This window comes from Euphorbia lathyris, chromosome 6 (assembly GCF_963576675.1).
Source record: "Euphorbia lathyris chromosome 6, ddEupLath1.1, whole genome shotgun sequence".
NCBI classification, from domain to species: domain Eukaryota; kingdom Viridiplantae; phylum Streptophyta; class Magnoliopsida; order Malpighiales; family Euphorbiaceae; genus Euphorbia; species Euphorbia lathyris.
In genome coordinates this window covers 2,396,435-2,468,523 of record NC_088915.1, presented here as the reverse complement: position 1 = coordinate 2,468,523, position 72,089 = coordinate 2,396,435, and the positions used below count along the sequence as shown (strand labels likewise).

The 72,089-nt window shown below is 35.4% G+C and overlaps 1 protein-coding gene across 9 annotated transcripts; it reads right to left on the bottom strand.

Moving 5' to 3' along the window:
• Positions 1-44,119: 44,119 nt before the first annotated feature.
• On the bottom strand, positions 44,120-48,588 carry LOC136234142 (uncharacterized). Of its 9 annotated transcripts, none has more exons than XM_066023915.1 (15): positions 48,458-48,588; positions 48,258-48,312; positions 48,021-48,103; positions 47,875-47,933; positions 47,478-47,521; positions 47,215-47,365; positions 46,659-46,783; positions 46,389-46,558; positions 46,105-46,314; positions 45,470-45,520; positions 45,200-45,387; positions 44,983-45,024; positions 44,677-44,888; positions 44,452-44,559; positions 44,120-44,349 (listed from the first exon to the last, which is right to left on the bottom strand). In XM_066023915.1, the coding sequence occupies exons 1-6, from the start codon at positions 48,544-48,546 to the stop codon at positions 47,294-47,296; spliced, it is 402 nt and encodes a 133-aa protein (XP_065879987.1). In that variant the 5' UTR covers positions 48,547-48,588; the 3' UTR covers positions 44,120-44,349; positions 44,452-44,559; positions 44,677-44,888; positions 44,983-45,024; positions 45,200-45,387; positions 45,470-45,520; positions 46,105-46,314; positions 46,389-46,558; positions 46,659-46,783; positions 47,215-47,293. The 9 variants fall into 9 exon arrangements, 7 of the variants coding, with proteins under 7 accessions (XP_065879987.1, XP_065879990.1, XP_065879988.1 ...); XM_066023918.1 differs by having other exon boundaries at positions 44,677-44,742; XM_066023916.1 differs by having other exon boundaries at positions 46,659-46,773.
• Positions 48,589-72,089: the final 23,501 nt, after the last annotated feature.

The following is a 72,089-nucleotide window of genomic DNA, read 5'->3' as shown; positions in this document are numbered from 1 at the left end:
TCTGGATCTCTCTAGAAGCGCCACCGTGCCATACACACAACTTCCCACGATAGACTAAACGTGTCTGACACTTGAGGAGGCCCCGATCCTGCCCGCTCCAGATAGCATGGGTAATATGTCTCAGAAAGCTCAGGATCACAACACCATCAGATGGACCCTTAGGAACCAGGGTCTTCACGATCCAGTCATCCTCTCCAGCACTCATCGAGTTCTTGTTGCTACTTGAAATTACAGTAAACTCATTTCAGAATATTCGTATATTTTCTACTAATCACGAATAAATCACATAATAATAACAAAATTTAAAATTCTCACCCAAAGACGACCCTACTGTAGAAGCAAAACGTCCGTCACGACCCCTCATCACTGTCTAAGGAGGTAATCACATAAAAGAAGCACTCTGAGGAGCCATAGAGTCATCTCCCTCCATCTCCACAGCATCTGCCATCTCCTCACGTCTAACATGCTCGTCGTGTTTAGTCTGTGCCCTCTGGGCATCCCCTATCATCATCTGCTCCATCTGTTGCCTCCAGGCAGAGGCATTCACAACACATGTCCTTGTATATCTGTGTCCAAAACGGGCCTCAGCAATATCAGCTTGTAAAACAAAAAAAATAAATATATAAGCAAATAATGCATTTTTTTAATATACTCAATTTATCATTTTTTAAGTTTTTTTTAATAATTAGAGCCTTCCCACGGGCGGCCCGAATTAATTTATTTTTGAAAAAAATTTGTTTCGGACCCGATTTGGCCTAAACGGAACAGTTTGTCCGTTTGGCTGTCGGACAGAATAGTTACGTTCGATCAAACGGACAGCGCGTTCCGTTTGGCCATAGAGCCAAACGGATGCGCCGTTCGTTCCACCATTACGTGGAACGCTGCACCAAGTTCCACCATACGGTGGAACTAGTGCGCCACTCGTTGCACCTAATGGTGGAACGAGTGCGCCATGCTTTCCACCGTAAGCCGATGTCGTTGCCACCACGGGTAAACGGACAATTCGTCCGTTCCGTCCGTGGTGGCAACGACATCGACGGCCCGTTTAGTACAAAAAAAAAAGGGTTCCGCCTCCGATTTCGGAGGCGGAACCCGTGATTTCGGATAATTTTTAAAAATTAAAACTTACCGGAACCTTTATGAAGCCTTTCCCCTTTCCTTCCTTTGGCGGCATGTAGTTTTAGGTCGGGTTTTTTGAAAAGCTAAAAAACTAGAGAGGATTTGAGATTTTTTAGCTTTTGGTTTGAAAATTGTGAGGAGGGCATAAATGTCAAAAGGGTGCGGTGGAAAGTATAACTGTTGCGGTATATAGCAGTTCACTTTCAACAATGACTTCTTGCTCTAAAAACAATAATCTGTTTCAAGAAGATCAAACACCTCAGTTTTTCAAGTTCATTCCTACTGATTCTATACATCAATACCAGCTGGTTAGAATTTAATTGTCTTCTTCTTCTCAATTTACTCATTGAATATTAATCATATAAAATTAAATAGGAAATTCCAAGAGAGTTTGTGAAACGTTTTGGAGGATAAAATTAAATAGGGACATAATAATATGCAAGCGTCGCAATTTAGAGACGATATTTTAGCTAACATAAAGCCATTTTTATATAGCCAAATGTAGACATTTTTTTGTCTAAATGTCGTCAATTTGGAGACGCTGATAAATTAAAGTGTTGCTGTATTCAAGACGCTACCAGTATTTTGTTATGCGAAATAATGACATAACAAATATTATGTGTCGTTCACTTTGCGATGCTTTATTAAAACGTAGTGAAAATTTCTGAAATTAAAAATAAATAATATAAAAAAAATTCATGATGCTCAAAATTTAAGCGTACACTTGTATACAGTATATCGTCAGACGGAATTTATCCACACAATGTTTTATGCGTCGTTAAAATTAAGGACACACGATTTAATGACGTTTGTAACGATGCTTTGAAAAGCGTGGGTAAGCATTTAGGGACGTTGAAAAGCGTCGTTACATCTTGAATTTTAGGGTCGTAATAGGGCTTTTGTTTTTGTAGTGGCAGCACAAAGCTTAGAGAAGAACTCATATAAATCTCTTTAACATAAACAAAATCATGATCAAGTAACTCCTTCTCCATCAATCTCTCTCTGGGATCTCTCCTTAAACACTTGTTCAAAAAATCCTTATTTTTCTCTAATAACCAAGTCAAAAATTCAGGCATCTCGTTGAAGGATCGTATTTTAAATAAAGCCAAAATCGGATAATCAATATACTTTGACCATATGATTTTACCTATCACCATTTTTATAATTCTTCATACGGGTACGCTAAAGCAATCATTCATCGAGACATGAAATCAACAAATATTTTTCTCGATGAGAATCTAATGTCCAAGTTGATGATTTCAGACCTTCAAAGACCGGAGCAGAAATTGATCAAACCTTGTGAGTACAGCCGTAAAGTGAAGTTTCTCTTGATGATTTCAGTTAGGGGTTTCTCAAGAGGAATCCCTTTGATTCACACTCTTGCAACGTCTCTACTGGATTTTGGGGAACATCAACTTTATGATGTATGCTAGAAGGCATTTACCGCTGGTTATGAATAAAATGTAGTTCAATTGCCTCAGCTTTGTTCGTTGGTGTTGATACATTCAATGGATCTGCAGCATCTAAAGCCTGTTTGCCTTTTGAGGATGCTACTTGTAGGAGTTTAGTTATGTTAGAGGATGTTTTGCTCAATCTATGTTTAAATGTGCAAATTCTTATTAAAGTTTGCTATTTTTGTTTCATAAACATATTTAATATTTTCTTTTAACAAATAAGCAAAAGAACTCGGGTCACTATTCAACAAACCAGTTCAGCTCGGACTGGACTCATGTCGGTTCCTGGTTCGACTGACCAAACCCACTACAAGAAAAACTGTAATTAGAGATCGATATTTGCAACCGAATTGAAGTCGGTTGCAATATTGCAACCAAGGTGGTTGCAAAGCCCATCCTGCGGTTGCCAAGTTGAGAATCTCATTTGTCAAATACATTTGAGACTTGAACACGGTTTCAAAGTTCTTATGGTTGCAAACTTTGCAACCGAATGGTCTCAAAATATATTTTGTGGTTGCAAATTCTTAAGGCCATTTAGGGACTTCTGTATATAATATATACTTGGATATTTGAATTATATTTTGAGTGAAATTAAATAGGAAAGAAAGGAGAGAGAAAGAAATGCTGGTAATATATTTTTAAACAAAAGAAAAATATAAAATTATATTTTAATATTTAAAATAATAGTTTTTAAGTATAAAATAAATTTAAGGGGGTAAGTTGCAAAAATACGTCTAACGTCTACATCCATGAGCAATTTTATCTCAATCGTTCAAAATGGTGCAATTTTACCACTAACATTGGTTATGAAGAGCAATTTTACTCATAAAGTTGGCAAATTGGGTCAATTTGATAGATAATTCATCAAACTGTATTATCGATCATAAATCTTATTATCTACACTTCATATGTGCGTCATTTTATCATTTATTAGTAACAATTCATAAACATATGATTAGACATAAAAAAAATTAAAAATTATATTGTCTTTTGTATGAGATGGATAAAGATAAATATTTCTCCGAATTTATAAATATTAAACTGCAATTCTATTATTAAATCACAAAAATATGAAATCTTTTCACACAAGTTGGATTTGGTATTAAATTGAACCTAAGAATACATTATATATTTATTTGGAAACTACATTATGAAATTTAGCTAACGAATAGAATTCATCGACTAAGACTATAAAACACAATTCAAATACATAAAGTAATAAACATGTATATTTGAATTAAATTAATGAGTCTAAATATAAGTGAGGAATGAAGAAATCAAATTAGCATTATTTTACCAAGACCATTAAGAAATAAAGGTTAAATAGGCCCGATGTATCCATTTGGTCCATTTTAGGGATTTATATTTGTACTATGGAGAAATTAGAGATTAGCCCTAATTACATTTGTTGTCTGCCTCCACCTTCTCTCCCATCTTCCACTTCTTGCATCATTGTCCTCCTGGAACCCTTGAAAACACGAGTTCTGGGTTTGTTTCACTTCGGTTTCTCTTTAATCAATCTCCCTCTACTTCTCCTAGATGGGTTCTATGGCTTTGTTTCGTTCCAATCAGACCTCTAAGGGTTCTGTCGGACAACTTCGGCTTTCGGGCGCCTGCCGGTTTACTCCGATGATGTCCTTGGCTGCCTGAAGGTGTCTAGCTGGCCTCTATCCCTACATGCAAGGTAAGACTAAGGTTTGCTCTTTCCTCTCATTCTACAGGCTCTTCTTCGACTTCGGGTTTTTTTTTCTTTCGGGTTCTTGCGAGTTCTAAGAACTCCTAGAGATGCAAAGGGTATTATGTGTCTTTTGGCTTGAGCTGGTTGTTTGGCTATATTTGTTTGGATTTGGGATGGTTATTGTGATGTTCATGGAGTTTTGTGATTTCTCACCCTGTTCTAGTCAATCATTTTTTTCGGAGTTCTAGAGCTTCTCATTCTCTTTAATGGAGGCTGTGAGGGAGGTCAGTCTCAGTCTTACTCTTATTTTGTCCTTTTCATTGACTCTTAATTGTTTATTTCTAGGGTTTCTGTTATCATAAATAAGCTTTATTAGCGTTTGAAGTGTTTGATGAAGTGTTTGATGTTGGCATTGAAGCATTCATTTTGTTTGAAGTGTTTTTAGTTTCGTCTATGGTAAGTGGTTTTCATTGTGCTTCTGTTGTTACCTTTTCCTGTTGTGCGAAAAGTTGAGGTTTGCTGAAAAGTTGAGGTTGAGAAGAGCTAATAACTTACTGGTTAGGTCATTTTCATTATGGTGTTACTTATGGTGGAGTCTCTATTTTAAATGCTAAAATGTTGGCTAGAGTCCTGATGAAGTCTTGAACTTAGGTTTTGATATTATAGTTTTAAATGATAATTACAATTGTATTTTTGGTTATCATCAGTTACCTGCAAATTAGTTATGTCTTTTGGGTTAATAGATAATTGTTTCTGATTTTGGGGTTAGTGTAGATAATTGGTTCTGCCTTTTGGGGTTAAAAGGCTAAGTAACGATGCCCTGTCTCGTGCTTTAAGTTCATATCTTAGGATGGATATAGAAAAATTCATATAACATCTATTCATGCAACTTTGAGGAGTAAAGTATAATTTATGCCATATTTTTATAAATAGTTCTTTGAGTCAATTCATGTTATTAATATGTAATGTTACTAGTTAAGTGATAATTTTTCATCATTGTAAAATCATCTCTTCATGTATTTGCAAATAGGATCTTCTATTAAAATGGATATTCATTTATGCAATTTCACCTAAGGTGTATTACTGTGGTTCCTGGACATGAGTAGGATTTCTGCTTGAAGTGGCCATATGTAGGATTGCTAACTCCCGATCAATTCCTCTTGAGGAAGCCATTGATTTTCATGTTTAGGATTAGCTCTATAAGATGGGCACATGTTGGAATGATTTTCTTAACAACACCTTCTGCTATTTAAAAGTGGAGCAAGTGATGGTATTTAAATTCATATGAATGGCTAAACTTGAATTCATTGAACACTAAATAAGTTGCAGAGGGCTTTTTATAGTTTTTAAATTCATGTTTGGAATGTTCCTAATGTTACTTATTCTACTGTTTTGCAGGCCATCCTTGGATTCAGTTCAGGTCAGTTCAAGTAGATGTCACTGCTCTTGTGACCCTCTTGAAGTTGAATACAGCTGCTCAGATCCTCTAATTTTACTAGTCCATTGAAGATTGTTGATACAGTTTATAATGTAAGTATTGATAAAAAAATGTCATTTAACACTTAAATTCAATGCATAAAAAACAGAGTGCACTTATGAGGATTTTTAAAATTTTTGCAGTTCGGAAAACTGTACAACAACAACAACAACAAAGCCTTAGCCCCGAAATGGTTCGGGGTCGGCTAACATGAACTATCATATAAAACCGTGAAAAGTTCGGAAAACTGTATCTAATTATAAATCCTATAAAACACACTCTAGACTCTCGTGATTAAAGAAAATTGAATGTAATTGTGATTATGTTTAGATTGATTTATCATGTTTTTTTGTTCATTTGGTTTTCGTTCAGGTGAGAAAATTTCAACCGTTATGCTTCCCACATCATGCATGATGAATGTGCACCCTCGAGCAGATCATGTGCCTTACCCAAGAGACCGATTTCTCAACATTTACTTGTATGGATACAAGCAACAATTATTTGTATTTAATTTAGTTTATATATAACTTTAATTTTTTTTACACCAATGTGTAACTTTAAATTTTTTTTAGCGAATGTATAACTTGAATTATTACGCATTAATAAGTTTTATATAATTTATATTTTCTGTTTTATTATGGAATTTCTGAAATGGTTATATGATGTTAGTTTAGTAAAATTGTAGAAATAATATTTTAAGATATATATATATATATATATATATATATATATATATATATATATATTTGCAGACATAAAGCAATAAATTTAACAACCAGATTACTTGTGACCAAAAGTTAGTTTGTAACCATAATAGATTTGCAAAATTATTCATTGATTTGTAACTGACATATGGTTGCAAGTGATCGGTTTCTAATTTTGCCACCAAATTAGCTACTGAAATGGTGGTTGCAAACATTGCAACCGAGAAGCTTGATATGGTATCAAAGTTTTAGCAACCTTGCAATTACCAACCGATCCAGTTTGGTTGCTAAATATGCAATTCTGGTTGGTAAATAGTGTTAGCAACCAATTTAGCAGCCAAATTTTTGGTTGCTAATTACCGTTTTTCTTGTAGTGACCAACCGATAGTTTTATAACATTGGGAACAATCAAAGCTATCACCATTTCTATAATTGTGCAACATAATATCATACACATGAACCAGAAATCCTTGTTCCCCTCGTCATGCAACCACAGTGTACATATCTAGCACATCCTAAATCAGCAAATTATCAATTTTTGTGTGTAAATAATCTAAGCATTAATGATATTTCTTGTGTATGATATTTCTTTAATTTTCAGATTTAATTATTTCATAAATGAATAATTAATTTTTAAACACAAGAAATATCATTGAATGCTTAAATTATTTACACAGAAAACGATTACCACATTGTGATATTCAGGGCTAGAACATTCTTATAACTAAAAGGGAGAAAAAATTGATAATTTTAGCTATGCTAGATTTGTAGAAGTAGATGTTTTCTCAGGCACAACTACATTTGTGTGGTTCATGAGCGGGCATTAGGTTGCACAATTATATAAATGGTGATAGGAAAAATCTCATGGTCAGAGTATACTAATGATCCAGTTTTGGCTTTACTTATAATTGGATTCTTATATATAGGACATGCCTGAATTTCCAATGTGGTTACAATAGAAAGGGAAGGATTTTTTGAGCAAGTGTTTTTAAGAGATCAGAGCGCGATAGACAGTGAAGGAGTTGCTTGATCATCATTTTGTTGATGTTAAACAGATGAGTATGAGTTCTGCTCCAAGCTGTTGTTGGATCAGGATTTCTCTGATTCCATAGATGGATTAGAAAATCCTAATCAAGATTTTCAAATTGAAGATTTATCAAATTTGAAGTTTCCGAATCAGAATTATCCGACTGAAAGGATGAAGGGAGTGATTGATCGAGTTTGAATTGGGGTGAAGAATGCATTATTGAGGAAGATGAGAAATCAATGGAAGACATAGATGATATAGAATCTGCATTCATCAATTGTCAATTATTAAGAGCTTGAACTTGATCAAGATTGTTAATGAATTTTAGTGAAAAGCAGAGCATGATTAATGAAAACAATTTTAGTATTTGTGATCTTGTATTAGATGTAATCTCATTTTATAGAGAATATATGTAGTAAGAGTAGAACTCTAATTCCCTTTCCTCTTCACCCTTGTCCTCTGAAACCATTTTGGCAAACTAAGCAATTCTTTCAAACTATTTCTGACAAGTAAGTCCACCTTAGAAGGCTTTTATGCCCACATAAATGCATACATTGACAACCATGTTTCTTTCTCGGATGTCGCATTTTTAACATATATTTTTTACAAGAGGAATATTCTCACTCACGTCATATTATTGTGTTGAGTTTTTTTATGTGCAAAATTTTGACAATAGCCTAAACCCTAAACCCTCCACTGCTCCTCCCTAACAATAGCCTGTAGAATAAACTAACAAAAAATAGATAATAAGCATAGCATTCATATATATAAACATATCATTCATTTAATATCATATGCAAACAGGAGATCACTGGGACATCATGATGGTCGAGGCGTTATTAGTGCTTCATTGCATTCATGACTTGGATCATGTCAGGGATTTGGGAAGCAAAGATCTGACAGAAAAGAGACAAATAGATGGAAAAAGAACACAAAGAAAGGGGATCTAGGAAGATTTGGTCCTCAAAGTACCCAATGTAAGGCGCCCCAAAAATGTTTATAAGGAAGATGTACCGCTCGAAGGTGGTAGTTAGTGAGCCGAGGGTGCACCACTCCATAGCACCAGCCATGCCCGCAGGAGGACCTCTTAAACTGCCAAACATAGCATGACCTCCACAAGATCAGTCTCCGACCCTATCTACCTCTTCTTCCATCGAGGTTAAAAAAGGGAATGCACTCAAGTCACTAATAATAAGGTAAAAGATATGTGTATGAATAATGTAGGTACCACTCACTATATTAGTGGCAACAAAAGGAAGGACTGTGAAAGGCTCTACAATGGGAGCTGTGATCCTAGGCCGAGCAGGGAGAAGTCTCCTACGGGAGGCAGGATAAGCACCACCGTCCACACTAGAGATCTCCATGCCAATCCGGTAGATACCAAGATTGATCCCTCCCACAAGCCCGAATATCAACAACATATCCCAAGGAAGCGACATCATATGATGTAGATCTCTAGGCTTCTGGGAAGGATGATCTTGGTCTCTACGGGTTTAGTGTGAAAATCTCCATTGTGGAGGGTGCTTATCATGCCTTCTGTAGGAGCCTTCTCCATACTCGATAGAGGATCATGGCTCCCATTCCAGAACCTTTCGTTGACCAGTTGCCGCTAATAGGATGAGTGGTATTGCATTAATCAGACACATACACATATATTTTACCTCATTAGAGCATCCCTTTTTTTTTTTGTCCTCGGGTGAAGATGAGGAAGACAAGGCGGTTCACAGGCTGATCTGGTGGAGGTTGTGGTATGTCTGGCAGTTCAAGAGGTCCTCCTGCAGGAATGGGTGGTGCTCCGAAGAGTTGCGCCCTAGGCTCACTAGTTACCACCTTTGAGTGACACATGTCCCATATGAACATTTGAGGGGTTCCCTACACTTGTTACTTTGAGGGAGACCCAACCTACGAGGTTGAGTTTTCTCCTCCCAGCACCACTCATGTAAGTATTAACTTTCCTCTCTCTCTAGACCATTGTTCTTCACATTTGTTTTCTGCTATTTGTCTCATTTCTGGCTAAATGTACACTGAAAAGTTTTCCGAGTTGGGGATGCATCCTCAAAGATTTTCACATCCTATAGTACTCAGATTTGGATGCATGTCTGACCACAATATATTAAATGAAATCTAGAAATGGAAGAAGATGTAGATGAAAGAAAATATGAACTTTAATATAATAGTATATTGAGAACACAAGGTGAATAGAAAGCAAAGTCGAGTTTTGCAAGGTCTAAACTATGGGTTAGTTTAACCCTTGCTATAATAAAAAAAGAACTAGATCTGAAATGAATAAAATAATTTATAACCACCAATGCAATTGAAAGCTAAAGATAATGAAAATGAGTTACACATGATGTAAAAATGGTGTTTGGAGCATAGACCTACAAACTAGCAAAGCTCCCTATTTATAGGAGTTTTGGGGCTCTTATTTATATAAAAACCACCTAAAATGTCTAGCTTGTCTTTAATATTGATGCTTTATCTTGCCATAATTGATTTGGAAATAATTAAGGAAGGTTTTGGAGTCTTTTTAAGCATATTTATATGTCCCCAACCTTTAAGGATTCTTCTTTTTCTTGCTATAATTGATTTAGAATTTAGTAAGGAAGGTTTTGAAGTTTTTAGGCAGATTTTAGTTTTTCTTCTTATTCTAGAATTACAGTCAGCTGGTCGAGCAGTCTATTGGAAGATTTATCTAATTACTTTGTTTTATTTCCAAAAACACCTCAAATCACTCAAAACTCCATTCAATAGAAGAATAAAGTAAAATACACTAACAACTAGGGACAAACATTGACAAACCACTAAAAAATAACATAAAACAATGAGTTAAAATATTATATAAATGGTTATAACAACTTGGTCACATTTTGAACATTCCTTGTCTTGAAGGAAGTGTTAGATTCAAAATAAAATTTGAAATCAAACAAGCCATGTAGCTTATAACTTTGATAAGACTTATTTCACTGACATTCAATAATCTCAACTTATGTAAATCATACGACATAGATGAACTTTAACAAAATAAGGTTTTCTCAAAAGTATTACATTATTCAATACATCCCATATTTGAAAGTATGAACTAGTGTACAGCCTCATAAGGTAATATCTCAAGGCTTTTCTTTTCTTGTAGCCTTTAATCTTTACTTTTCACTAAAGGTTTAAAATTTAACACTCAATTCATTACAAGTATTGTGATAAGTAATGGCGTCTAGTTCTTAGTCTCTATCACTTGCTAGTCTAACCAAAATATAATCAAAAGGTCTTTTGCATGGGTTCTAAAGAAGGTTTAGTTTAGGTATTAATGAGGAAAATATTTGGCTAAATGGAAAATATTATAATACTGTGTATAATTTAGAGTAAAAAAGTGTGATTTTTCTTTTATGAAATAAGAGAGAAAGTTATTTTTTCTTGGACTTTTTAGGATTTTGTGTTTTTTAGAAAGTAGAGCAAGTAAGACTGAACAAAACTATTGACAAACCTAAGGTATTGCTCGCAAGCTATATGGAACTGCCCATGGAGATGTACCTACTATATATATAGAGATGCGAGAAAATTTCCTTCTTGATTAAGATTGTTATCCTTATTGCCGCAATTTTCTCCGGCTACTACCGCAATGTAAGACATTTTTGAAAGAAAGATGGTAGACAACAAACATGAATCAAGTTTGAAGAATGCAAAACCAATGAGAAAGACTAAGATTTTTATGGGGAAATGTATTTGCTCAGATACTATAACAAAATCTCAAGAAAAAACAGAAAAAAGAAGAAGAAAGAGAATTAGATTCAGAGTTGGTTTATAGCCTTACTCTTAGTTTCTCAACTTATTCAGAGCACTCCACATCTTCCATGCATGTGTCTTCTCATCACATATACATGTCCTCCTTCAAGAATTTCTAAATATCCATTGCACTCCACATCTTCCATGTACGTGTCTTTTCATCACAAAACTTCTTCACCACATGTCTACTACTTACCATACCCAAAGCACACCACACCTCTTTCTAATTTGCCTAATAATAATGGACTCAGATTAAAAAACATTTAACATTTAGTTAAACCATAACAATGATATCATTAGTTAGGTTTTTCTTTCATTAATTATACAACTCAAGACATCCACTTGAATTTGATAGAAGTATGGAGACATGCTGCAATTGGTTCCTATGTGTCAAGTTTACCTCTTCCATTCTAGTCCTCTACAAATCCAATCTATAAGAATGAGATTCCTCATACGTCCATTAGTAATAACATACCAACTTTCCTCATAATAATTTTTTTTGTTGAAAATCTTTGGATAATGGAAGATTGATAAAGTAATCCCTTTACGGCATCCCAATTCCATGATTAAAATGGATGTATATTTGTAAATAAATTTCGAATGTTGATTGAAAAAAGAATCCCTAATTCAACAGAAACCATGAGAAAAAAGAGAGGAGAAAAAGAGGGATGAGAGAGAGTTGCTGAATGTAATTAATAATTAAAGCTTAAGATACCTAAGCGCTTATACTTATCTGAAAAAATTCAATTGCTTTTTTTTACTTTTAGAATATTCATTTTACCAATTTAACTTGTTTAAAACTTATTAATCATTTTAACAAAGTATATAATTTTTGTGAAAAAGTTTAAATGCTTACACTTTAATCTAGTTTAGGTAGCTAATATTGTTAGAGGATATATTTGTAAATATACATATTAGAATTAGTCTTTGATTTAGTCAGATATTGTTAGCTTGATTTACTCCCTGTATCTTTAGAATTATTTTTGTAACTGATTCTATCTTGTAAAGTTTATTTAAGCACAAACTCTATCAATACCAAATCACTGGAGAATCATGATTGTTTCATGGTATCAGAGCAGTTCTGAGGTTTCACAACTCTGAATTTCAATTTTTCCCTGGGATTTCTCCTTTCAATCGCTCAATTAATTATCTCCATGGTATCACAAATTAACTGCCTCCATTACCTGTTGTGGAAGACACAGGTTCTGCCTATTTTGAAAGGTCAGAAGTTGGGACATCATGTTGATGCAACTTCTGCACCGCCGCCCAAAAAATTACAAACCGGAGCAGACAATCCGGCGTTCGAAGTTTGGGAGCAAAAGGACCAACAGGTCCTCAGTTTGCTCATCTCTTCTCTTTCATCGGGCGTAATTTCCGAAGTTATTGAGGCTGAAACTGCAGCAGCCGCCTGGGAAAAGCTGGCTAAAGCCTATGCCACTGGATCGAAGTCACACATCCGTTAATTGAAGAATCGTCTTCATAATTTACGTCAAGAGAACGATGATATTTCTGCCTATCTTTTACGGGCCAAATCTCTCAGTGACGAGCTCTCTGCTCTTCAAAATCCTGTAAGTAACGATGATTTAGTTGGTGCAATTTTGGATGGCCTGAATGATGTTTATCCGCCTTTCACTCGTGCAATAGAAGCTCATCTGGAATCTATTGCGTTTGAAGACTTAACTGGCTTGCTTCATAGTGAGGAGCGACAGCTCTCCCGAGTCATAGCTCCATCAAGCTTTACTCCCTCCATTCATTATTCTGCCCGGTCAAACAACAGGCCACAGGGCCGCGGTCGCGGTCAATTTAATTATGGATCCAGTCGGGGTTTCTCTGCCCCAAATAATTATAGTAGAAACAGTTACACAAATTCAGCTCCACTTGATGTCTCCACTCTCACATGTCACAATTGTAAAGGATCGGGACATATTGCTAGACAGTGTCCATCACCAAAATTCAATCGCAATACCAGGGGTTCTCTTAAACCGTCCTCTAATATGGCCACCACCTCCAACCCTTCCTCCACTGATTGGCTCCTAGATTCTGGCGCAACGCATCATTTAACAGCTGATTTGGACAACCTCCATGTTCACACTGAATATGACGGTCCCGAGCAAGTTGTAGTAGGTAATGGATCCACAATTCCTATCTCTCATATTGGTAAATCTGATTTTCCTATTTCCAATATTCCTCTAAAGTTTCGAAATATACTCCATGTTCCTAACACTGTTAATAACCTTCTTTCTGTGTCTTCTCTAACTCAATCAAATTCTATTTCGGTTGAGTTTTTTGCTAATTACTTTGTTTTGAAGGATTTGGAGACAAATAAGGAGATATGTCGAGGGGTGAATAAGGATGGACCTTACACACTGTCGCTTCCTTCATCAAGTCAAAATCGCATTAGAGCCTTTAACACTAGTCTCTCTTTATGGCATGCCCGTTTGGGTCATGCTCAATTCCCCATTGTTAAGAAAGCAATTGCTTTGAATAAACTTGACTTTGATGATAATAAATGTGCTCCCTTTAGTGATTCATGTTGTGTTAGTAAAGCACATCGCTTACCGTTTCCTGTTTCTACATTCGTTGCTTCTAATCCGTTAGAATTGGTTTGTTCTGATGTTTGGGGCCCTGCTCCAGTTGATTCACATGACAATTATCGCTATTATGTTATTTTCTATGATCATTTTAGCAAATTCTCTTGGCTATTTTTTGTGCGGTATAAATCTGAAATCTTGAGTGTATTCATTAAATTCAGAACATTGGTTGAAAAATATTTTCAACGACCAATTTAAAATTTTCAATCAGATTGGGGGGGTGAATTTCAGGCTTTAACCAATTATCTTAGTACCAATGGGATCAATCAAAAAGTGTCTTGTCCATACACACCGGAACAAAATGGTTGCGCCGAACGCAAGCATCGCCATATTGTTGAAACGGGTCTTTCATTACCTACTCATGCTAAATTACCTATGAAATTTTGGTCTTATGCCTTTGAATGTGCAATATTTATCATCAACAGATTACCCACCAAAATACTTGATTACCTTAGCCCATATGAAAAATTGTTTGGCAATACACCCGATTATACTTTGTTTCGTACATTTGGTTGTGTTTGCTATCCTTGGCTCCGTCCTTACAATTCAAATAAATTGCTTCCACTTTCTCGTAAATGCATATTCATTGGCTATAGCAAAATACATAAAGGTTATAAATGTTATGACTTGCTTAACAACAAAATCTTTATCTCACGTCATGTGGTTTTCAATGAACAGGAGTTTCCATTTCCTCTGTTAAACAATGAGATGCGCCAGATATCTATGACTGATCTGTCCAATGCTCCGGTCACAATTTCTTTTCCATCAGCACAAGAACCATTTACTGCTATTCCCCTAACAGCTGCACGCCCAAATACAACTTCCTCTAATCCCACTCGCACCATTATTCCATATCATCCCTTACCAAATTTTCGAGAGTTATCAACCTCCACAACAAACAGCCCCCTGCCAGCTTCCAATCAGCCAACTGTCCCTCTACTTGTTGATTTTAGTGGCTATCAACTCTCATCACACCAAAATTTACCCAATGCATCACAAACAGCCCCACCTGAACAGCCCCAACCTTTACAACCCACTCTCATGGTTACAAGAACTCAAACGGGTTCACTTCGTCCAAAAATCTATCAGGCCGTGACTGAAACTGTCACCCCTTCTTGTTATACTAAAGCTATGGAACATCCACAATGGCGTGCAGCTATGAGAGAGGAGTATAATGCACTCATTACCAATGGAACTTGGGAGTTAGTTCTAGAAACCGAAGCCAACAATAAGGTTGGCTGTCTCTGGGTTTTTCGCATCAAACTGAACCCTGATGGATCTGTCAACCGATACAAAGCACGACTCGTTGCCAAAGGATATCATCAACGTCCCGATCTTGACTATGAGCAAACATATAGTCCGGTTATCAAGCCCACAACGATACGTTTACTTCTTTCACTTGCAGTAACAAACTATTGGATGATAAAACAACTCGATATGAGTAACGCATTTTTACATGGCACTTTAGATCAAGCTGTTTTTATGTGTCAACCTCCTGGTTTTACTCACCCGGACTTTCCTCATCATGTTTGCAAATTGAAGAAAAGTCTATACGGTCTTAAGCAGGCCCCCGGTACGTGGCATCGTTGTTTGACAGAGGCTTTGATTTCCCTTGGGTTCGTTTGTAGTAAGGCTGATTGCTCGCTTTACTATCTTCATCATAATGATACGCGTTTGTATTGTCTTTTATATGTTGATGATATCTTGGTAACCGGCAATTCCATTGTGTCTATTGATAACTTGATCAAGCAATTGCAGCAGCGGTTTGCTATTCGGGATCTTGGCAAGCTCTCGTATTTTCTTGGAATTGAAGTGAATTGGGAAAATCATGCTCTTCACCTAAGTCAAAAGAAATACATTTCTGATTTACTCAAAAAATCCAAAATGGATGGCTCCAAAAGCATCTCAACACCAGCTTGCACAAGCACCAAACCCTCTCGAGATTCTGGTGAATCCTATACTGATCCTAAGCTATATCGCACTATTGTTGGTGGATTACAATATGCGACCATCACTCGACCAGATATTAGCAATGCTGTAAATAAAGTTAGCCAATTTATGCATAATCCAAGTCTTGATCATTGGAAAGCGGTTAAACCAATACTTCGGTATTTAACTGCAACTACAACACATGGAATTCATTTTCATAAGGGTAAAACTCTTGATCTGGTTGGTTATAGTGACGCAGATTGGGGAGGAGACGTTAATGATCGAAAATCTACCTCTGGTTATGCGGTGTTTGTTGGTCCTAATCTTGTATCTTGGCGGTCACATAAGCAAACTACTGTTTCTCGCTCCTCCACCGAAGCTGAATATCGTGCTCTTGCTAGTCTTGATTTTGAAATGCTTTAGTTGAAAAAGCTCATGCATGAAATCGGCATCTCCAATTCCACAATACCTGTTTTATGGTGTGATAAACTTGGTGCAACATATTTAACTGCTAACCCAATTTTTCATGACAAATCTAAGCACTTAGAGATTGACTTTCATTTTGTTCGTGACAAAGTCTCCAAGAAAGAGCTTCGGGTTGGTTATGTCCCCACCCTTGATCAAATTGCTGACATCCTCACCAAACCACACTCCAAGGCTCGGTTTCAACATCTTCGTGACAAATTAACAGTGGCTCCGCCATTAATTTGAGGGGGAATGTTAGAGGATATATTTGTAAATATACATATTAGAATTAGTCTTTGATTTAGTCAGATATTGTTAGCTTGATTTACTCCCTGTATCTTTAGAATTATTGTTGTAACCGATTCTATCTTGTAAAGCTTATTTAAGCACAAACTCTATCAATACCAAATCACTGGAGAATCATGATTGTTTCAAATATGTACCTTTCAAAAAGTCAATTGGTCAATTTAAATAAATTCATGGGTTACTAGAATTTTTTCCAAATATAAAGGACTAGTTGGTTTTTTGAAACAAGTATAGGGACAAAAAATGTATTAATCTATTAATTAATTAACTTTTTAACAATGTCTATTTGCAATGTGACCAAAACATATATCGCCATAATGAGAATTGACTCATGGCATAGCACGTGTCGAGAATGGAGCAAAAATAATGTTTTTTCATAATAGTGAATAAGATTATATGTATATATATAAAGTGCAAAAAATACTTTTAATATTGTCCAGCAAAAGTAGGAGCTGAGGCAGAATTCGTAGCTTTGATCCGTAGGAGCTGAGGCAGAAGAAGATTTTACCTCTAACATCATAACTAACATAATAATACCATTAATGTTTACAAGTTGAGCGAATTTACACTGATGTTTGAAATTGTGTCAATTTCAATTGTTATTGATGGAGCACTCTGTCCATTCACAAATTTCATTATCACTCAATTTGTATGTAGGGATGGTAATCGGGCATTATAAAAAAAACTACATGTTTCCAACCCGATGGGGTTTAGTAATAAGTGAAAATTAGGGATAAATTAGGGATAGGGATGGGCACGGGAGATAATTTCTCGCCAAAGCCAAAATGGTGATAGGGATAAGGATTACTATATCCGCTCCGTGAAAATTCTTCCCCGTCGTGTATAAATTCCCGTGAATATCTATAGTTATGTTTTGTTAAAATAATTTTTTTTATACAAAATGATGCCATTTTTGTGATTTTTGGTTTTTCATGGATTGATTTTATTAAATTTTTTGGGCGAGAGAATCAAATTTAACGGTCAAAGTTGGTCACATACTTTTAAGTTATTACATTTCCAAATATTCCGTGCGACAATGTGAGGATCCTAACCCCGAGGGAGGAGAGAAGAAAATAGTGTTGGCGAACACTAGAAAATGAAGATATAAAGTATGGTATTAAATAGGAAATACAAGGCATATAATAGGCTACAACAACTAGCTAGTGAGCAACAGAGCCGGCCCTGGGTCTAGGCCAGGAGTGCGCAGGCCTAGGGCCAATGGTTGTTAGGGGGTCCAAAATTTGTTTATTATATATATATATATATATATATATATATATATATATATATATATAGGTATACAAGGTCTAAAACGAAATTTGCATTAGGATCAGCAAGTGTCCCAGCGGTTTAGAATATCACTATCATTGGACCGGCCCTGATGAGCAACCCTATTCGTAGAGAAACAAACATAAAAAACAACAACGTCATTAAAAGAGATAAGATGATATTTACAATCATCCAAAAGAAAAGCATAAAGAGACATGATAGAAGAATGTTGGTCTCACCCTCTTTTAAGACCTAACAAATACGATTTAGTGATTCTTGCTTTGTTTTTTGTTTTTTTCTAAGAAATATTTTTCACTTTTTTGACCTAATTAATAAATTTCAACCATTAATCTTAGTTTTTCATCTAATTAATTAAATAATGGTTCACTTTAATCTAACAAGCTGGCCACTTTTAATTTTAGAGCACTTAATATACCGAAAAACCCTAAAATGTGTATTTATATATTTGGTCCGAATGAATTTATTCTTTATTGATTAATCCCCTAGATATATAGTAGGATCAATTCAATCCAAAATCAAATTTGGTTGGGCACTTTAATTAGGGTTAATTCGTGATCAAAATAATTATGTCAAAAAAAGTGTCAAGTCTCAAAATCAGGGTTTAGGGTTTCGTACCCCTAATCCGTTAGGAAATGGGTCAACGATCAAAACCCACAGCAAAACTATGGGCCCCACCATCTTTTAGACAAATTCGGCTTTTTAGGACCTCAAAATACTATTTAATGATTTTCATGGGCTTTTGTTGTTTTTTTCTACGAAATAATTTTCACTTTTTTTTATCTAATTAATGAATTTCAACCATTAATCTTATTTTTGACCTAATTAATTATTTAATGGTTGATTTTAAGGCAATAAGCTCGCCACTTTTAATTTTAGAGCACTTAATATACCGAAAAAAATGAAAGCACCTGAAAAACCTTAAAACGTGTATTTACATATTCGGGTTCGGATCAATTTATTCTTTATTGATTAATCTCAAGATATATGGTAGCATCAATTCAATCTAAAATAAAATTTGGTTTGACACTTTCATTAGGGTTAATTCGAGATCAAAATAATTAGGTCAAAAAAAGTGTCAAGTTTCAAAATTAGGATTTCTTTTAGAGTTTCGTTCCCCTAATCCCATCGGAAACGGACCAACGGTCAAAACACATAGCAAGGTTGTGGCCTCCACCCTCTTTTGGCCAAATTTGGCCGTTTATGACCTTAAAAATCCGATTTAGTTATTTTCACGGGCTTTTATTGTTTTTTTCAACGAATTATTTTTCAATTTTTTGACCTAATTGAGGAATTTCAACCATTAATCTTAGTTCTTGACCCAATTAATTAATTAATGGTTGACTTTAATATATAAGCTCATCAATTTTAATTTTAGAGCACTTAATATACCGAAAAAATTAAAATGAAACACCCAAAAAACCCTAAAACGTGCATTTGTCGTCACTACAACAGATAAACTTCAATGGTGCGATTTTTTTTAGTCAATTAAACCTTTCAATATTTTTAAATTCAACCCGTAAACTATAGGGTAAAAGTCATATTAGATTTTGGCTTTTAAAACCATCAATTAGGTCATCAGTCTATATATTAAAACTCAATTAGCTTTTTAATTATTTAAAATCATCGATTACATTCTTAACGTATGTTAAAATTGTTATTTAAATCCCTCTTATGATTGAAATAAATTTTAGTTGAGCTATTTTATATTTTCAGTTCAAGTAGATCAATATTTTATAATATTTTAGATTTGGATTACCAGTTAAGATTTAATAAAAACATATTCCGTTAAATCGAACCAAAATCAGTGTTATACCTAGTAATTAAAAAAAATGTGTATATATCATCGACTAGGTTTATTTGATTACTAGAGTTGAACTGATGACTGAAAATATCATAAAATAATGATAAAAATCGTATCCAAAATATAAAATAACTGAACTGACAACTAAAGTTAAAATATAAAATACAGTGTTAGAGATCTATTTGACTTTTAAAGAATAGGTTGAGTATCTAATTGATTTTAAACTTATAATAGGGATCTAAGCCAAAAAAAAAATTTAAGAATCAATTAATAAAAATAGAGCGACTAAATAGGATACCTAGAAAAAGTTTAAGACCTGAGAAATGTCTTTTGCTATTTGATAACACTCAAATTTTATTATAGGGGAACTCTTTAAATTAAAACTAAAATTTATCCCTTAGTAATTACAAAAATATCCAAACTACCCTTGTTAGGATTGTAGTAGTACGTGTATAAAAAGAATGGGAGGGGAGGAATAGAAAGACGCTCCTCAAGACAAAAGTTGTTTCTAAATTTCAGTTTTAATGGCAAATTTGAGTGTGCAGAAAGAAGAAAATAATGTTGAAATGTCCAAAAGGTCTTAATCTTCGTCACCCTTGTGGGTTCAGTTGCTTACTTGTATAGCTAAGCTTCAATACACATAAATGTATTAAACACAAAAATATACATTTAGACCATATAAGGAATTTTCGAAAAATTCTCATGAAAGATGGAACAAAGTATCCTTGAAGCTGTCCCTTATAAACATGATCAAATGATATATACGTGAAAGAGTATGAATGATCAGCATAGTAAGTCTCGAATATAGAGGCTTATGCTTGGAGGATAACATGTTGAAAACAGCAGCTGCTGTAAGTAAATCTCTAAAAAGAAGAATAGATATAGCTTGAATTAAACAGATGATAAATTTCGTCTAAGTTATTCTATGGCTATGACATAAAGATGATTGAGAAATCTACGAAGTCGAATAGCTAGTTGTACATATGAGTATGTAATATAAAGAACTAAGTCAATCACAAGCCATCTGCATTTTCCTATCAGAAGCAGCCACATCAGACCTATCAGAAGCAGCCACATGAGACCTACCGCCTTTGCTTCGCTCACTCCAGCAGGTTGATCTGGAAAATACAAAACCTTGGCCAACTCACATTATAAAAAATATTAAGGGCCTCAAAATCCCACAGTACTGTTAATGCTCTTTGTTGTGAGTATATTTAGACCATAGCACATTTAGGACAAATTATATTTTATTTGTTGGTCTTTCAACAACTAGGCTCCACCGCCTACCGACACAAGACTTTCAACTTCAAGACTAAGAATTCGACCATTCCAAATAGAATCATTGCATGTTCCAACCTTAGCAAAACTTTTCTCTCTAAGATCATATGAAACTATATTACTCATTATACCAACATTAAGGAGAATCTTATCTCCTCTCTTTGAATACCCAATGACGTTCACACATTGAAACCAAGATATGTCAAAAAATAAGGGATTTACAACAGAGTATAACTTTGTCCAAGTAAATTGATTAACCCCATCATTCTTCCTCATATATAAATAAGCATGGGGCACCATCGAACAACAGAAATAGCTGATGCAAAGACACCCTCCTAAAATATGTAATTGCCTTAAAACTCTATCAGTTGAATTGAAAGATAAAACAGGTTGGGGAACTAAGGAGAATGTCTCATTTCTCATATTAAATGCCACAATCTCTGAATTGGATAACCAATGTAGACTACCATCACTGAAGTAACCCATTTCACGAAGATACACATTCCTATCTATTCTGTATCCGAGGGAAGGGGGATTCTGAATCCTTCTCCAAATATTTGATTTAAACCCATAAATCCAAAATTGAACTTCAATATCAAGTTTTCGCTTGACATATACCCTTAAAAACACTTTGTACTCATCAACAGCGTCATCATAACCCAAACCTAACCCATTTAAGTAATAAAATTGATCATTAGCTGGGTCTTCCAAAGGCCAATCAGGAAGATCCTTACACCGATGAGTGGATGGATTCCACAGGGACAGTTCTAATTTAGGTTGGTACAATGAACTTTGATCCAGGAGAATCAAACCTTTACAGTAACCATAGACATTCTTCAACGAGGATGAGACTTGTTTTTCTATGCCTATAATATCTTCTTCAAGATCGACATTCACATCACAAACATGAAATTTGTTACTCAATTCGTCTGAGAAAATCAGTTTGCGGAGATTTAAGTTTTGAGAAGACTTACTTAGATGAGAATTGATAAAATCAGGGCTATCAATGACGGTGCATAAAGATTTTGAAACACATCTGAAACGTAGGAGGGACTTCACCGGCAACCACAGCAGTATTTCGATGATCAACTCGCTTGGGAGTTGTGCCATTGCCGCCGCTCACTCTAATCAGAAAAGGAGTGTGAACAATTAGGGTTAAAAGATAATTACAAAAACTACAATTAAGGTGCAAAAATATCCTAACTTTTGGGTCATAAGCAATCTTGCCCCAAGGTCCAAAATGTCGAAAATGGTGCAATTTTATCCTAACATTGGAAACCAAGAACAATTTTACCCCTAGCGTTGATAAATTGAGTCAATTTGATAAATAATTTATCAAACGGTCTCGTCGGTCATTAATCTTTGCGTCAAATCACAACATATGATGGGATGTGAAAAAATATATAAAAAAGTACAGTTTTTTTTTGTACAAATTGGACTAAAAATTCAAAAAATTCACCAAATTTATAATTTTAATCTCCAATTCTACTATTAAATTATAAAAAACATGAAATCATTTTTTAGAACGAATTGAAATGCAATTGTTGCAGAATAAGGAAAAAAATATCTGTGTTTTATAATAGTGTCTCAAATCGACCCAAATTATCAACGTTATGAGTAAAATTGCTCTTGGCTATTGATGTTAGGGGTAAAATTAGACAATTTTAGACGTTATGGGTAAAATTGCTCTTGACCGAAAATATTATGGGTATTTTTAGACCTTAACACCAAAAACTATATTCAAAATATTATACGGAACAATTTGGATTGATTATAGTCAAAATGAGTTATTGTACTACGTGGATATATGGATAAGATACAAAATGTATCAAAGTTTTCGAAAAGTATCATTTTACCCTCAATATTTATGAAATGTATCAATAAATGACTAATTAGATATTAAAATTTGTCAATTAAATCTCATCCATTAATGGTTGAGATTACAACTCCACCAACTCTAGAGGCTTTTCAACTCTAGAGGATCCCTACCCACCAATTTAAGTCTGAATAATGCAACTTGACACCTCAATTTTTGTGAAATGGTACCAATTACCCCAAGTTTTTAATTTAGCTCACTTCATTATTCTTTAAGGTTCTATTTTCACGTACATTCACGTAAAATTTAACTAAAATTCGTTATTCTTTAGGGTTATATTCTTCCGTGCATTTGCGATAAATTTAACCCAATTATGGTGTTTACCTTTTGGGGGTTGTTTAATTCAATTCACGTTTTTACTATTCACGTGCACTATCCACGTTTTTATTATTCACGTGCATAAAATTCATGATTTCTAAAAAAAAAGAAAAAAAAATTCACTAATCATGCATAAAATTCATAATTGCGAAGAATGTTCACAATGCATAGGATTCACGTTTCTAGCTAAAGAATTCGCAAACATCTTAAACATTAGCATGCAAATAATGTTCAAGCGGGGTTCTTAAAGCCTAAAAGTCCTTGAAAAAATAAACAAAAGAGGCACTTACCTGATTCATGTTAGGTCCTGTTGAGGTGAGAGCCTGGATCATGGAAGGGAGTAATATTCAGCAGGTGCTCGAAAACCACCTTCATGCCCTTCGTACCGTCGTATTTACTCGGCACCATCGCAAAGAACTCAAATGATAGTGAGAGAGAGAATGTGTGGGGTTAAAATGGACCCCCACCACCCTTTTATAAGGGTAAAAAATGGCATTTTTGTAATTAGAGAAAAATGTACAATGTGACATAAAGGTAAAAAGTAAATAAATAATTACCGGATGCACAAATCTCCAAACTGCAGTCTGTTTCAGCCAGTGGTTATGCTAAACAATGATTGTTATCAAGGGAGGTGACTCCAGACGATAGTGAAAATTTACCAAACAGTGGCGCCAGTCAAAATACAGACAACAGTCGATAGAAAAATATTTTTTGACTCAAAAGAGCTCCGAACGAAAGGGTAAGGTGTTTCCTATCAATGATTTCATTACACGAAATAGTAACTCCAGTCAAAATACAGACGATAGTAGGTCAAAATTCCAAATCGCTCAAGAGAGCACTCGCTTTAGGGTCAATTTAGAAACCTAAACAAGATATATACCAGCGGTCGATTTAGAGACTATGGTTGCTAGAACGAGCAATATACCTGCAGTCGATTTAGAGACTATGGTCGCTAAAAAGAGCTATATACCTGCGGTCGATTTAGAGACTAGGGTCGCTAGAAACAGCTATATACCTGCGGTCGATTTAGAGACTAGGGTCGCTAGAAAGAGCTATATACTTGTGGTCGATTTAGAAACTAGGGTCGCTAGAAAGAGATATATACATGCGGTCGATTTAGAGACTAGGGTCGCTAGAAATACCTATATACCTGCGGTCGATTTAGAGACTAGGGTCGCGAGAAGGAGCTATATACCTGCGGTCGGTGTAGAGACTAGGGTTGGATGGTCGGCTTAGAGACCTGGGACAAGAAATCGCGGAGAGAGATCAACGCTCGCGGCCGATGCAAGGACTGGGGACAAGTTGAAGGCCCACGACGTGGAGGTCAGGTATTTCTCCTCCCACTCTATATGTGTCTTTTAGTTTAATATGTTTCACATTGCATGTGTTGTATTTACGAAAATGATTTTCGAAAAAGCACACACATCACTGTCAAAATAGGAAAGTAGGGGCAACTGTAGACACCGAGTCGGAGGACCTATGATGAAAACCTACGATAAAACAGCCAAAGCGGTTGATTCCATTAGTTCGAAAATTTAAATCAAGAAAAATCTTGGAGAGCCGGCACTTGTGAGTCCCACTAACAAATTCAATATCTCCCGGATGCCGTCGGGTATGTTCACCGTTTTATCGGTGGACGAGAAGGCCCCGGAAGTCGGACGTCGATCAACGAATAATGAATGGCGCTCCCGATAGGCGAGCGTCGTCTCTTGTGCGCCAGACACGGAGCTCGGCATGTCAAACGCTCGTCCGATGGACGTTTGACGCACGCCCAATGCTCGTTCGGCGATCGACCAACTCATTGTACGAACGTCCGATGCACGGTGGGCGTCGCCCAACAAGCATTGGGCGTACGTCCAACAGACGCTGAGCGTCGCCCAACTCTTTAGGCGAACGCCCAACACACGTCGGGCGTCGTCGATCCAGCGTCGGGCGTCGCCCAACCAGCGTTGGGCGTCGCCCAACAATCGATGGGCAACGCCCAACGGCAGTTGGGCATACGCCCAACGGCTGTTGGGTGTGCGCCCAACAGATGTTGGGCGACGCCCAACGATGGTTGGGCGTGCGCTCAACCCATGTTAGGCGACACCCAACACTTGTTGGGCGTACGCCCAACGTAGGTTGAGCGTCGCCCGACGAGGGGCGGGTGAAGCTCAACGTATGTTTAGCGTCGCCCAATGAGCGTCGCCCGACGAGAGGCAGGCGACGCTCAACGTAGGTTGAGCGTACATGCCCGACGCCTATAAAAGGCACGGATCCCCATGCATTTGAGGAGGATGAGCTCTTTTTGGGAAATATTTTTTCTAGAGAAAGAGTGGATTTTTTGGGAAAAATTTTATTTTTCTAAAAAAATTGAAATTTTATAAAAGTTAAATATTGGACAAAAAAACACAAAAAAAACACCAAAAACCATAACTCGTGGAATCAACCGACTTCGACTGTCAATACCGATTTTGAGGTATTATCTGAGGACTAGACTCGTTTAATTTATTTATTTCGTTTATTTATTTTATTTATAGTTTTGTTTATTTATTTATTTTATTTATAATTCTAGTTATTTATTTTATTTTTCACCTTTATTTATTCTTTCGTATTTATTTAATTTCCGTCTCGTATTAAATAAACGTTTGTTCTTTTTTGAAATAAAAAATCTCGTTTTAAGTCCCGATACGAACCGTGACCCCGTTTAAGGGTAGTTCGGGACTAAAACGTTGTAGATATAGGATTTCTAAAGGTTTTTTTTAAATTAACGTTTTAAAATAAAACATCGTTTTGGGAGACTCTATTATAGACTATGACCCGATTTGGGTAGTTCGGGGACTAAAATGAGAGAATAAAGTAGATCTAAAGTTTTTAATAAATCTGGAAAGTATGGGGACTGTTCTGATATTCTGCCTTTTCTGTCACTAAAAGCAGTTTAGTGACGGGTTTTCCGTCGTTAAAGCTGCTGGAACTTATAAAATGCGCTTTTACCCCCTTTTTCTTAACCTTTTGGCATTTATTCTTATATATATGTATATATGATTATGTAATATGTTTATTAAAATTATTTTTGGGGTATGTAACTAATAATTACTTATTATGTATTTACTTATTTTGTATATTTGGGGATCATTTTCATTAATTTGGTTTTGTAAGACTATATGTATATGTATATGTTTTCTTTAAATTCATTTAAACTATATTAATTATTACTTTGGGGGGTTATTTTCTATGAATCCATTATGTAAAAACAATTTTAAACTAAAGGTTATTTTCTTATTTATGAACCTTATTCATTATTTTTACATGTTTTTCAATTAAAATAAAAGTGTATTATATCTAGTATTATATTCATTACTATTTTTACCTATTAGTAACCATAGTGTATATATCTTCTCTTTACCTCATTTTTAATCCATAGATATAATTACCATTTTTACTAAAAATGTATATATATATGTATATATTCCTTCTTTTCTCTTTGACATCTATAGGTATATATTTCAAATGTATTTGGTTGGGTGAGTTTTGGACTAAAATGGTTAATTGTTATAACTATGTTTGTATTGTTTAAAGGGAAGTAAGGATTAAAGTGAGTGAAAATGGGAAAAACAAACCACCAAAAAGATTTTAATTTGATTATGTAAATTAAAGGTATTTGGAGACTTTCAAAATGTAAATAAGAGTTTTCAACATCTTCTTTTTGGTTCCAAATGGTTTTCTAAACGTCGCGTTTTGAAAACTTAATCTGTTCCAACAATGGATTAAGCGAGCCTTGTAATTAATCGTTTTTTTGTAAACAATAAAGTTTTGAATCGTTTTACGTTTAAACGGTTTTGTACAAAAATAAATGGACTTGTATGCTTAATCACGTTTTCGGTTGAATGTGCATTTTTCACGTTTTCAAACACTCGAGTCGTTCCAACGGCGGTTCAAGTGAAAAGCAAGTAAATCCACGGGGTTTTGAAACGTGCCTAAATCGTTCCAACGACAATTAAGGCACGAACCATGAAAATAAACACGTTTTGGGAAGAGATACTAGTTTAGATTTGATGTGTATAGCTTAGAAAGATATTCATATGTTGTAATTAATCAATTCTTCTACCTCCCTCCTTCTTTTACATACTCTAAATTCATGCAAATGGGTGATTCTGGCTTTCAATAATATATCTTAAAACAGTTTTCAAAACGAGAAAGAAAAGGTTTCAAATGAATTTTAAACTTAAAGAAATATGTGATTAGTCCATTAGCGCCTAACATGCTAAGTAGGAGGCCGGTGGTTCAGAATCGGGCGATATCGGGGTGCCTAGTAGCCTTTCTCCAGAAAGGATCTAACCTTCTCGGCTCGTACCTAATTTCCCGAACCCTCACCGGTCTCCCGCAAGGGATCGGTGTTCATTTCCCATTCGCGGGTGGCGACTCTTCCATACTCCGAGCTCTGGCCCTGCCGAGCAGCTTGATTCCGCGATTGGTTGCTTTCAGCGTCAATCACAGCATCTGTCGTCAACGGTGTCCACCCCCGGGTCTTCCGGGCGAGGCCGCGGCACCTACAGGTGTCTAAATTTTTTATTGTGTTATTAATATAATTACAAACAAAAAAAAAAATTCGAAAGTGCTTCAATTTATCATAAAACTTGTTTGGAATGTATAATATGACAATTAAATAATAGTCAAACTAGCCTTTTCAAATTTTTAATATAATAATGCTAAAATTGATCTTGTTTGGAAACGTTAGGATTAAAGTTGAACTATTTCATGCGTTAAGGCTAAATTTGCACTTTTAAAACAAATGTTAGAGTCAAATTTCGTCATTATCTTTTTTTTTAATTACATATAAAAATCTATTAACTTAAATAAAAATGCAATTGTTAAATTTTAAAATATATAAACAAAATGATTCCTCCACATAAACCCTAGCAGATAAAAGTTAATTACAATTATACCCTCCCAAATCTCATATATAAACAAAATGATTGATGAACAAAAACCCTATACCCCCAAATCTCATATATCTGGAGCAACTCTTCACCAACATTGCATCAAAAGTTTCTTTTATTCTCTATCTCAGTTGTATTTAGTTAGGAAAGATGAACGAGTTCTCTATCTCACCTATCAAATAAACAATAGCTTTCACTTATAAAAGAGTCGTTGCTTTGCCTGGGCTTTTCCAGGACTGTATGTATACTCTCTCTCATTAGTTGTATATATGTTAATTTGATGTGATTCAAAACTTTGCCTAATGTCTTTCACTGATTTTTAGTTTCTTTTTCTAATCTACTGAAAGCTCCTAATTTTAATATATGTGTATGGCTTTTCAATTTGAACTTTGAGCAGCACCATTAAGTTTATACATATAATGATTTGTGGAATTTGTTCTTTTGCCTTATGAAGTTTCCGAACCTACATATATTTTTAGAAGGATATGACTATTCAGTTATTTTTTTAAATCAAAACCAAAGGAGAAATCTGAATAGATCTACCTTGCAATGTTTAAGAAAATAAATAAAAATTCAAAAATATCTAGAATGATAGTGAAAAATCAGAATCCATTTAGAAAACACGATTTTAACTGAGTTTATATTGTGTAGGAAATATGACATTGAAGAAACATGAAGAAAATTCATGTCAAGATATGAGTGATTCAACAGATCTTCAGAAACAGGAAGAAAGAAAAAAATATATATTCTAGCACTGATTGCAGAATGTGGCCGGCGAAGAAGAAAACGATCCTTTCTTACAACAAATGATGAGAGGCTGCAATTAACTTGAGGTTTTGAATTAATAATTTATTTTTTTATTAACATGTCCCTCTTACAATTAAATTTGCATTATTTAAAAATTTATGTTTCAAAACAGTTTGTTTGATTGGTTGGTTCATTGTGTTATTACGTTGTATCATCAAATGCCCGTGTCAAATTTTATTTATTTTCAGAAGTTCATCTGTAGTCCTTGTTTCATATTGATATTTTGGTTTTGCTGATTTTTTTTTTCTATTGCTCAAACTGTTCAAACTTGATGAAACCCATATTGCAGGAACATGCTTGTTTAACTAGATTATGATTAGTTCAATTAGTTTTGGCCTTATCTTCTTGACAAGATTATGGTTGTTTAACTTGTCATCAGTTTATGGTCATCTGTTCATACTACTCATTCATGCTATCTCAATTTGAGATTTATTGTATTTGGGTCAATTTATCAAAATTTGTCAACTTGAGGGTTTAGCTATACAATTAAGTAATAGTGATATTTTAATTATTTGATAAGATGTTAGTCTATTTGTTTAACCACATTTTGATTTGGATTTCCTTTATTTTTTTGCTTATGGAATTTTTTTTCTGAATCTGGAATTGCATGTTTGATTTGTATTTCCAGATTCGTGAAAAAGAAGATATGTACTGCTGCAGCTTTTAAGAAAGAAGCCAATGTTTGTACAAAACCTGCTGGTAACTGTTCTTTCTCTTCAAATCCAAGGAATTTGAATTTGTTTTATTTTTCTATTTCATTGAGAAATCATATTTAATTGGATTTTTTCCTTTCTTCCTTTTGGTACAGAGAATTAATGATTTGATTAGTGCCTCGTATTGATGGCTTCTGGTTGAAGTTACTCTTAATTTTTTTTTTTGGTTTAATAAGTCTGTTACCTCATACAAGGTCTAAAACTTAAATTGATTACTGAACTTTTAATATTGTTCTTGTTCAATTGCATTCAATATACTATATTTGTTTTTTGGAGGACATTTCAAATTGAACCCTAGCCGCCGCCGCACCTTGCGCTGGCCACCATGGCCGCTATGGCTCCTTTCCCTATGGATCCTCTAGATGCTTATTGTGACATTCGAGTTCTCTTCAATCCAAAGCTGCATTTTGACGCCCATCCGCCCAATCCTGTCTCAAAGCAAAACCAGTCCCATATCGAATCATACGCGTCTGCAGTGAGAAGCGGAGATGTCGGGGTCTTGAACTCGACGGCCACGATATCAGACATCGGAGGTATAAAAACTGTCCGAATTAACCAAGCGGGTTACGATCGGAGGGTGGCGCTGTGTTCTACATCCTTGATTGGCCGCTTAATCTTGAGTAAAGGGGACGCTGCGTGGAAGGTTGCTGACCTTAAACAAAGTTTGTCTAAGCTCTCGGGTATTGTAGGAGAATGGAGGTTAATATCGATTGGAAGGGGATTCTACCATGTGGTTCTTCATTCACAGGAGATGAAACAACAAATCTTCTCTAAAGGAATCGTTAATGTCAAGCCGGGCACTTTCCGACTGCAACCATGGATTCCAGACTTCGACCCTTTCGCGGAGAAATCAACAAATGCACAGGTATATGTTAGATTATACTCGTTACCCTGGGAATATTGGGATCCGCAAATATTATCCGACATTTCTAAATGCTTAGGGGGGTTGATTCGGATTGATAAATCCACCTTACATGGGGACTTCAGGCACTTTGCACGAATGCTGTTAGATGTGGATCTCAACTCAGATTTACCAGTGAAGCTTGGTATTGAAAGGGATGGAAAACAAATATGGGTTGAGGTTGTTTATGAAAAGTTGCCTAGTTTCTGTAAGGTGTGCTCTAGTATAGGGCATATGGCTTATGATTGTCGGAAGAATAGGAGGCCGCAGGAAGGGTCTAAGCACCCTGAAACAGAAAAACGACCCTTGGGTGAGAAGAAGAAAACTGTGACTGCGGGATTGGAGATCCCAGTGCAACATATGAATAACCGGATACTCACGGAACTTCACACCGATGGAGATATGATAGGTAATGCAGTGATACAGGCTGCCCCAGTACAGCAGGTGAATACCATGGAACCTCAGACTGAGGGAGAGGTTATGATAAACAATGGAAATACAATGATACAAGGCATTCAGATGTCAGAAGAAGAAGACACTTTGAGCACAAATGAGAAGCAGTACATGGCTGACAGTCCGTAAATCTGGGATTCAAAGAATGAATGTGACAGTTTTGCTTGAGCCTCGTCGCCAGGAAATGATAACTTGCCTCAATCTGCCAGCTCTTGGGCGGACATGGTGGACGAGGAAGAGGAGGGAACGTGGGAAACCGTAACATCGAAGAAAGAAAGGAGAAACAACAGGAATGCGGACAATGCTAGCAACACCTCAACCCGAACTAATCGGGTCAGGAAAATCCCGATCCGATATACATGATAGTTCTGTATTGGAACTGTCGTGGTATCCTTAATCTGGATACGCAACGCTACTTATCCAACTTGTGTCCTAAACATAAACCAGACATAATGTGTTTGGCAGAGCCGATGGTGGATTTCGATTCAATACAGGCTTCTTACTGGAGTAATTTAGGAATGAGTCTTATTTCCACTAATCAACGGTATCGTCCGTCTTTGTGGGTTTTTGTTCATTCCCATTCACTTGCAATTTTTTTTATCTGTAGTGTTCATGATCAATTTGTTTTACTTGAGAGGGCTGATGTGGATCATTCGAATTTTGTTTGTTTGGTCTATGGCAGTGTGTGGGCTAACAAGAGGCTGGCTTTGTATCAAAGGATTGAAGAGTTGCGTCTTCAGTTTGCTGGTCCATGGATCACCATTGGTGATTTCAATGCAATCAGTGGTTCGCACGAGAAAACCAGGTGTGTTCATGCTGCACAGCCGTGTCGTGAGTTTCGGGATTTTATTGAAAATAACAGTTTCATTGAAAGCCCAATGCAGGGTCTATTTTACACTTGGTGTAATGGGAGATCGGGGGCCGCCCGGGTTGAGAGTACATTGGATAGGGCCCTTATTTCTATGAATTTTGCCGATTTCTAGGACAGGTTCAGCAGCACTGTTCTGACCCGGCATCTATCTGATCATTGTCCGCTCGTATTCAATTGTACGCGGCAGCAACCTGTGGTTAGCAGATTCCGTTTTCAGTCTATGTGGTTGACTCATGCTGGCCTTCGAGATTTAATTTCTAATTTCTGGCATAAGGATCATGACCGCCACCCTCCAATGCAATACCTCTGCAACAAGCTCAAGCTCCTTAGACCTGTTCTGCGACTTTGGAATAGGACTGTGTTTGGAGACCTTAACGTTAACATCGAAGCAGCCGAGGCGACGCTGGCTGGTATTCATGAGGATATTTCAATTCAAGGTATGTCTACGGAACTGCATCGCAAAGAGCTTGACGCTCACTCTAATCTTGATAGTGCCCTTCACAGCAAGGAAATTTACTTCCGTGATAGATACAGAGTCAGATGGCTAGCAGACGGAGATAGAAACACATAGTTTTTTATCGTGTTGCTCAGATTCGTAAAGCTTCCGCTGGTATTCACACCTTACAGATTAACGGTCAGTTAACTACCGATCCGCAAGCAATAGCTACGCACATCAACGATTTCTATTCAACTTTGTTCGGCAATGACATGAATTCTCTAAGGGACTTGGCTCCGATTTTTGATGTTATACCTCGGTTAGTAACTGACTCTGAGAATCACTCTCTAACTGTTTGTCTAGATTTTGTTGAGGTTCAGAGAGCGGTTTTCTCTAAGCATAAGGATAGTGCCCCTGGTCCAGACGGATTCACTGGTGCATTCTTTCAGCATTTCTGGGATATTGTCGGTACTGATGTCTATGCAATGGTTTTCAGTTTTTTTGCTTCTGAGACTATCCTACTAGGTTTGAACTCAAGTCTGATGGCCATCATCCCAAATACTGACAATGCGATTACAATTGAGCAATATAGACCGATTGCAATGAGCAACTTCTGCTACAAGATTATATCAAAGATCCTGGCCGACCGTTTGGCTAGCATTGCTTCCCGCATTGTCTCAGATAACATGTTCGGTTTCATTTCGGCCAGGAGTATTCACCACTGTATTGCGATGGCTTCAGAAGGAACCAATATGCTCAAAAAACATTGTTTTGGAGGCAATATGGCCTTAAAAATTGACATTAGAAAGGCTTTCGACACTCTGGATTGGTCTTTCCTCCTAACGGTACTTGAAGCGTTTGGGTTCTCTCTTCAATTTCGGGATTGGATTCTCAACATTCTCTCTTCTGCAAGAATTTTGATTCTTTCAGGCTCTGGCATTAACGGTTTTGTCAAATGCTCTAGAGGTGTGCGACAAGGGGACCCCCTCTCTCCGATTTTATTCTGCATTGCTGAGGATTTTCTCAGTCGTTGGCTGCTCAATTTGGGCACCACTGGTAAGTTAGCGCCGGTGAGTTACACTAGACAAACTAATTTCCCTATGCATCTCTTGTATGCCGATGATGTTCTTCTGTTCTGTCAGGCAAGTGTGGGTAATGTAGGTGCTATCCGGGAGGCTTTCAATCTTTACGGATATCTCTGTGGACAGATGGTGAACTGGGAAAAGTCTGATATTTTTTTGGGAAGTGCAGTGACTCACAAGTGTGGTCTGCGTCTCTCTGATATGGTTGGAATGAAGCGCGGTTACCTTCCTTTTCGATACCTAGGGGTGCCGCCTTTCTTTGGGATGCCGCGAAGTAGATACCTTGCTGGCATCAGGGATAAAATTCTGGCACAGTTCACTCGTTAGAAGGGCAATAGCCTGTCAATGGCAGGGCGATTGATGTTAGTAATTCTGTGATAAACAGCAGCTTTATTCACTCTTTCATGATTTATAAATGGCCTGCTGCCCTGCTCAAGCATATGACCAAGTGTATTCAAAACTTTATATGGACGGGCTCTATTGACAAACGGAAATTTATTATTGTGAATTGGAAGGATTGTTGTCATTCTCTCAGAGACAGCGGCCTTGGAATCAAGGATTTGGGCACCATGAACCTGGCGCTGCTTGGTAAGATGGCCTGAGGAATTATGCAGGATAATTCTGCTTGTTTTGTGCTTTTAAGGTCTAGGTTTATCAGTGCAGCTGGTATCCCTCGAACAGTTACTAATTCTGCCGTTTGGGGTTCAACTAGAAGCGTTTTTGGGGTATTGAGAGCACATAGCTTCTGGTGGATAGGGAAGCAGATGAATCCAAATTTTTGGAACAGGAATTGGATTCGACCAAATTTAGCAAATCAAGTCGGTCTGGACGCTAAGGCTCAAAGCAGGTGCAAGTCGTCTGTCGTGGATTTTCTAACTGACACTGGTTGGGAGGGACTTCATGACCTTCTGCAAGAGGTTCTGGATAGGGTTCAGGGTATAAAGCGAAGCCAGGAACAGGAGGATGTCTGTATCTGGGAGCCCGCAGTTCATGGTAATTTCACTGCTAAACTATTTTATATTTGGTTGAGGCCTGCTCCTCCTCCTCGACCTTGGAGTCGATTTATTTGGCATCCATTCATCGCCCCTTCGCACTCGCTTGTCTGTTGGCGAGAGGCTCTTGACTTTTTACCAACTCATGATCGCCCGATTCGCCGTGGTATGGTATTGGTCTCCAAATGCGCTCTTTATGGGGTTGAATCTGAAACACCAGATCATTTGTTTGTCTCCTACAATTTCTCCAAGCAGATTTGGCAAGGGATCGGGGCTTTGTTTGGCAGGCGAATCTGCACAGATTCGAGTGTGTGTTTGCTGATTACAGAAGCTTCTAAACAGCGTTTCAGCAATGAGATTGCGGATCTTTGGGCTTTAACAGTGGTTAATGGCATCTGGATCATTTGGTCAACCCGAAATAAGGCAATCTTCGAGGGAGATACGCCAAATTTGTTCTTCGCTCTTAGGCGCTTGTGGGGTTCCACTCGAGAGGGAGGCGCTCTTGACCATGGTGGGATGTGGAACTCGGAGGTTGAGCTTCATATACTGCGAGAGATGAATCTGCCTAGGTGTCCTCATAGGGCACCCCGTATCCTTCCGGTTTGTTGGCAGCCTCCGACAGAGGTGTGGGTAAAGGTCAACACGGACGCATCCGTTGTCGGATGCCCAGGGGCGGCTGGCTGCAGCGGGATATTCCAGACGCAGAATGGTATCTTCGAAGGAGCATTCGCCTATCCACTAGACAACGCATTTGCCAACAGCGCCGAGCTCTCGGCAGCAATATACGCAATTGATATGGCCTATAAAAAAAGATGGCATCCACTATGGGTGGAGAGTGATTCAACTTTCATTGTGCATCTACTTCGGCATCGCGCTAGTGATGTTCCTTGGTCAATCAGACAGTCCTGGTTAGTCTGCTTGGATCAATTGGCCTCCATGACAGTGACAGTTTCACACATTTACAGAGAGGGAAATTGTGTTGCGGATCTCCTTGCAAACTTTGGTCGTCAATCGCAGCAAACTTCGTGGTGGGACAGCATTCCGGACTTCTGCTCTGCGGAGTTTTTATGTAATCTGACCGGGAGAACTATCTTCCGTTTTTCCTAGTTTTCTATCCTTTGTAACATTCTTTATTTTTTATTCTTTTTAATAAATTCGGCTTTGGGTTTTTGAGGGCTAGGGCGGGGGTGCCAACCTCGTTGGGATGTCCGTCAGAGTCTCTCTCCCCTCACGCCAGTCTTTAATCAAAAAATTGCATAAAATATACTCTTGGTTTTTAAGAGAAATTGTTTTAATATACTCTTGTTTTTCAACAGAATTTGTTGAAGGTAGAAAAAATGGAAGACACTTATCAAAGTAGTCACTGTTCTTAAAAAAAGCCAAATTCTTGCTTGTTTAAGAACTAAAATTCCGAATTTTAATGGTAATCTATTAGTTTAATTGGTTAAAGATCTAAGGTTATTTGATTAAATTGTTAATAAGTTATTAGATAATAACTATATATGTGGTTGTGGTAGAATTAAATTAATTTAAGCTTTGGTTTCCCAGGTCAAACTTGATGAAATAAAGTAAATACTTTCAAACCAATTGCAGCCTATGAGAATTTCTACACTTTCTTCTCCTCGAGTAATATCATGGAGATAAATGAGATATTTCTATGGGTTTAACAGAAAGTGCATCATCATCTATGTCCTCGTCATCATAGTCATCATGGTAATCATCAGAAGGAGTGCTAGAATCATCCCAAGAAAATTTTAAAGCAGAGCAGCTGGTATTGTATATTATTTGTTGACTGCGACCAGACTTGATTTCTCTTGATGATTTCAGTTAGCAGTTTCTCAAAAGCATGTTATCTGTTGTATGCTAGAAGGCATTTCCTAGTGGTTAGGTTGAGATTGGAAATGAATAAACTGTGTTTCAACTGGGTGCTTTTTGTTCTTTGGTGTTGTTACATTCGATTGATCTACAACATCTAAAGCATGTTTGCCTTTTGAGACCGCTACCTGCACCCATATGGTTGTGTTAGGGATGTTTGGCTAGCAGCCCCATTTGATAAATTAATGGGTTGGAGTACAACAGGAACCAAATTGCCTCTCTAGATCCCAAGAGAACTTTCAGTTACCACTAAAGGCACGTGTTTGCCTTTAGTTGGTACTAGATTAGTAGCTCGAGCTGCATGAACAGTTCCATTTCTGTCTCCAACCTCCGAAATAAGGCAATCTTCGAGGGAGATACACCAAATTTGTTCTTCGCTCTTAGGCGCTTGTGGGGTTCCACTCGAGAGGGAGGCGCTCTTGACCATGGTGGGATGTGGAACTCGGAGGTTGAGCTTCATATACTGCAAGAGATGAATCTGCCTAGGTGTCCTCATAGGGCACCCCGTATCCTTCTGGTTTGTTGGCAGCCTCCGACAGAGGGGTGGGTAAAGGTCAATATGGACGCATCCGTTGTCGGATGCCCAGGGGCGGGTGGCTGCAGCAGGATATTCCGGACGCAGAACGGTATCTTCGAAGGAGCATTCGCCTATCCACTAGACAATGCATTTGCCAACGGCGCCGAGCTCTCGGCAGCAATATACGCAATTGATATGGCCTATAAAAAAGGATGGCATCCACTATGGGTGGAGAGTGATTCAACTTTCATTGTGCATCTACTTCGGCATCGCGCTAGTGATGTTCCTTGGTCAATCAGACAGTCCTGGTTAGTCTGCTTGGATCAATTGGCCTCCATGACAGTGACAGTTTCACACATTTACAGAGAGGGAAATTGTGTTGCGGATCTCCTTGCAAACTTTGGTCGTCAATCGCAGCAAACTTCGTGGTGGGATAGCATTCCGGACTTCTGCTCTACGGAGTTTTTATGTAATCTGACCGGGAGAACTATCTTCCGTTTTTCCTAGTTTTCTATCCTTTGTAACATTCTTTATTTTTTATTCTTTTTAATAAATTCGGCTTTGGGTTTTTGAGGGCTAGGGCGGGGGTGCCAACCTCGTTGGGATGTCCGTCAGAGTCTCTCTCCCCTCACGCCAGTCTTTAATCAAAAAATTGCATAAAATATACTCTTGGTTTTTAAGAGAAATTGTTTCAATATACTCTTGTTTTTCAACAGAATTTGTTGAAGGTAGAAAAAATGGAAGACACTTATCAAAGTAGTCACTGTTCTTAAAAAAAGCCAAATTCTTGCTTGTTTAAGAACTAAAATTCCGAATTTTAACGGTAATCTATTAGTTTAATTGGTTAAAGATCTAAGGTTATTTGATTAAATTGTTAATAAGTTATTAGATAATAACTATATATGTGGTTGTGGTAGAATTAAATTAATTTAAGCTTTGGTTTCCCAGGTCAAACTTGATGAAATAAAGTAAATACTTTCAAACCAATTGCAGCCTATGAGAATTTCTACACTTTCTTCTCCTCGAGTAATATCATGGAGATAAATGAGATATTTCTATGGATTTAACAGAAAGTGCATCATCATCTATGTCCTCGTCATCATAGTCATCATGGTAATCATCAGAAGGAGTGCTAGAATCATCCCAAGAAAATTTTGCAGCAGAGCAGCTGGTATTGTATATTATTTGTTGACTGCGACCAGACTTGATTTCTCTTGATGATTTCAGTTAGCAGTTTCTCAAAAGCATGTTATCTGTTGTATGCTAGAAGGCATTTCCTAGTGGTTAGGTTGAGATTGGAAATGAATAAGCTGTGTTTCAACTGGGTGCTTTTTGTTCTTTGGTGTTGTTACATTCGATTGATCTACAACATCTAAAGCATGTTTGCCTTTTGAGACCGCTACCTGCACCCATATGGTTGTGTTAGGGATGTTTGGCCAGCAGCCCCATTTGATAAATTAATGGGTTGGAGTACAACAGGAACCAAATTGCCTCTCTAGATCCCAAGAGAACTTTCAGTTACCACTAAAGGCACATGTTTGCCTTTAGTTGGTACTAGATTAGTAGCTCGAGCTGCATGAACAGTTCCATTTCTGTCTCTGGACTCAGAATTATTGCCATGAACCAGAGCATAATTTACCTTTGAAGACTCTAGACTTTTGGGCACCTTTACCTTCTTCATTTTTTCAGTTTCTTTAAAATGGCTAGGGATTAATGAATCTTGGGCATTTTGGAGTACGAACACATTTATAGAATTAGTATTTACAAGCAAGAAATGTTCACAAACCATTTCCAATAGTTTTATTAAAGAGAAAACACAAATTTTGTATTTACTGCCGCATTCATCTTCCATTTCTCCAATAACTGCAATTAGATTTTGACTTTGAAAAGAAGGGTTTCTTGAAAAATTGCAATTCAGAGAAATCTTCACCTCTTTATTGGAAGATGAAGCCATATCAAATTCTTTTGAAGTAGAAACCCTATTATATGTATTATCTATAAGTAAAGGTATAAATTCCTTATATTTGAAGCAGTCTGTTTTGTCATCAGAATTGTTTCCATTTGAAGAATTTTGTTAAGGTGAAGAACCTATATACACCATATCAAAATTAGATTTGGAGGAAGAATACATAACTTCAATATGTAAGAATCAGAATTTCAGATTAAGATAATAAGTCAGAACACTAGTAGAAGGCTTATTTTGTTTTTTCATTGTCTTTGTTCATGGCTTTAAGCAACTTATTTACTTCTAGTATTTCTAAACTAACTTCCAAACATCCTAAAGCACTTTTAAATAATTCCTAAAATCTATCTCAACTGATTGCTCCATTTGTTAGTCTCTTAATGTAAACAAGTCAGTAGAAAAGGAAAAGCTAGATTGACTATTTATCCATGCACATTGTAATAAAATATTTAGGTAATGTTGTAATTTCAGAAAAAAGTAACATGAGTAATTTCATAATACATATTATTTTAGAGCCCTACGATGCTAGTCTTTATATTCTAATTTTTTTATAAATTAGGATTTATGTAATTTTTGTCTGAACCAAGATAAACAAAATAAAGATGTAACTTTTGAGAAAACATTTAGCAACTATATTATTGTTAAAGTCAAATGCAAAAGATGTGGCTTGGCCATTTCAAAAATTGCAGTCTCAATATTTAAAAACTTGGAGACGTTGATTTGTGGCTATATATTTATTTCAGAAGGGAGCCATTTGGGGAACGATACCCCTATAAGTCTGTTATTTTTTTTTACTTTACTCTTATTGTTAAGACATATATTGTGAAATAAATTAAATTTTTGGGCCTCTCATTATCCTAATGCTATTGAAAAGCCGTGACTGAAAAAAAAAACCCGGATAATATGTGTTATTTTTTGCAATTTTGAATTATTTTAATTTATTAAATTATTATTTATATATGTGATTAATATTAATTTAGACAGAGTTTAATAATTATTTATAAACATAATTTTTAACATTGAAATCTTACTGTAAAAATTGATGAAAGAGGAAATGATAGGTCATACTTGTAAAGTTCATATCTCAATGTAATTTTCATTAGAGAAGCATCAAGCCTTTAAAGGAGAATACATATGATTAGTTATAACAGACTAATTTAAATTTCAAATAAATCTAGACTATTTCAAATACAGAATACACATGATATTTAGTTAATTATTTATTTACTAAAATCTCCACAAATTTGGTGCGCTAAGGCTTGACTTGGTAAACCCTTATCAGTCCCCCTCAAGTCTTTGGTAGTGGCTTAGTGAAAATGACGAGTTCTTATATTAAACACCGGGTCTTTCATGTCACTCGGAGGACCCCAATTCACATTTGGACACATGTATTGTGATCCCAAATAATAATTAAAATAGTGGGGCCTCTTCCAATATACGTGGGTCCATGTTACACGTGTCAAAATATGTATGGAAGGTCCTCCATTTGACATAGAGAACCCAGGGCTTCTAATAATTTGCCGAAAATGACAACTATATGATCGATAGTGGAAATTTAAGAAACTTTTAATTCTGTGTGTGCAACCTTATCGGAAACAAAGTCCAAATCAATTTACAGGTGTTTTGATCAATGATGAAAAATTGGGTTGGCGATAAGATAAATTGCTCCCAAGTTATCACACCACAAAACTAGTGATTGAGATGATTGAAAGCCAATTTGTGGAAGTAATGATTGAAGCCACAAAATTTTAGAAGCTGGGTTTGCTAAAATATCAACAATTAAGTCTTTCATCTAGGAGTATTCTGGATTTTTTTTGTCAAAATGACTAAAATGTTTATTTTGTTACTAATACATTTATAAACAACCTGGAAAAATACAGTAAGCTATTTCAATTTTTCGATAACCATGTTTAGAAGTTCTAATGTGGAAGTTAAATACTCAGTCAAGTTAAATGGTTAAGTTGATAAGTAAATTTAATTTTGGACTCAATTGATCATATTAGCCAACTTAAAACTAAAGTGATCCTTAATTCCCAAGAGAAATCTAAATTCTAACTTATATGGGTAAATTGCACCCATGGCCACTGAACTTTATCCATTTTCACATTATAGCCATTGAACTTCATTTCTTCCCGGTATGGCCATTGGACTTTACATTTTTTAACACCGGTGGCCACTTAACGTTTCAAAACGACTCATGATGGCTAAAAATAAAAAATCCAAAGCGTTAATGATATTCTAAGGAACTTTAATTCTTGAAAATTTTCGTTTTGAGGTCATTTGGGTGTTGTTTGGTTAGGAGAGAGAAAGTGAATTTTTAGAGAGAGAAAGCTCCAAAAAATATGATTTTTGAAAATAAAAAATGTGGTTTCATGGTAAATGTCGTTCTGAACAACTTTAATTCTTGAATATTTTCATTTTGAGGTCGTTAACGATCATTAACGGTCATTTTAAGAAATTAGTTAAAATTGAGTGGCCATCGGTATTAAAGAGTGTAAAGTTCAGTGGCCATACAAGAAAGAAATGAAGTTCAGTGGCCATAATGTGAAAATGGGTAAAGTTCAATGGCCATGGGTGTAATTTATCCTAACTTATATCTCCTTTCTCTCACTTAATTATCTTTTGATTTTTTTCATTAAAAAAAGAATTTTCTTTTCATAATAATTCTTCCCAAATGAAAATAAAAATGCTTAAAATAATAATTTTTAAGAGATTTATTATAAAAATAATAGGAGAAAAATACTATCCATAAGATAGGCTATAATTTAGTATTTCATTACCTAATCTGTCAAATTACTCTTGAGTTAAAACATTGAATTGGAATTAGAAATCAGTCCTTAATTTCCTTGATTAACTCTTATTTTCCATATAGTGGTTTGGGTATAATTTGATGAAGGCTCCTTTCCTTCTTTATTCCCAACAGTAAGATTAAATAAATAAGTAAAGAATAATTTTCTAATATAGAAAAATAAAAGAACCTCTATAAATTAACCTTACCTATTTTGTTTAGCTTCACATTCTTGTGAGTTAAGCTTGAGGTGAAAAACTCTCTTTCTCTTTGGCTTTTTCTCTCCTTTAAAAAAAAGATGTGCCAAATTCTAGCTACAATTGTGGTGGGATTCGTTGTGAATCACTCCCTTACAAACAAAGGTCTGACAAAAAAAATTTAGTAAAATAACTAAAAAATCAGAGAAACTTGAAGAAAAACTCACATCATTTGAATTCGAACAATGATGTCAAGGTAATAAAATCCAAATTTGATATTGAACACATCTGTGTAGCATATATAAATTTTTAACAGCATGGTGTATTTGGAAATATTGTAATATATGGTGTGGTCCCATATTTAATAATATGGCGTAATACCATGATTAAAAATATATTTCAACAACAATCTTCCATGTGTCATTGGGTTACGAATTTCATAAGGCATATCCCATTTTAGTGAGAATATTCATTGTAATTAAGTTAATTGAGGGGTTAAATGCACCCATGGTTACTAAACATTAGGTGTTGTTTTCACTTAAGTGAAGTTTTGTATTAACAAAGTCACTGTTATATGCCATTTTCCTATATTTAGACTCACACACGATACATAACAATCAATTTTTTTCGTGTCTGATAGTTTGTTAAAATTCTATAATTAGAAAAGTTAAGTGTAAAAAACCTCAGATTAAGTGACTTTACATTGATATGTGTTTGTTATATCATAAAAACTTGATTTATCAAAAATTTCCATCATTTTGAGATGACTTATTAAATTGTTATTGTTATGAGTAAAAAAGATCAAAATTTTATAAAGTTTCCTGGGTGGAACCAAAAGTATCCAAAAATATAATGTGCACGTCTATCAAAATTAAGTTTTCCCAAACAGAAACAAGAGAGCTAAAGCAAAGTTTGTACTATGACATTTAGAAACAAAATTTTAATTAGTAAGATAATATTTCCTAGTGTTAATTTTTTTAAAATTTTTGTAGGGTTAGCATCCTTTTTTTAAGTTAATTTACTCATACTATTTTATCTCTCTTTTTTGTCATGCTAGTACAACTGGTGCTTGAGTACTTGATTACTCATTATGAAGCTTGTGCATTTTATGTTTTAGGGAGCAAAGAGATGGAGGAACATGGAAAGATTGGGCATGTCAAGTCATGGTATTGAAGATGCCTAGAAGTCCAGGGTATGATTAGAGTTAAAAATCCAATAAAGGAAGGATATTCATTGAGCCTAATCGGAAAAATGGAGGCTGTTGAGATTGACTATGGTCATATAAGAATGAAAATCAACATCAAATTTGTATTAGCATATGAGGTATTAGATGAAAGTTTTATAACCAACATTGATAAGCATACCAGAATCAATATCTTAGAAAAAAATGGTCAATAGTCCAGGGTAAAGTAGAATTTTGATCAATAAATAATTATCGAATTTTAAATCATTTCATTCTGTACAGATCAAATTTAGCAAGGACAAACTTTAACCACTTCTATACTTTCCTTTGATACTCGAAAAGAACATTTGATCTGTACAAAATGAAATGATTTAAAAACCGAATAATTATTTATTGATCTTTTCTTTCTCCTAAAAATGATCAAAATTCTACTTTACCCTTGACTATTGACCATACTTTCTAAGATATTGATTCTGATATGCTTATCAATGTTGGTCATAAAACTTTCATCTAACACCTCATATGCTAATGTAACTTAATGTTGATTTCCATTCTTCTATGATCATGGTCAATCTTAACAGCCCACAAAATATAGGAGAATTAGATTACAAGTTCTGAGAACAATTGGATAAATTTTGATGATTAATGGTAATTTTCAAATTTTTTAGTCTTTTTGAGGGTCCGTTTTTTGCTTTTTCTAAGCCTATTTTGGGTAGTAAGGGCCATCCAGCAAGAATCACTGTTGCCCAATGACATTGCCATTTTTTGCTAAATTCATTCATTTCGGCCTCCGATTACACCTTTGAGAAAGCTTCTTTTTTCATTTTTTCAGTTTTTTACCTTAATTTTCCTTAGTATTATTTGAGCAATACAAGTAAAGAAACTCTTAATCTGTAAATTGGACAAGAGGTTCTCTGTTGCAGAAAATTCAGATAAATAAAATGAAGAAAGCACTTATTGTTGTCACTCTGAATCTAATTAACCTTACATAACATTAGGGTTCAATTGCTTACTTGTATAGCTAAGCTTCAATACACATAAATGTATTAAACACAAAAATATTCATTTAGACCATATAAACACTACAAAAAAAAAGGTATTTACCGACGAAATTTTTCTACTGTAGCGACGGTTTTAACCGTCGCTACAAATAGTACCGACGGGTTTTGTAACCGTCGGAAAAGTGTTGTTATTGCAGCTGTTGGGGCGCTTTTCTACACGCGGTTTAAACCGCCTCTAGCATCCATTTTCATTTAAAAAAATACCGACTGAAATTCAGTCGGTAATCCGTCGCTAAAATTTTAGTAGCCAAATATAAATTTACCGACGAAATTTCTGTCGAAATTCATATCAATTATTTTGGGATTGCAGCCTCAATCTGAGGAAGCAAACACGTTATTACAATTTACATCATGTCAATAACAAATGATCAGTTGCAACAGTATGCTTGGTGGATCCATCATCGAGAACCCACTCCTCCAGTGTCTTGGTGCGAGATACTAGTCTATCGGAGTGGAAATTTGTCGCCGAGCCACCCGAAGAAGAGCTGGCCAGCCAAAGTTCTACAGAGTGCAACAGCATTGACAGATATTCTCAAAATTATAACTAAAATTAACAAAATCTGGAAACATAACCAAAAGTAGTTCAATAACATAGAAATCCACCTAAATTTATTTGTTGACTACGAGTAAGTTTCCACTGAGCTCCTTGAACAACAGCATTAGCATCATCATTTCCATAAAGACTCAGAAAAATAGTTTTAGCATTTCAGCCTACAAAATCTCATAAAAAATAGGCTTAATAAATAAAGACTCAGAAAGTAGGAGAATTAGACTAAGTTTCATATAAGAATGTCAGTTTAAATCGTAACAATCAACAAATCAACTCACCATGAGTACTCCAAGATGGTCATTTCCATAACTTTCTACATTGACATTTGCTTCCTCCTCACCTGGCTAGTAAGTTGATCAGCCATGAAAAAGTCGACCATTAGAACCTTATAAAATGAAGAGTAGACTATGTTGCGAAGAACACGAAGGAAGCAGTAACTAGTAGGTCGATAAAAGAAGTCAAAAGGGCAAATGAGCAAGGCCAAGAAAATCTGGAAAAGTGATTGAAAATGTATGATTAATTAAGCACAAGTTTAAGTGATGAAATTGAAAATGAGGATAAATTAAGGAAGAATATATACTTACAAGGAGGAGGATTCCAGGAATGGCATCAATATGGTTCAAGGCCTGCAGCAATTCCATATTGTAATTAGTCGAAAACTCGAAATGTGCATACTTTTTAATGTTGAAATGACATAAATTGGGTGAAAAATCACAATGGAAATGTAGTAGATGGTCTTATTCTTCAAGATTAAATCATCTCTGAGCCACAAGTCTAAAACCACTACTTTATTTTAACTACCTGCTTAAAAATAGTGCTTGTCCCAGATCCAATGTATTCAACTAATAGAATCTTTAGAAGTGTTCTCTGTGCTCAAGATAGTCAGGGACAATTCTACTTGTCATACTGCTAAATTGTTCTCCAGAAACATTTGATGATTTAGAAGGAACAGGTAGTGATAAGAAAGTGCAAACCAGCTTCATTCCCACCTGAAAAGCAACCCAACGATCAATGAATGCCAAAGTACGGATGACATTATTTCAGTGTTGTACATTCACATATGACACATACCTTGCCTCAAATGTAACCTTTAGTGTTCCCAGCACATTGAACTCCTGCTAGCTGCAATGTTGAATAGAAAAACAGACATAAGTTTGTGAAGTGTCACAACGCCTGGATACCCTAGAATGCTTAATAAAGCTTATACTCATTTGAGAGACTAACACCTAGAATGCTTCTAAAAACATGATTAGAATGACAAATAATTCAAAATATTTTTCTCTCTTTCATTTCAGGTCTGAAGTATGACAGTCATAAGCCAATCTAATTGGAAATAAGAGCAGCAAGTTCAACTCTGCTAGTAGCATGTATAATATCAAAGTGAGACTTTACCATGGTATCATTCCACATAATATGTATATTTTATGTAAAACAACAAGCTAAACAGGTTGAATGATGAGGTAACATGTTCATAATCAGTGAAGATGTTCACTATCAATAACAACAATGAAAGATATAATAAACTGAAGCGAAAAGCAGAGTGAGGGCAAACAGCATACCAAGTGTAGCCATAACAGGGTATTTGTAAATATTTATGTTTTTCATAGAAACATGAGTGAACCAAAGTATACCACCAGCCATTAGATCAAGTAAAGAATCCAAAGTCGATGCAACAATGGCTATTGGCCAGAAAAATATATGGTTACCTTCAAGTTATCTCTATGAAAGGCATGATTGGCCAGTTTTCTTTGGGAGTTCCATTTACCTAACTAGTCCATCTCCAAACATCCTTTTAACATAAGATTCAAATTCAGGTTTAGGGTTTAATTCTTGGTCGTACAGAATCTGTTTAGCCAGATGAGTATCAATAGCTATCAGTTGAGGTTTTGGACCTAGCCACTGCACAAAGTTCTTTCCTGCATCCAATAAGCCCCAATTAAGACCAAAGATTATAACTTAATTGCCTTAATTAACAGCAAAAAGAAGTTACCATATTGCTTGGTCCATAGTAGAAATGAGGCTGAACTTCATAAAATACTTGATGATCTGATAATTCCATGGAAGTGGCCATAGCTCCTTTCCAATTTTAACAATATCCTTGGGGTTTGCATGGAAGAAATTGTAAGAAGGTCCTTTTATGCCACCTGCTCTTAGTTCTCTCTGTAATCATAATAATTAGAATTCTTGTGTTACAAATGGAAAATTCTAAAATTGCAAAATATAAGAAACGTTAGTTGTACTATATAAACTATACCATTACCTTTTGATTAACCTTCAGAATAAACCTTGCATTGAATAGGGTCTAGCCCCAGTTGGGCTTCTCATAGACGCTCGGTATCCCCACACTTGCTTTCGAAAAGCCAACGCCCAATGTCCTGCATGCAGCTACTGAGACCAATAAATCACGAGGATTGAGAAGTTATGTTTTGTGCAATCAGAGTTACTCTAAAAAAAGGAAATAAGAAGAATAGAGATAAGATGAAGAAGAATAAAATCGATAAGAACAAAAAGAAAGCAAAAAAAACGAAAACTGAAAATCTGAAACCTAATTGAAACAATCCATGGTAGGTTACAAGGACTGGAACCTGAACTGGAAGTAAACTGAAGATTGAATATAAGAACATTGACTATGAGAGAGAAAGAGAGAAAGAGAGGATTGAAGACAAAATGAAGAAACCTGAATAGTGAAATTCTATTTAGGTTTTGTGAAATCAGAGTTTTAATCCACAAAAAGAACAGTTACGAAGAAGAAAACGATTGAGAAGAAGAATAAGAACGATTGAGAAGAGTTTTAATCCACATAGAGCGATTTGAACCTGGCGAAGGAAGCTGGCGAAGATTATTAATCGACTCATTCCAAAGATCGAGAGAGAGAGAGAAGGAAGTTGGCGAAGATTAGTTGTATTCCATATCACTTGGACAAACTATGGGCTGCCCTATACTAATACTAATAAGCTGTAAGCTTTGCTGGAAAATCAGAAAATAAACAATATCAGTAAGCTAAACAAGAAAGAACAGAATTAAAAAAAGAAATAAACACAAAAATGAGATACTCAGCATCTATATCTAGAAACATTACCTGTCTATAAACTAAAGGATCTCCACATGATTTTTGGAGTTCAACTACATGTAGATATGGACTAATTTAAAAACAGCTGGTACAATTTGAAAGATATCTACAAGTCAAACATTTGGACTAATTTATACAAGATATCTACAAGTTCTACATGGCAAAGGGTCCTTGATTAGACAGGCATTAGTATGCATTACCAACTTCAATTCATAAAAAAAATATTTCAACAACAATTAAAGGCTGAATACATCAACAACAATTATTCCTATGTGGCAGTGTAAGTGGAGATTGTTGAAGCAAGCATCACTTTAACCAATGTAAGAGGAGATTTGTACAAGTTAAAGTGAGTATCACTTTAACCAAATTTAAGCAGCTAATAGTTCATTTCAGGAGGGAATTTTACCTTCATTTTGAATTGGGATTGAAAAGGCTTGACCTAGAAGTGAGAAGTCCTCAATTTGACTATTCGAGAACAAGAAAAAAAAAGAATGGACAAACAAACGTAAACAAATTCAAAGAAAGTGATAGAAATACACAGCAACAACTCACCATGTATCCCCAATTCCAATGCTTAAAATTCCAGCAAACAAACAGAGCAAGAGGTCGATCATTAACATATCTAGAACTTGAACCTACAGAAGAAACTAATCAGCCAAGCTCAGGAAGTAGGGAAATCGATCTACAAATAAGAAAAGGCAGAAACCTAGATAGCGAAGAAAACAAACAAATTCGAAAAAACAATTGAAAAAGAGAAAAAAGAAAGTATAAATAGAGATTCAGACTTACCCTTGATCTAGGTTCCTGAAGAAGCACCGTGAAGAACCCAAAGCTCAGAAAGGATCTACAACAATCAAACGCGCATACAACGATCTCAAAAAATCAAACGATAAAGAACAAGTGTCTAACGAAAATATTTCAGAACACATAACAATAAAATTCAGCCTAATTATAATTTGAGACTAACGATGGGCGATCGGAAGTCTAACCTTGGGCGGACGGACTCAATTGGAGACTGCGATATACGAGATGTGCAGAACCAAAGTTTGACGAACGATAATTTCAGATTGCGCGACATAGGAGATGTGAAGAACGAGAGACTGTGGATTTAGGAATTAGGGATTACAAGTATAGGTAAGTTGTGGATTAGTCTAGCCCAATTAATATTTTGGGCTTTTTTAGTTGAGCCCATGAGACAGTTTATAAAACTGTTGCTATAAAAGTGTTGTTAAAGGCCTGTTTTTTTGTAGTGAAAGAATTTTCGAAAAATTCTCATGAAAGATGGAACGAAGTATCCTTGATGTTGTCCCTTATAAACATGATCAAATGATACATATGTGAAAGAGTATGAATGATCAGCATACTAAGTCTCGAATATAGGGGCTTATGCTTGGAGGATAACATGCCGAAAACAGCAGCTGCTGTAAGTAAATCTCTAAATAGAAGAATAGATATAGCTTGAATTAAACAGATGATAAATTTGGTCTAAGTTATTCTAAGGCTATGACATAGAGATGATTGAGAAATCTACGAAGTCGAATAGCTAGTTGTACCTATGAGTATGTAATATAAAGAACTAAGTCAATCACGAGCCATCTTCATTTTCCTATCAGAAGCAGCGACATCAGTCCTATCAGAAGCAGCCACATCAGTCCTACCACCTTTGCTTCACTCACTCCAGCAGGTTGATCTGGAAAATACAAAACCTTGGCCAACTCACATTATAAAAAATATTAAGGGCCTCAAAATCCCACACTACTGTTAATGTTCATTGTTGTGAATATATTTAGACCATAGCACATTTAGGACAAATTATATTTTATTTGTTGGTCTTTCAACAACTAGGCTCCGCGGCCTACCGACACAAGACTTTCAACTTCAAGACTAAGAATTCGACCATTCCAAATAGAATCATTGCATGTTCCAACCTTAGCAAAACTTTTCTCTCTAAGATCATATGAAACTATATTACTCATTATACCAACATTAAGTAGAATCTTATCTCCTCTCTTTGAATACCCAATGACATTCACACATAGAAACCAAGATATGTCAAAAAATAAGGGATTTACAACAGAGTATAACTTTGTCCAAGTAAATTGATTAACCCCATCATTCTTCCTCATAGAAATAGCTGATGCAAAGGCATCCTCCTAAAATATGTAATTACCTTAAAACTCTATCAGTTGAATTGAAAGATAAAACAGGCTGAGGAACTAAGGAGAATGTCTCATTTCTCATATTAAATGCCACAACCTCTGAATTGGATAACCAATGTAGACTACCATCAGTGAAGTAACCCATTTCACAAAGATACACATTCCTATCTATTCTGTATCCGAGGGAAGGGGGATTCTGAATCCTTCTCCAAATATTTGATTTAAACCCATAAATCCAAAATTGAACTTCAATATCAAGTTTTCGCTTGACATATACCCTTAAAAACCCTTTGTACTCATCAATAGCGTCATCATAACCCAAACCTGGCCCATTTAAGTAATAAAATTGATCATTAGCTGGGTCTTCCAAAGGCCAATCAGGAAGATCCTTACACCGGCGAGTGGATGGATTCCACAGGGACAGTTCTAATTTAGGTTGGTACAATGAACTTTGATTCAAGAGAACCAAACCTTTATAGTAACCATAGACATTCTTCAATGAGGATGAGACTTGTTTTTCTATGCCTATAATATCTTCTTGAAGCTCGACATTCACATCACAAACATGAAAATTGTTATTCAATTGGTCTGATAAAATCACAAACATGAAGTTTGCGGAGATTTAAGTTTTGAGAAGACTTGCTTAGATGAGAACTGATAAAATCAGGGCTATCAATGACAGGGCATAAAGATTTTGAAACACATCTGAAACACAGGAGGGACTTCACGGGCAACCACATAAGTATTTCGATGATCAACTCGCTTGAGAGTTGTGCCATTGCCGCCGCTCACTCTAATCAGAAAATGAGTGTGAACAATTAGGGTTAAAAAAGAATTACAAAAACTACAATTAAGGTGCAAAAATATTCTAACGTTTTGGGTCATAAGCAATTTTATCCCAAGGTCTAAAATGGTGCAATTTTATCCTAACGTTGGAAACCAAGAGCAATTTTACCCATAACGTTGATAAATTTGGTCAATTTCATAAATAATTTATCAAACGGTCTCGGTCATGGATTTTTGCGTCAAATCACAAACATATGTTGGGATGTGAAAAAAAATATAAAAAAGTATAGTTTTTTGTACAAATTAGACAAAAAATTCAAAAAATTCACCAAATTTATAATATTAATCTCGAATTCTACTATTAGATTATAAAAAACTTGAAATCCTTTTTTATAATATTAATCTCCAATTGTTGCAGAATAAAGAAAAAAATATCTGTGTTTTATAATAGTGTCGAAAATCTCGACCCAAATTATCAACTTTATGAGTAAAATTGCTGTCGACGTTAGGGGTAAAATTCCACAATTTTAGATGTTATGGGTAAAATTGCTCCTAACCGAAAATGTTATCGGTATTTTTGGACCTTAACCCCAAAAACTATATTCAAAATGTTATACGGAACAATTTGGATTGATTACAGTCAAAATGAGTTATTGTACTACGTGGATATATGGATAAGATACAAAATGTCTCAAAGTTTTGGAAAAGTATCATTTTACCTTGAATATTTATGAAATGTACCAATTTAAGCTTGAATAATGCAACTTGACACCTCAATTTTTGTGAAATGGTACCAATTACCCCAAATTTCGTTACCAATGGTAAATTGGTACTATTCCACAAACGTAAAGGTAAAATGATGTTATTTTGCACATTAGAGCTAAATTGGTATTTCTCCATAAACTTTAAGGTCATTTTGATATATCATCCCAATTGCTTATAAGCCTCCGAACTTGTTGTAGGACCTTAAATACTATGGATGATTCACCAGCCACTGTTTATACCTCAAATATTAGAATTCAAATAATATGGTTTTGTAGTTACCAATCATCAATAAAATTTAATTAAACCTATAAACAAATGGTTCATGTAAAGAAACCATAGTTGGTAAAAGTTAATTACAAAAATACCCTCCCAAATCTCATATATAAACAAAATGATTTATGGAGAGAAACTCTAGCTTCTCAAATCTCATATATCTGTAACCACAACAACTCTTCACCAACATTGTCTTCTTTAGTCAAGAAAGTCTCTTTTATTCAATATCTTTGTCAATCACATTCATATTCAACATTTACTTAAAAAGAATGAACCAATTCTCTATCTCATTCATCAATTGAACAATAGCTTTCACTTGGAGAAAAGTCGTTGCTCTGCCTGTGCTCTTCCTGGAAGTGTATGTATATTCATTCTCATTATTTGTATATATGTTAATTTGATGCACTTATTTTTAGTTTGTTTTCTAATCTAGCAAAGCTCTAATTTGAGTTTATACATATAATGCTTTAGGGAATTTGTTTTTTTGCCTTATGAAGTTTCTGAAGTTTCTAATCTAGCAAAGCTCCAATTGGAGGCTATCTTTAGAGTCCAGTAATCTTGAAGGCACCTTCTCGTCAAAAATGGAAAGTTGATATTGCAGAAAGTGAGGGCGGGTTTTGACTACAAAATGGATGGCGAGAATTCGCTGAATTTCACTCACTTGATCATGTATATGTTAAGTACCGTGTCTTCTTGTTTGAAGTAGTCTTTGCGGATAACAATAAGTGTTAAGTAACGTATCTTCTTGTTTGAAGTAGTCTTTGCTGTTAACAATAAGTTCCTAGAAACTAGGAATAAGTTAGAGTTTGATTTGGTCTTTGCTGTAATCACGTTTCCTGTATATGTGGGATACGTTAGTTTCTGTTTTTGGATTTCTGTTCACTGTAAAGCTATTTAAAGCTTCCTCAGTTTACATTCTAAATAACAAATACTTTTTGCATTGCGTTGCAATTTGTCTATTGTGTTCAATATTTATCATTTGGTATCAGAGCCAGAACAGGCCTGATTGAGAGAGAAGAGTGTGAGAGAAACACGAGAGAAGAGTGTGAAGAGATGGCAGAAAGCAACAATAATGGTTTTGTGTAACCAGCTATCCCAAAATTTGATGGCTTCTATGAACATTGGGCAAAATTGATGGAGAATTTCCTTCGAGCAAAGGAATTCTGGAGCCTAGTAGAAGACGGAATAACAGAGATTCCAACAGGAAGAGAGCCATCAGAAGCAGAGTCTAAAGTTATTGCAGAACAGCAATTGAAAGACAAGAAGGTGAAGAATTATCTCTATCAAGCCATTGACAGAGAAATTATGGAAACCATTCTGAACGATGATACATCCAAGCAGATTTGGGACTCGATGAAGCAGAAATTTAAAGGGACAACAAGGGTTAAAAGAGCACAACTTCAAACCCTAAAAACTGAATTCGAAATTCTGAAGATGAAAGAAGGGGAAAGTGTCAATGCCTATTTTGGAAGAACACTCTCAATTGCCAAAAGGATGAAATCATGTGGTGAAAGTCTCAAAGAAGCTGATATCACAGGAAAGATTCTTCGATCCTTAGTTCCAAAATTCAACTATGTGGTATGTTCAATTGAAGAATCAAATAATGTTGATGTTTTAACTGTGGATGAACTCCAAAGCAGCCTTTTAATTCACGGACAAAGGATGAAAGGATCTGTAGAAGAAGATCAAGTATTGAAAGTTACACATGAAGACCGAAGTGGACGAGGCAGAGGCACGTTTAGAGGTCGAGGAAGAGGCAGAGGCAGATCATTCTTTGACAAATCTGCTATTGAATGCTATAAATGTCACAATTTGGGACATTTTCAGCATGAATGTCAAAATTCAGAGAAACGGGCTCACTATGCTGAGATTGATGATGAAGATGAGATGTTGTTAATGGCGCAAGTTGATCTCAAGCAAGACAAAAGGAAATGGATCTGGTTTCTTGATTCTGGATGTTCGAACCACATGTCAGGAAACAAAGAGTGGTTCACACGACTTGATGAAGTGTTTAAGCATTCTGTTAAACTTGGGAATGATTCCAAGCTGATGGTGATGGGGAAAGGGAGTATCAAGCTCGAAGTTGGAGGCCAAATCCAAATTGTGAGTGATGTTTTTTATGTACCTGAATTGCGTAATAACCTGCTGAGTATAGGTCAATTACAAGAACGAGGAATCACCATTCTTATCAAACATGGAGTGTGCAAGTTATATCATCCGACCCATGGTGTTATAATGAAAAGCGAAATGACAGCAAAAAAAATGTTTTTAGTTATTGCAAACATTCTTATGAAATCACCTTCTTGCGTCAACGCACAAATTGAAGAATCGAGTGAAATTTGGCATCAAAGATTTGGGCATCTGAGCTATACAAATCTAGCATTGCTGCACAACAAAGAGATGGTTCGAGGGCTGCCAAACATCAAAACCCCAACAAAAAAATGTACAAGTTGCATGATGGGATAACAACACAGAGTAGCCATTTCAAAGAAGAGTAATTGGAGAGCCACAAAGAAATTACAGCTCATACACTCAGACATTTGCGGTCCTATTTCGCCTGCCTCCTACAGTCAAAAGAGGTACATATTAACATTCATAGATGACTTTAGTCGAAAGCTGTGGGTTTATTTTCTGAACGAAAAGAGTGAAGCTTTTGTGACTTTCAAAATTTTTAAAATAATGGTGGAGAAAGATTGTGGTCTATCAATGTGCAGCTTAAGAATAGATAGAGGAGGAGAATTCAACTCCAAAGAATTTTCAGAATTTTGCAAAACACAAGGCATAAAAAGACAGCTTACTACGGCGTATACACCTCAACAAAACGGAGTTGCAGAGCGTAAAAACCGTACAATCCTCAATATGGTGAGATGCTTGCTTGAAGAAAAACAAATGCCCAAAATGCTTTGGCCAGATGCTGCGAAGTGGACATGTCACATTCTCAATCGGAGTCCCACTGCCTCTGTGAAAAATAAAACTCCAGAAGAATGTTGGAGCGATTTGAAACCTAACATTGAATATTTCAAGGTCTTTGGCTGCATTGGAAATGTTCATGTACCTGATGCAAAGAGATTGAAGTTAGATGCAAAAAGCCAGAAATTAGTCCTAATCGGCTATAGTGTGGAGTCCAAAGGATATAAGCTGATTAATCCTTTCACAAAGAAAGTAACCATCGGCAGAGATGTCATCTTTGAAGAAGATGAAAGATGGGATTGGGCAAAAACAAAAGAGGAGACTACTGATGTACTTGATTGGGGAGAAGAATATGAAGAAGCCCACAATCAAGGAGATGAAAGTGAAGAAGAAGCAGATTTAGATGAAGAAAATACAGAAGATGTAGATGAAGACATCACCTCCAATGACGCAGAAAATTCAAGCTCCAACAGTGATGTTCCAAATTCAGCAAGTTCCAGCTCTAACTCACTGGATTCCAGCCCCAACAATACCTCTAATTCATCTTTCTCAATCAGAGAACGAAGAGCTCCTGCCTACTTAGAAGATTACACAAGTGGAGAAGGATTCTCTGAAGATGAGGTACAAAACTTTGCTCTATGTATATCTGCTGATCCCATTTTCTATGAACAAGCAGCAAAATTGAAGAAATGGAGGGATGCAACGGATCTTGAAATCGAAGCAATAAAGAAAAATCAAACTTGGGAACTTGTAAAGGCTCCTTTGGAAGTGAAGGTGATAGGTGTCAAATGGGTGTATCGAACCAAGCTGAACGAAAATGGAAAGATTGACAAATGTAAAGCACACCTCGTGGCAAAAGGGTATGCTCAAGAAAAGGGAATTGACTACAATGAGGTCTTTGCACCAGTAGCACGATGGGATACTATTCGCATGGTAATTGCAGTAGCAGCGAAAAATGGTTGGAAGCTGTTTCAACTAGACATTAAAAGCGCATTTCTGCATGGAGAACTCAAAGAAGACGTCTACGTCGCTGAGCCATAAGGCTATGAAGTTAAGGGAGAGGAGAACAAAGTATACAAACTAAACAAAGCTCTTTATGGCTTAAAGCAAGCTCCAAGGGCATGGTTTAGTAGAATTGAAGGATACTTCGTCAAAGAAGGGTTCGAAAGAAGCTGTTGTGATCCTACCTTGTTTGTAAAACAGGAGAACAACAAGATTCTAATTATAAGTCTCTATGTTGATGATCTTGTTTTTACAGGCAATGATTTGATTATGATAAAAAATTTCAAAAACTCCATGAAGAATGAGTTCGAGATGACTGATCTAGGAGAAATGAAGTATTTCTTGGGAGTGGAAGTTCATCAAGGAGTAAATGGCATTTTCATCAGCCAGAAGAAATATGCCAGTGAAATGCTTGAAAAATTCGGGATGAAAGGGTGCAATGGAGCCAGAAATCCAATTGTTCCAGGAAACAAACTATCAAAGGAGGAGGAAGGCACTCAAGTAAATGGAACCTTGTTCAAGCAGATTGTTGGAAGCTTGCTATATATGACTGTCACAAGACCAGATTTGATGTACAGTGTATGTCTCATAAGCAGATTTATGTCAAAACCAATGGAGATACATATGTTAGCAGCTAAGAGAATCTTGAGATATATTCAAAGTACTGCTGATTTTGGCATTGTTTACAAACGAGGCTGCACAACTGAGTTAATGGCATATACGGACAGTGATTATGCTGGTGATATAGATGATCGAAAGAGTACATCAGGATATGCTTTCGTATTAAGTGGAGGAGCTGTAGCTTGGGCGTCCAAGAAGCAACCTGTAGTGAGTCTGTCAACTACAGAGGCAGAATATATAGCTGCTGCCTCATGTGCGTGTCAATGTGTCTGGATGCAGAGAATTCTGAAACAAATTAAAGGTACAAAAATTGACTATGTGAAGGTTCTCTGTGACAATTCTTCTACTATTAAACTTGCAAAGAATCTGATACTTCATGGGAGAAGCAAACATATTGATGTACGATTTCATTTTTTAAAAAATCTTGTAAATGATAGGTCAATTAAAATGGAATATTGTGGCACGAATGAGCAAGTTGCAAATATCATGACAAAACCGTTAAAGCTTGATGAATTTGAGAAGCTTAGAGAAGCACTTGGTGTTCGAAGTAGCTTGGGTATAAACTAACTTGCTGTAAGCAAGTTTAGTTTAGGGGAGAGTTTTGTTAAGTAACGTGTCTTCTTGTTTGAAGTAGTCTTTGCTGTTAACAATAAGTGTTAAGTAACGTGTCTTCTTGTTTGAAGTAGTCTTTGCTGTTAACAATAAGTTCCTAGAAACTAGGAATAAGTTAGAGTTTGATTTGGTCTTTGCTGTAATCACGTTTCCTGTATATGTGGGATACGTTAGTTTCTGTTTTTGGATTTCTGGTCACTGTAAAGCTATTTAAAGCTTCCTCAGTTTACATTCTAAATAACAAATACTTTTTGCATTGCGTTGCAATTTGTCTATTGTGTTCAATATTTATCAGTATATTTGAATATGATAAGTATATTACGCTAATGTTGACCAGCAACAATTTCAAGAGCTAGATATTGTAGCTATTGAATCAGAAATTGACGTTTCTGATGAAATCTTGCCAACAAGCGCTAATCTTGATGAACAATTCGAAAAGGCTTAGAATTTTGCAACAACATTTAACGCAAATGATCAGGTTGAAGGTACGTTATTTTCATTCTTATAACCAGAAGGTTAGGTCATATTCTTATAACGCAAATGATTTTCTTTGTTTGTCGAACCAGGGATACAAATGGAAAATAAGACTTTCATAACCAACAAAAAGCTGATAAAGGAAGAACAAAGAAGGTTGTTGAAAGATCAATGTCAAATTTTCAATCCGAAAATCCTTCATTCGTGATTATAATGCAGCCATCTTATGGGTCATTGCTTTAAAATTTGACTAAGTAAATTTTAACATAGGCCCTGAAACTGCTGATATCATCCACTGTGTTTTTGTAACTGTCGGTCATGACTAAAAGGAGGACTAAAAGAAGTGCAAGTCATATGAAGCTGCTAAACGTTCTTACTCTACATTAGTTGTTTGTCAGCAGAAATACTTCGGTTTCTTGCTGAACTTGCTGCTGCACTTTATGACTTCTCAGCTGATAGGTGCAATACGCAAAGCTTGGGGATGGCAGATATGGCGTTGTCTATAAATGATGGTTATGGTTATGGGACCTAAGTGAAGTGGCAATCAAGAGGAAATACATAGGTCAACATAAGAACATTAATGAAGATAGTGCATATGAATTTGAACTGGTATACTTGTTAAGGCTTCAACACAAACATTTGTTGGACAAGGAACTGAAAGGCTTTTATTTTTTCGAATACATGCCAAATGAAACAAATCTATGTGTTTTCAGTTCCAATTTTACAAACTACACCTTAAAATGAAAAAACGTTGTTTTGAATTTTCATAATACCTTTAAGTTACATTTTTTAAGGTAGATATATTCAAATAGATGATGCAAGAAAACCTCGATAACCATTGAAAATGGTATTCCCCATATTTTGGTTCAGATTGGCGAAAGAAAAGCTGTCCTAGTGGATAAGATTGCACAATGCCCAAGGGATCAACCATAACTAGAGGAGAAAACACCTCATTTCTTATATTTAATCAGACCATATAAATGATTTTATCTTCTCTTTCGGTTACTGATAAGCTATATATATATAGCATTTACTGTGGTGGCGCTCTTAGCCTGTTGGTTGAGAGCTTACCTATGATCCTAGAGGTCATTGATTCGAATCACATGGGTGGGGTGAGTTGAGGGTTTTCCTTTGTTTTTAAGTATTCCATAAAGTATTTGTGTAATTTTGGTGATGTAAAGACATGTGGCAAGCTACATACATTAACCATATTATTGACCAATATAATGTGTCTTTACATATGAAAAACCCTACTCATTTTTATGGTATAACTATTAACATGAACATGAATTGAATTGTAATAATTATAATAAAGGAAATGAAATTGAAAATTCAAACCACAAAATCGGAGCCATAATCGACTATCTCGGCGAGGCGTTGAATTGATGTTGGCTTGGAATTTACAAACACCACGATCTGTTGGCAAGGAAATGGGCTGACTTCGTTTGTGGTTTTCTGATTCGAGCGGATTGAACGTCGCACAAGTAATTAAAGTCAAGCAAAAATTTGGACTAAAGTTTGAACGACTCAGTATGAGAGCTTTTGGACATGGAATTTAGCAAAACAAAAGGCTAAAGTCAATTTCGAAAAATCAAGAATTAGTTTACGTAAAAATTAGAGAAATAAACGAACACTAGATGCTCGGGAACATGCAAATGAAAAAGGGGAAGATTGTATAAAATCTGAAACAGAAAAATTACATGATTTACGGTCAGAAGAATGACTTGTAAAATGGACTTCTGGATACAGAATCATCCAAAACAAATGGCTCACATGAAATTTAGAACCCCAATAACAAATGTTTATAAGAAGTAGAAAGCAAAGATGAACCGAATGTGAAAAAGCTGGATAGATTGTGTAAAAGAATTTGCAGTTCGTAAAATTGTTTTGGGTCAGAACCAGCAAAGCTCAATACAAGGTGCATTGCCTGATCAAGTAAACCCCCCATTACAAAAGCCTGACAAAACCTAGTCAATTTGTGCAGCTTCAGGATACACAAAGGTGGATTTTGGAGGCACCTCATGGCATGTCAAGGTCCATGCAACCAAATCGATTATCAGAGACGCCTTAAACTACACGCACCTCACTTCCTCAATCAAACATTATTCAACAGCATATGGTAAAGAGTACCATCCAGACTAATGGCAAGTTCTCTAATAGGCCCCAGTAGCCATTATGAGATTGTCAGAAATGATTGTCAGAAATACCTGCACATATGAGATATGCAACTTAAATTCAAATCCACCATTATGTTGCGTCATTGCTCAAATAATTGTTGAAAAATTTTCATTATCGAACCAAGTTTGACCAAATCAACCCAAAATTGCTAACCCTGCCAACTGCTTGGTTATTTTTGTTCAAAAAATACCACAGGTACCAGATCTTAAAAACATGAAACTACATTGGATTTTTTTGAACTTATCTCTAATAAAAAATTCATCAATTTTTTTGAACTTTCCCAAACATACCCCAATCTTTCATCTTCCCCTCCCCTTTCATCTTCCTTACGGTTTCTCTTCCCCTTCTCATTCTAAGACCTTTGATTTTTCTCTCTTCCTTTATATTGCGAAATCTGTATACCAATTTCATCATCACCATGTCTTTCTCTTCTTACTTCCTCTTAGATTCCTAATCTTCCTATTTCTAGAAAATTAAGTCATGGTTCTTCATCTTCATGTCTTTTCTCGTCTCTCGGTTTTTTTCTTCTTGTGTGGATCGAAGAAATCATTATTCCACGTTATTTTGATTGTTTTCTGCGTTTATCATATGGTTATTGACCATGTTAATAGTAAAAGATGGAAAAAAAATGTAAGTATCTATTGTTTTCTCTTTATTTTTTTTCCAGAAAATCACTTCGCAAAATTGGCTTTTGTGAAGGTCTGGCGAGGAAAAGAGGCTAAAACATATGATTTTACTTCGCGAAAACAGATTAGGTGAAGTCTGTGAAGAGAAGCGTTCATGATTTTTACCTTCACAGACTTCGCATATTCTGCTTTGGCGAAGTAAATCATCCCTTTTTCTGTTATATTTCTTTTATTGCAAACTTCGTTCGTTAAGCCAAACTGTTCTTTTTCTTGCTAACACAACTTAATTTTTGTGAAGGTGAATGAATACAGAAGGCGGTGTACTGGGATATAGAGAGGGACGAGGTTCTAGGATGTTGGGAGAAATGTCCATCAAGATTGGTCACATTGACTTTGAAATGATCTTGTTGTAAATTTTGATAATGTTATGATTTTAATGTTGTTATTATTATAATTTTGTTGTAAATTTTGATAATGTTATGATTTTAATGTTAGAATTATTGTTGCAGCCTTATTGTTATGTTTGTTTTTGTTATATACCACTTTGCATATTTAGCAATATGTGAAGTATGCGAAGATAATACTGCTTAAAAACACATTTTTTACTTCGTATATTGGAAATCTACGAAAAGGAAAGTTTTTCTGCGAATTCGTATTGTCTTTGCATGCTTTGCATATTGCGAAATATGCGAAGTCAGACGAAAGGGAGAAATAAGAAAGACTAAAAACTTTGTATACATGAACATTTATTTTTAGAACAATCTGAATTTTTAATTTTTTTTATTGTAGTTATATTATTATTCATTAAAAAACCAAATAATTCTAAAGGAAACCAAATTCCAATTCTAGATTGAACCAAACATAATAAGTAAAAGGCCTAATAGACAAATAACCCCCGAACTTGTTCAAATATTGCAACTGCCCCCTCCAATTTTTAATTGTAACAACTTACCCCTCAAACTTATCCAATTTGGGGTTATGTTTTACAATTGGACAAGTTTAAGGGGGTAAGTTATTACAATTGAAAGTTGGAGGAGAGAGTTGCAATATTTGGACAAGTTCAGGGGGTTATTATAGTATTAGGCCTAAGTAAAAAGTCATTTTGATTACGATTTGACCATATTCATATTCTGATTCCGCTTTCGATTCCGAAGTTTCAACCAAACAACCTCTAAGGTTTTTCACTCCCTTTCTCATCTCTTACTAATTTGAATCTCTCTTCTCCTTATAAAATTCTATTTTACACTCTATTTTATGTTTAATTTTTATTTTGGTCCATATATTTATTTATTTTTACATTTCTAATTTTTAGATTAATTTCACTTTTGATCTTTATTCTTATATATTTTTTAATTTTTTTCTCAAAAAATATTTTTGACAAAATTTTACTTTTTGATACTTGTTCTGACCCTTATATTTATTTCCTTATATTTATTTCCTTATATTTTTAATTCTTAGACTAATTTCACTTTTCATCGTTGTACTTATTTGTTTTAACTTTTTTACCTTAAAATTTTTTTTGACAAATATTTGTTTCTCATATTATTCAGTTTTAATATTGATTTTTAATTATTCTAAAATAATTATTTTTCTTTTTAAAATAGAATATTTATGCATTTTAAAATAATTTCAGTTTCCTCTTTGTCTCATTGTCTTTTTGTTTTAATAGTTGAAGTAATTGATTTTTATTCTTATAATTATAATTACTTGTGATTAATTTATTAATATAAACACATATGTATGTACAGAAATTATTGTTAAAAGTAAAATTCTGGTTTATTGCTTCATTTTTTTATATCGTATTCCTTTTGGAACTCAAACAAACAGACAAGGGAATTTATAGTAATTCGATTCCTTTCTCCTTATTTCCATTTCGTTACCTTTATGCGAACCAATCGCCCCTAGTTATGTTTTATAAAGTCAATTGGCAAATTTAAATAAATTGAGGGGTAACAATAATTTTTGGGACATGTATTAAGATTAAATTAATTGTGGAAAAAGCTGAACCCAAGATGGACTTCTAGATTGTTTAGTTGAGCAATGGGCTTGCTTGAAATGTCTAAAGATTCAGACTTAATCTCTGCGCGAACCAATCCCCCATGAGCATTTTTTAAGATCAAATACATGAATATCATAATTAAGTACAAAATCACACTTAAGTGATATGATACATATTGCAAGCTGTCAGCAAAGGTTTTAATCGTAAACCTACAAAAATGTTATTCTCTAGCTAAACTAGAAGGAGTGAGGTATAAACCTTGAATTCTCAAACAGAAATAAGTTTGATTGATAAAAGTTGTGTATCCTTAAAAAAATGTGGAGGTTTAAATACTTCCCCTAAAGACAACGAAATGACAATGAATACCCCTACTAGGGTTACAATAAAGAAGTAAACCAAAGGATAAAATGGGTAATGCACAGAGACAAATAGTACAAAAGGTACAGTTTGTTGGCTGGTTTCCTTCACAAGGAAGGAAAAGTTTAACCCTTGTTCAGGAAGTAATCTCTAGGATCCGCCATCAAGGACACACCCGTGTTGTTTGCCTTGCCCACCTCAAAAGATGTTCCACCAGGATACTTGGTAGAACGAGATCCGCCAGATTCGATGTCCGCATCATGATATCACAAAACTTAATTATTAATATTTCATTATTCTCTATGTATTATGATTTTACACCAAACTTTAAAATTTTTAGACTTCAATTTATAAATCATAAACCCGAAAAAATATATTCTTAGACTTCTAAATTATAAATTCTAATCCTTAAACTTTATTAAAAATACTAATTTTACTAGTTTGACATAATCTAAAATTGGCCAATTCAAATAAGCTAGAGGGTATATATTTATTTTTGGGATATGTATTAAGCTTAAATTAGTTGCGGAAAAAAGTAAACCCAAAAAGGGCTTCTAGATTGTTTAGTTAAGCAATGGGCTTGCTTGAAATGCCTAAAGATCCAGCGTCAATAGTGATCTTCTTCCCTTGTGTTTTCTAGGGTTACTTTTTTCAAGCATATAATAAGCAGATGAGTTGTGATTAGAAAGAGAGAGGCTTGAGTCAGATATCACCGATCAAAACCCATTTGAATTCAGAATTTCCAACAAAGGTGAAGAAGAGGAAAATGCCGCCACTCTCTCTACTTGAAGACTAAGGCTTTAGTATGTCTAATTGATTTTTCATTTACCTGTTTGCTTTCCCTTCCTTTTAATTTGGGTATTCCATGTTGAGGGATCTTCCAGTTTTTACACTTGAAATGAACCCATATTTTCAGGTTTTGTTTTTTTGTCTGTTTAATTTTGATTTGCATATATTGATTGTATCAGAAAAAGAAACCGTGATTTCTACATACTTTCTTCAAACCAGAAAACTGTATTTCGGAAAAGAGTATTGAATTGTGCAAAACTTCTTTGACAATAACAACTTACACATGAGAATGGGTGCAGGAAGAATAACGATGAAGAAACAGAAGTCAACATCTTCCCAAGTAAACAAGGATATTCCTAGTGACTGCAGAATGTGGCCGGCGAAAACGATTACTATTATCACGAGGTTGCAAGTGAGTACTTGGTTTTATTTTGTTTTGAACAATTGGCTTTATTGGATGGTTCATTGTGTTTTTTGATAAGTTTACAACCCTAAATTTATATTATATACTAGCATTTTTTAATTTATACATATTAGTATATAAAAAAATTTATTATTTATTTCTTAATAATTTGGTTCATTTTCTTTATTATTTAACATAATATCTTTTGACCTAAGATGATGTTTTAGCCTCTTAAACTTGGGTTAAGTGGTCCATATTTGAATTTGTTCAAATCCCCTCTGAATGTGTTTAAAGGACCCGTAATATATTCAACCTTGTTGTTTTATAAATTTTAAAAAGCAAAGAAGCTAACAACTAATTAAAAAATGGAACTGCTGCCTTGTTATGTATATAGGGCATTCCGTTTTCATGCCTGATAATCCCTTTTTAAATGTCGTCTTGCGACCTTCTGATGTATATAGGGGACTTGTGAGGCCTTAAACTGGATGATTTAAAGTTCTCAATAGATTCCTGGTCTTTTCTTGCAGCACATCCACAATAGCTTTGCTCACAAGCATTTGATGACATTCTCATAATTCATCACACTTGAAGTTTGTGAAAGAAAACACTAGTCTGTCAGGTTGTTTGTGGGAATTGGAGAGCTAAATTGTGCAAGGGATGGACAGAATTTGTATGATGAAACAAATTGGAGGAAGAAGATCCTTTTGTCTTTTTTGTGGGGTCTGCTGCAGCAACCATTATGCAACTTCAATTGTTGGCTTTCACTGTGGATATTGAAATTCTGTTTCTTAACTATGTCTCAGTTGTTGTCAATAAATTTGTGAAGGAAGCTTGCAAAGTCATGCTGCAATGGATTTGAAAATACAAACTCAGGCGATGATTACATGCCTGGGGGAGTCATTGTTTCGATTGGGATTGAGATTGAGATCAATGTTATATTCACATCATTCTCATTGAGATCTTCTTCATCTTCATCATGTGTTTGCAATGCCTCTGCATAGGTTCTAGTCTTACAACTCTGATATCAAATAATCTGGGTAAAACATCTCCAAGGTTCATGGACTAGGTAAGGAAATTTGTTAAGAATGCTCACTATATTTCCAAGCCAAGCAATGAGTGAGTCCCCTTGCTGTCTTGCAAAATCAGTTTCGGAATCCTGAACGCTTTTCGGGTTAGTCACTCCATGTTCTGCTGTCCCAGGAAGTTTGCCTTGAACTACAGCAAGGATTGTTTCTGCATTCTGAGACAAATTCTGAAACGCCGCCAGTTCTTCTTCTCCTAATTGTCCCATTATCTTCTTTTTTTGTGCGCCAACGATCTTTTTGGGGCTCTTTTGAGGTTCATCTTCAGCATTGGTACAAGGAGGAACTTGAATTGAAATAGTTAGCTCTTCTAGAGTTTGAGTCCATGAATGATTCTCCATGTCTAGACCATTTCCTTCATTTGGGTCTTTTTTTTCTCCTTCTCCGCTGAGGACTTTGGGGACAGAAGCTTCTGGGTTTGGCTTTCTTTGTAGCTGGAATTGAGGTGATTAAATTGCTGAAACTGATATAGGTTTTATGCAGAGAGATTTTGGGATTGCTGAAACTGCTGTATGGGACATGTAATTCACATTATGGAAATGATGGCAACTGTGGAACCACTGTTGTTTGTGATGCGACCTGCCTGCAGATAATCATTTGTAACTAATTTGTCACTTATATAAAGTTTAATTTGAAGCACTATATCTAACATATTTCAGGTTGTGACATGGATGGTGCAAATTACATGTATATATGTATCCAGGCATGCACTTGTCCATGTATATGTACATGTATACATTAGAGCTTCTCAAATAGTTTATACTAAACTTAAAGAGATTCTCAAACCTTTAGTTGAAGAATTGCAAATAATAAGAGTAATTCTTTTGACAAGTGTATTTCTACATTCATTGAACAGAATATAAAGTTCAAAACATGTTAACTATTATATTATTGCTCAATTTGGTATTATAAGAATATATTCACCATTTTGTATGTAACTATTGTTTGGATATTAATTCCCATGAATTCTAAAGATCATGGAACACATATGCATGAAGCAAATCAAATACCTAAGGATAACAACAGAAATTATTGAATCATTTTTCTCAACTATTAAAGTATACAAGTCATTAGCATTTGAATATAGCAATTGATCATGCAACTTGAGAACACAATGAACCAAAATAAAAACATCATATTTTTCAGTTTAAATAATGCAGATTTAACAAGTAAAAGAAACATGTTAACAATAATAAGAGATTTATCATTCTAAACCTCAAGTAACAGGGGAGTTTATTCGCCGACAACGTTCTGCAATCATTGCTTGAATATCATTTTTTTTCTTGTGAGTTGCATGAGTGTCTGGATCATCGACTGAAGCACTCACATCTAGACATGGATTTTCTTCCAATTTCATTACCGTTGTTTTTCCTGTAGAAAATTAAAATTATCATATGAATTAATAAAGTTAAAATTAATCTTCATTTCAATTAAAATCAGCATTTGAATAAAAATTAGCACATCTACAGTTTTTTGGGATAGGTAGATCTATTCAAATATCTTTTAATTTATTTAAACTTTGCAAGCTGATAAGACTATATTCTAGATTTTTACACATTTATTCACGTTTGTTATATATATATATATATATATATATATATATATATATATATATATTGAAAGACCTTGTAAAAATATATTCAGGATCTATTCAGATTTCCCAAATGGGTTTCAAAAAAAACAAATATATGAACTGCACAATGGCTTACCTTCCTTGCTCAGCAGCCATGGTTATATATATCTCCCTCTCTACGGAATAGGTCAATGAAGGCTGTGAGGGCTCTGCCTCTCCATTATATCTATTCCGAGCTAATTCCAAATAGTCTTTTTTTTGTTGATATGAGATCTGATCATAGGATTAAAGCTGGTAGGTCGAAGTGGAAGAGTGCTACGGGTTTCCTTTGTGATCCCGGCATGGCTAATAGATTGAAGGGAAAATTCTACCGGACGGCAATTAGACCAGCATTGTTATATGGTACGGAGTGTTGGGCAGTGAAACACTGCCACAACCATAAGATGTCGGTGGCGGAGATGCGTATGTTGAGATGGATGTGTGGTCACACGAGAAAGGACCGGGTGCCTAATGAAATAATTAGGACAAAAGTAGGGGTCACATCTATGGAGAATAAAATGAGAGAAAACCGACTAAGGTCATGTGAGACGTAGAGCGCTTGATGCGCCGGTTAGGAGAACCGAAGAGTGGCAAAGGGATGTAGTGGTGAGGGGTAGGGGAAGACCTAAGCAAACTTGGAGGAGGGTGATCGAGAGTGATATGAGTTTATTGGGAATTGAGGAAAATATGGTAGTGGATAGGACGGAGTGGAGGGAGCGAATCTGTGTCGCTGACACGACTTGATTTTCACGGTTTTATATGATGGTCCATGTTAGCCGACCCCGAATCATTTCGGGACTAAGGCTTTGTTGTTGTTGTTGTTGATGAGATCTGATCAAATATAATACTCAAAGTTAGATCTATCTAAATCTAACATATCAATCATCTTTGACAATAAATTTCTTTATTCTGTTTATTAAAATTACTTAAAAATAAAAGAAATTGTGAATGAGAGACAAAGATGAATAGAAGAGACTGACCTGATCTTCTTTCTGGAAATTTTTTTTTGAAAGACACTGAATGAGAAGACAGCGAATTAAAAGAGCATCAATTAGGGTTTTATTGAATTAGTTAACAGAGAAAAATGCAAAGGCCAAAACCCAATATTCTATTTGGCCTTATATAAAGAGAACCCAAACTATTTGTTTTTGTCCTTTAAAAAACATAATAAAAAAAATTAAGGGAGCTATAATTCTTCCAAAAAAAATTGAGCTCAAAGTAATATTAGGGATAATGTGCAAAAATACCAGTAACGTTTATATTCAGAAGTAATTTTACCACTAACATTCAAATGGTGAAATTTTAGTACCTATCATTGGCAGCCAGGAGCAATTGATCAATTTGAGAAATAATTCATTAAACTTCCTTGTCGCCATTAAACTTGCCATCTACACTTTACATTTTAATCTCCAATTCAATTATTAAATCACAGAAAATGTCACGTTTTTAAACGAACTCATATGCAATGGGTGTAAAATATGTGTTATATAATAATATGTAAAATCAACTCAACTTGCCAACGTTAGGGGTAAAATTGATCTTCGCAACACCAGAGGTAAAATTGCACCATACTGGATATTAAAGGTAAAATTGCTTCTGCCAGTAAAAGATAAGGGTATTTTTACACCTACGAAAACACAATTATTTAACATTTAAAGTTATATATATGAAATTCCGAGCACATAAGTCTTAAATTGATCAGACTCATACTTTATAACACACACAATCTTATTAAATAAAAGTATCGGTATTTTTGAAAAAAAATCACAAAGAGATGTTTTGGGTACATTCACAATAATAATAAAAAGATAATAATAATAATAATAACTCAATATGACAAAAAGTACAAAGTTTGTAGGCGAAAAAATAGAAAATCCTTACAAATCCCCACAAAGTACAACTAAAAATAAATATATGAATTAGGAAGTGAAGATTATGGCAAGCAAACAAGTGTAAATAGAACTAGATGCTTCTTGACAGTGAACCAAGAATATCCAAATAATGAAATGAACTTTTGTTTCTCTTGCAAATCTAATAAGTTGTTTACATTTAAATTCTATATACTTTAATACTCAGAAACAAATGATGTAATAATTAAAATACAGAATAGAAAATTATGGATTCACCATAATTTGATGTCTTTCCCTTTGAGAATCTAATGCAGCGGAATAAACAGACTTTCATCTTAAACGAATGTTCGCGCACGAACAATGCCTAAAACCGTCAACTATCGTTGAATCGCGCACGACTAACGAAAATTGGAAAAAGAGAATAAACTCTGAAATTTTATTAATCGAAAACTGATTACATAATGGGGACGTCGCGCCTTTATATAGGCTGAAAAATAAAACCTAATTCGAAACCTAAAAGGAAAAGTAACAAAAAACACCGAAATAATTGAAAATGAGACAAAAACACAAAACTGCCGTTTTGAGGCCCAATCCAATGGGCCGAATCCAATCAGATTAGGGTCCGAAATTGCTAAATTCCAACAAACCTCGTTTTAACTTCAAAATATCAGTTTTACCACCAGATTAGTTTTCTCCAAATAGTTCAAGGCTCGCTCCACTTCATCATTCTCCCCTGGGTGAACAGAATTCGCCCTCGAATTGTCATCATCAGAAGAATCACCAGAGAAAGGAATCAGGTGCTTCACATTAAAAACATCCGCAGTGCGAATGTGACTAGGCAACTTCAACCGGTAAGCATTTGGTTGATTTTCTCCACAATCTCCACGGGCCCTATCTTTTTGGCAGACAGTTTGTTATAATCTCCCACGGAGTACCTTTCTTTAGTCAAAACAGCCCAAACAAAATCCCCAACTTCGAAATCCACATGGCGACGCTTCTTATCCGCATATGTCTTATAATTGCTTGCTGCCTTTACAAGATTATCATGAACTTGCTGATGCACCTCCACCAAGCTCTTCACAAAGGTTTCTGCCTTCCCATGCACGTGCGTCTTATCTGGCAATGACACCAAATCAAGTGGGCCTCTAAGAACAACAGAATAAACCACAGCAAAAGGACTGAATCCCGTACTGCGGTTAACAGCATTGTTGTGCGCAAACTCAGCTTTGTTCAACAATACATCCCATGTTTTAGCCTTATCACCAATCAAACAACGCAACAAGTTGCCTAAGGATCGATTCACAACTTCAGTTTGCCCATCAGTCTGAGGATGGTAGGCACTACTAAAAGTCAATTGCGTATTGACCATTTTCCATAAACTACGCCAGAAATGACTAACAAATCGAGTATCTCGGTCAGACACAATGGTTGCTGGTAGGCCGTGCAGCTTATAAACCTCTCGAAAGAACAATTGGGCTACTTGAACAGCATCAGTTGTCTTTTTACAAAGAATAAAATGTACCATCTTTGAAAAACGATCCACCACGACAAAAATTGAATCATTACCTCGCTGTGTACATGGCAACCCTAACACAAAGTCCATGCTGATGTCTACCCACGGCTGTGTAGGAACAGGAAGTGGACGATACAATCCTGCATTAGTAGCTGTCCCCTTCAAAACTTGACAAATGTGACACCGATGTACCAGTTTCTCCACTTCTTTTCTGATAGAAGGCCAGAAGTAATTGGCTTGAACTAACTGCAAGGTACGATCCCGGCCCACATGACCTTCTCCGTGCAGCTGTTCAATAATTTTCAACCGCCAACTACAATCAGGCACACACAACTGGTTGCCCTTGAATAGAAAACCATCCTGAAGGTGGTAACCTGTACGCTCTCCAGCTCGTATTTTTGTCAACACGCCAGCAAAATATGGGTCAGTTTCATATAATTCAGCGAAAGAGTCGAATCCAAATACCTCAACCGACAGTTTCATATCCGCCACCTTGTTTGTCACTCCAGATTTATGTTTTAAAACAAAGGTGAACTGTTGCAGATACGCCACCCATCTCGCATGTCTGGCCGAGATTTTGTCTTGACTATGCAAATGCTTTAACGCTTCATGGTCAGTGAACAATACAAACTCCCGATGGAATAAATAATGCCTCCAATGCTTAATGGCATGCACAACTGCGTAAAACTCAACATCATAAGTATTGTACCGTAGTTTAGCACTTGACAGCTTTTCACTAAAATACGCCACTCGCCTATTATTCTGGCTGAGTACAGCCCCAATTCCCATTTTGGAAGCATCCGAATGAAGCTCAAAAGCTGACTCTGCTTCCGTGGTCGATACAAACTTCCCGTTCTGCTTCATACAATCAGTAATAGGAGCCATAATACTACTAAAATGAGGTATGAAACGCCGATAAAATGATGCCAGCCCATGAAAACTCTGAACTTCCGTAATAGTACTGGGCCTGGGCCAGTGCCTCATAGCCTCAATTTTGGACTCATCCACCTGCAAACCCACATCTGAAACGACATAACCAAGAAACAGCACCTTGGTTGACATGAAAACACACTTTTTCACAGCAGCAATAAACTTTTCCCTCCTCAAAACAGTGAGAACCTCCCTCAAAATAGCCAAATGCTCAGGCGGGTTATTACTGTAAATTAGAATGTCATCAAAATAAACAACGACACTAGTACCAATAAAAGGTCGCAAAACCTGGTTCATAACTCGCATGAAAGTGCTAGGTGCATTTGACAACCCGAACGACATCACTAGCCACTCATACAATCCTTCGCGTGTTTTAAAAGTTGTTTTCCACTCATCTCCCTCCCGAATGCGAATCTGATGGTATCCGCTCTTCAAGTCCAGCTTTGTGAATTGCAAGTATACAGAATTTGAGTTTTATATTTAGCAACTTGGGTCAGAGGAGATTTGGTCCCTTGAACCCAAACCAATATTTTCACTTGGACTGGATTTGGCTTCCATGTTTTCTAACAATCATACCCATAGATAAAAAATATTTTCACGTGGACTGGATTTTGCTTCCATGTTTTCTAACAATCATACCCATAGATAAGCTTGAGTGGGTAGCTTCATTTTGGTTGCAAAAAAATTAAATTCACTTAACCCAATTCAAAATCTTTTAGTGATAGAAATTATATTTAGCATCTTGTTTTCATTCATGTATAAACTCTTTTAGTGATAGAAATTTAAAAATATAAAACGACAATTTTAAAATTTCAATGTTATTTTTGTATTAGGAAGTAAATTAACACCATCTTCCAAAAATTGGATTCTAAATCTATTTAACAAATTTTAACCCATTAATAATTTTATATTGGATTTTTGTAATGTTTTCGTAAATTACGTGTAATTTTACTATCTCTATAAAAATGACATGTCAAATTATGAGATGTTCAATTTGTGTTTGCGAGTGAATCCTATTAATGGTTAATCATATTTTATTTTCACTACGCCAAAACCCCCTTCAGACGACGGTTAGGTTCTGTCATTTGAAGATACTATACATGACATCAGCCTAGTTTCGTACTGTCATATGAACATTGTTACGATGAATCTTTTTATTTATTAACGTCACTTTTAATGTCATCACATGACATACTAATAATTAAAAATGTCAAGTCGCTATATGGGAAATTGGCATATTGGTATTCACGGTGAGAGTTTTTATAATAATTTTTGTCGTAGTAACTTGTATCAGATGGCATAGGTCTTAATCAATCATGTCAAGAGATTTATTTTAGATGACAGATTCTTTTAATTTAATATATTTTTATTGTTGTTTAGATGATATTTTTTAAACGTAAATGTCACTCATTGCCTTCTTCTTCAAATGATTCTGGAAATGAACAATAATTATCAAATGAACAAGAATTTCTGTATATCAATGATTTTAATTTTACTGGAGACTAATGCTCATAATCTGTTTACATTTGAACTACACAAATAACTGAATGAATGTAGGGTAAAAAAAATAAGCAATTAGTGTACATCTCCAAATCTGTATATATAGTCAGTGTTGATTGGAAAACCAAATCCAACTTGAACTGAAGCATATCTAAGTCATCATCTCCTAGAATCCCCAAA

Bases quoted from the DNA above. Each gene is read 5' to 3' on its own strand.
- LOC136234142 (XM_066023915.1), bottom strand. From the start codon at position 48,546: ATGTCGCGCAATCTGAAATTATCGTTCGTCAAACTTTGGTTCTGCACA. The intron at 48,104-48,257 runs GTAAGTCTGAAT...TTTCTTCTGTAG, and splicing joins TTCAGGAACCTAGATCAAGG to GTTCAAGTTCTAGATATGTT. The intron at 47,366-47,477 runs GTAATGTTTCTA...CTGATTTTCCAG, and splicing joins ATCCTTTAGTTTATAGACAG to CAAAGCTTACAGCTTATTAG.